The 71,700-nt window shown below is 43.0% G+C and overlaps 2 protein-coding genes across 3 annotated transcripts; one reads left to right on the top strand and one right to left on the bottom strand.

Moving 5' to 3' along the window:
• Positions 1 to 15,153: 15,153 nt before the first annotated feature.
• On the bottom strand, positions 15,154 to 33,932 carry LOC114033332 (zinc finger protein 665-like). The gene is made up of 4 exons (XM_027848813.1): positions 33,452 to 33,932; positions 26,671 to 26,797; positions 26,055 to 26,150; positions 15,154 to 17,954 (listed from the first exon to the last, which is right to left on the bottom strand). The coding sequence occupies exons 1-4, from the start codon at positions 33,548 to 33,550 to the stop codon at positions 15,538 to 15,540; spliced, it is 2,739 nt and encodes a 912-aa protein (XP_027704614.1). The 5' UTR covers positions 33,551 to 33,932; the 3' UTR covers positions 15,154 to 15,537.
• A 5,594-nt stretch (positions 33,933 to 39,526) lies between these two features.
• LOC114033385 (zinc finger protein 883-like) lies at positions 39,527 to 51,429 on the top strand. Of its 2 annotated transcripts, none has more exons than XM_027848898.1 (5): positions 39,527 to 39,558; positions 40,380 to 40,469; positions 42,654 to 42,780; positions 44,587 to 44,682; positions 48,504 to 51,429. In XM_027848898.1, exons 2-5 carry the CDS (start codon positions 40,434 to 40,436, stop codon positions 50,309 to 50,311), a joined length of 2,067 nt encoding a protein of 688 aa, XP_027704699.1. In that variant the 5' UTR covers positions 39,527 to 39,558; positions 40,380 to 40,433; the 3' UTR covers positions 50,312 to 51,429. The 2 variants fall into 2 exon arrangements, with proteins under 2 accessions (XP_027704699.1, XP_027704700.1); XM_027848899.1 differs by lacking the exon at positions 39,527 to 39,558 and adding an exon at positions 40,649 to 40,887 and having other exon boundaries at positions 40,389 to 40,469.
• Positions 51,430 to 71,700: the final 20,271 nt, after the last annotated feature.

Here is a 71,700-nt window from a genome sequence, read left to right as displayed (position 1 = left end):
CTCTTTTGGGATACAGACCTAGTAGTGGTATTGCTAGGTCAAAGGGTATGCATGGTTTTACAACCCTTTGGGCATACTTCCCAATTGCTCTACAAAGTGGTTGAATCAGTTCATAAGTCTACCAACAGTGCATTAATGTCTCATTTTTCACATATCTTCTCCACCATTTATCATTTACCTTTTCTGTTCTACTAGCCAATCTAATAAGTATGAGGTAGTACCTCAGAATTGTTTTAATTTGCATTTCTCCAATCAATAGTGAGTTAGAGGATTTTTTTTTCATATGGCTGTAGATAGTTACTCCATTTGAAAACTGTTCATATATTTTGATCATTTATCAATTGGGGAATGGCTCTTATTTTTATAAATTTCATTCAGTTCTCTATATGTTTGAGAAACGAGGCCTTTATCAGAGAAACTTGCTTCAAAATTTTTTTAACATTTACTGTTGCTAACTGTATTTCCATCCTATTTCCCCCACTTGTTTATTCTATTCCTTTTCTCCTTTCACCCTGTCCCTCCTCAAAAGTGCTTCTGACCACCCCCTCCCCCAATCTGCCCTCCCTTTTATCATCTCCCCCATTCTCTTATCTCTTTCTCTCCTACTTCCTGTAGGGTAAGATAGATTTCTATGCCCAGTTATGTGTATATGTTATTGCCAATTTGAGCAAATTCTTATGAGAGTAAGGTTCACTCACTCCCCCTCACCACTCCCCTATTCCTCTCCACTGTCAAAGCTTTTTCTTGCTTCTTTTATGTGAGATAATTTACCCCACTCTACCTCTCCCTTTCTCTTTCTCTCAGTACATTCCTCTCTCATCCCTTAATTTTATTTTTGAGATATCATCCCATCACATTCTACTCACATCTGTTCCCTCTGTCATACTATTTTCCAGTTTTCCCAACAGTATCCCAGAAGCTGGAGTCTTTGGTTTTATCAAACAGTATATTACCATAGTCATCAACTACTGTGTCTTGTTCCCTAACCTATTCCACTGATCCACCACTTTATTTCTTAGCCTGTACCAAGTAGTTTTGATGATTGCTACTTTATGATACAATTTAAGATCTAGTATGGCTAGGCCACCTTCCCTTGCATTTCTTTTCATTAATTCCCTTGATATTCTGGACCCTTTGTTCTTCCAGATGAATTTCGTTATTATTTTTGCTAGCTCTATAAAATAATTTTTGGTAGTTTGATTGGCATGGCTGAATAAGTATATATATGTGTGTGTGTGTGTGTGTGTGTGTGTGTGTGTGTATTGAATAAGTAAATTAATTTAGGTAGAATTGTCATTTTCATTATTAGCTTGGCCTACCCATGAGCAACTGATATTTTTCTAATTATTTAGATCTGTCTTTATTTGGGTGAAAAGTGTTTTATAATTGTGTTCCTGTAGTTCCTGGGTTTGTCTTGGCAGGTAGACTCCCAAATATTTTATAATGTCTACAGTAACTTTAAATGAAATTTCTCTTTCTAACTCTTGCTGTTGGGTTTTGTTAGTAATATATAGAAATGTTGATGATTTATGTGGGCATATTTTATATCCTGCAACTTTGCTAAAGTTGTTTATTATTTCAAGTAGTTTTTACTTGATTCTCTATGATTTTCTAAGTGTATCGTCATATCATCTGCAAAGAATGATAGCTTTGTTTCTTCTTTGCTGATTCTAATTCCTTCAATTTCTTTTTCTTCTCTTATGCTAAAGCTAACATTTCTAGTACAATATTGAATAATAGTGGTGATAATGGACATCTTTGTTTCACCCCTGATCTTACTGGAAATGTTTCTAGCGTATCCCCATTACATATAATGCTTGCTGATGGTTTTAGATAGATGCTGCTTGTCATTTTAAGGAAGACTCCATTTAAGCAATTATATTCTTCAATGAGCTTTTGTACCTCCTTTTCCATTTGGCCAATTCTGTTTTTTAAGGCATTCTTCTTCTCATTAGCTTTTTGTATCTCTTTTGCCATTTGGCCTAGTCTGTTTTTTAAGGTGTTATTTTCTTCAATAATTTTTTTTGTGTCTCCTTTACCAAACTGTTGATTCACTTGTCATGATTTTCTTGCATTGCTCTCATTTCTCTTCCCAATTTTTCCTCTACCTCTCTTACTTGATTTTCAAAATCCTTTTTGAGCTCTTCCATGGCCTGAGCCCAATTCATATTTTTCTTGGAGGCTTTGCATGTAGGAGACTTTGTTATCTTTGTTATCTACTTTTGAGTGTGTGTTTTGAGCTTCCTTGTCACCATTGTAGCTTTTTATACTCAGAATTTTTTCCACTATTTGCTCATTTTCCCAGCCTATTACTTGACTTTTAACTCTGTTAAAGTAGGGCTCTGCTTTCAGGGTGGAGGGTGCATTGTCCCAAGCTTCAGGGTCTTTCTGCAGCTATTTTCATTGATACTTCTAGGGACCTATAAGCTTTAAGTTCTTCCAAGGTGGTATTATCTAAGGAGAGGTGTTTACTCCTCTCCTGGCCTGTGCTCTGGTCTGTGAGTGACCACAAGCGCCTTTTCTGCCCTGGAACTGTGAGGAGTGTCCTCCCTCCACTATGACCACAAACTCTGGTGCGCTAGTACTCCTCCTCTCCCTGAGACTGCCACCCAAGCATGTGTGGGGCATGTGAGTGTTTAAATGAACAGTCAATCCCTACCTAGATGGGGCTGGGCATGGATGCAGAAATCAATTTGTCTGCCTGTCTCCTTCCACCCTGCACAGGCCAGCTCTCTGGCTCACTAGAAAGTTTTGATTGAATGAGTGAATAGTGATTGAATAGCTGGATGGCTACTCTTCTGCTTTAGCTCCCCATACATGGCCCCAAAACAAAGAGACAATCCGGTGCCTGTACTGGGACCCGAGGCCCTTGGGACAGCTAGAAATGCAGAGGTGAAACACCCTCCTGCAGTTCTGTCCCGACCGAGGCGAGGAGGTGTGGGGGAGAGATTCACAGGGGGAAGGGGATGAGAGGAGGGTTGGGAACAAGAGCCCAGAGGTCTGAGGGAAACTGCCCGAGATTGTGGAGAGAGCACTCCTGGCACTCTGATTTTTTTCTCCCGGTTTCTCCATCAACTCTGGAGTCCAGAAGGGATCCCTTGTTTTGGAGATGGCTACCCTGACTTGGGATAGTCAGGATCCAAGTGGATAAGGACCCCTTGGAACCCACTCAACAGCTAACAAACAAACTCTGGCACACCCCCACCCTGCCCCACCCCCGCCACTACTCCTGATCCACACAGAGTTCCACTTTCCATTTCTGTGGAATCCTCACCTCTCCTGGCCTCCACCTCAAACCAGAGGCCCAGGCCTCTGCAGGTGCCAATTTTATAGAGCTAGAAAAAATAATAACAAAATTCATCTGGAAGAATAAAATGTTCAGTATATCAAGGGAATTAATGAAAGAAATGCTAGGGAAGATGGCCTAGCCATACCAGATCTTAAATTATATTATAAAGCAGCAATCATCAAAACTACTTGGTACTGGCTAAGAAACAGAGTGATGGATCAGTGGAATAGGTTAGGTACGCAAGACACAGTAGTCAATAACTATAGTAATCTACTGTTTGATAAACCCAAAGACTCCAGCTTCTGGGATAAGAACTCACTATTTGATAAAAAACTGCTGGGAAATCTGGAAAATAGTGTGACAGAAACTGGGCCTAGACCAACATCTTACACTGTATACCAAAATAAAATCAAAATGGGTACATGATTTAGATATAAAGACTGATACTATACGCAAACTAGGAGAGCAAGGAGTAGTTTATCTGTCTGATTTATGGAGAAGGGAAGAATTTATGACCAAACAGGAGATAGAGAACATTACGAAAAGCAAAATGGATAATTTTTATTACATTAAATTGAAAAGTTTTTGCACAAAACCAATGCAACCAATATTAGGAGGGAAGCAGAAAACTGGGAATTTTTACAACCAGTGTCTCTGATAAAGGATTCATTTCTAAAATATCTAGAGAACTGAGTCAAATTTATAAGAATACAAGTCATCCCCCAATTGATCAATGGTCAAAGGATATGAACAGGCAATTTTCAGATGAAGAAATTAAAGCCATCTATAGTCATATGAAAAAATGCTCTAAATTGTTATTGATTAGAGAAATGCCAATCAAAACAACTCTGAGGTACCACATCATACCTATCAGATTGACTAACATGACAAAACAGGAACATGATGAATGCGGGAGAAGATGTGGGAAAATTGGAACACTAATACATTGCTGGTGGAATTGTGTACTGATCCAACCATTCTGGACAACAATTTGGAACTATGCCCAAAGGGCTGTAAAACTGCATACTCTTTGACTCAGCAATACCACTCCTAGATCTGTATCCCAAAGAAATGGTAAAAATGGGAAAAGTAGGGGGGTGTAGCCAAGATGGCAGAGTGAAAGTAGTAATTTGTTTGAGCTCTCCCCCAAACCCCTCCAAATACCTATAAAAAATGGCTCTAAACAAATTCTAAAGCAGTAGAACCCACAAAAAGACAGAGTGAAACAAATTTCCAGCCCAAGACAACCTGGATGGTTGATCAGAAAGGTATATTGCACTGGGCGGGGAGAGGAGCACAGTGTGGCATGGGCATGCAGGCCACAGCAAACCTGGAGCAGACCTCAGAGGACTGAATTGCAGGCAACTGTGGCAGTTTCCAGACTTCTCAACCCATGAACGCCAAAAACAACTTGGAAGGTCAGTGGTAAAAGTCTGTGACTGTGGTGAGAGAAGGAGCTAGGTCTCAGCCTCAAGTCCCAAGTGTGCCCCCAGGGCAGCGGCTGCCTCCTGAGCTTCTGGCTCACAAACTGAGGGGGGAATCGAGTGGCTGATCAGAAGGGGATTGCAGGGATCTCTTTGCCAGTGCCGAGGCAGGAATCTCTTGCTTTACCTCTGCTTGGATCTGGGTCACAGTTCTGAGGGGCAATCCTGGGCCGAGGAGGAGTGCTGGCATGGTGGAGCTTGCTGTGGCAGTGGAGAGGAAACACCTCGCCCCTTATCATACCACCTTGGAAGAACTGAAAATTTACGGGTCCCTAGAAGTATCTCTGAAAACAGCTGTACAAACCCCCAAAGCTTGGGACAGTACATTCTCCACATTGGAAGCAGACTCTTACCTTAACAAAGAGTTTTAAACTCAAGTAATTGGCAGGGATCATGAGTAAGCAGTGCAAAAAGAGTTAGAATATATTATCTTACTTTGGTGACAAAGAAGATCAAAACTTACAACCAGGAGAAGACAACAAAGTTGAAGCTCCTACATCCAAAGCCTCCAAGAAAAATGTGAATCAGTCCCAGGCCTTGGAAGAGCTCAAAAGGGATTTTGAGAAGCAAGGAAGAGAAGTAGAGGAAAAACTAGGAAGAGAAATGAGAATGAAGCAAGAAAATCATGAAAAACAAGTCAACAGCTTGCTAAAGGAGACCCAAAAAAATACTGAAGAAAATAACACCTTAAAAAATAGCCTAAGAGGCAGCTAGGTGGTGCAGTGGATAGAACACTGACCCTGAAGTCAGGAGGACTTGAGTTCAAATCTGGCCTCAAACCAAACACTTGACACTTACTAGCTGTGTGACCCTGGGCAAGTCACTTAACCCCAATTGCCTTAAAAAAAATTTAAAAATAGCCTAACCCAAATGGCAAAAAAGATCCAAAAAGTCAATGAGGAGAAGAATGCCCTGAAAAGCAAAACTGGTCAAATGGAAAAGGAAGTCCAAAAGATTACTGAAAAAAATACTTCCTTAAAAATTAGAATAGAGCAATTGGAAGCTAGTGATTTTATGAGAAATTAAGACACTGTAAAACAAATCCAAAAGAATGAAAAATTAGAAAACAATGTGAAATATCTCATTGGAAAAACAACTGACCTGGAAAATAGATCCAGGAGAGAGAATTTAAAAATTATTGGACTATCTCAAAGCCATGATCAAAAAAAGAGGCTAGACGTCATCTTTCAAGAAATTATCAAGGAAAACTGCCCTGATATTTTAGAACCAGAGGGCAAAATAGAAATTGAAAGAATCCACCAATCACCTCCTGAAAGAAATCCCCAAAGGAAAACTCCTAGGAATATAGTAGCCAAATTCCAGAGTTCCCAGGTCAAGGAGAAAATATTACAAACAGCCAGAAAGAAACAATTCAAGTATTGTGGAAACACAATCAGGATAACACAAAATTTAGCTGCTTCTACATTAAGGGATCGCAGGGCATGGAATATAATATTCTGAAGGGCAAAGGAGATAGGATTACAACCAAGAATCACCTACCCAGCAAAACTGAGTATAATCCTGCAGGGGAAAAAATGGTCATTCAGTGAAATAGAGGACTTTCAAGCATTCTTGATGAAAAGACCAGAGCTAAATAGAAAATTTGACTTTCAAATACAAGACTGAAATGGAACATGAAGAGGTAAACAGGACAGAGAAATCATAAGACTTATTAAGGTTGAACTGTTTACATTCCTACATGGAAAGATGATATTTGTAACTCATGAGACCTTTGTCAGTATTAGGGCAGTTGGAGGGAAAAAATTATATGTATGTATGTATAGATAGATAAATAGATAGATAGATAGATAGAGGGCACAGGGTGAGTTGAAGATGAAGGGGTCATATCTAGAGAATAAAATTAAGTGGTGAGAGAGGATTATATGGAGAAGGAGAAAGGGACAGGTAGAATGGGGTAAATTATCTCACAAAAAACAGAAAAGAAAAGGCTCTTACAGTGGAGGGGAAATGGGGGAAGGTGAGAGGGAATGAGTGAATCTTATTCTCATAGGATTTGACTTAAGGAGGGAATAACATACACACTTAATTGGGTATGGAAACCTGTCTTACCCTACAGGAAAATGGGGGGGAGGGGACAAGAGAGTAGGGGGATGATAGAGAGGAGGGCAGATTGGGAAAGGGGGTAATCAGAAGCAAATATTTCTGAGGAGGCACAGGGTCAAAAGAAAGAATAGAATAAATGGGGTGACAGGATAGGGTTAAGGGAAATAGAGTTAGTTTTTCACAGCATGTCTACTATGGAAGTGTATTGTATAACTGTACATGTATAACATATATTGAGTTGCTTGCCTTTTCAATGAGGGTAGGTGGGGAGGGAGGAAGGGAGAAAATTTGGAATACAAAGTTTTAAAAACATATGTTTAACAAAAATGTTTTCACGCGCAACTGGGAAATAAGAAATACAGGAAATGGGGTACAGAAATCTATTCTACCCTATAGGAAAATAGAAGGTCAAGGGGATAAGAGACGGAGGGGAGAGATAGAAGGGAAGGCAGACTAGGGGAAGGGGTATTCAGAATGCATGCCATCTTGGGGTGGGGGGAGGGGTGAGATGGGGTGAAAATTTGGAACTCAAAATCTTGTGGAAGTAAATGTTGAAAACTAAAAATAAATAAATTTATTAATAAAGAAAAAAGAGAAAGAAAAAATAATAAATAAAAAAGAATGAACTAAACAAAATAAAAATAAACAAATAAATAAAAGTAGGAAAAGTACCCACATGTACAAAAGTATTTATAGTAGCTTTTTTTGTGGTGGCCAAGAATTGGAAATTGAGGGGATGCCCATCAGGTGGGGAATGGCTGAACAAGTGGTGGTATATGAATATAATGGAATACTACTGTGCTATAAGAAATGATGAGCAGGTGGACTTTGAAAAACCTGGAAAGACATATATGAACTGATGCTGAGTGAAGTGAGCAGAACCAGGAGAACACTGTACACAGCAACAGCAACATTGTGTGATGACCAACTTTGATAGACTTAGCTCTTCTCAGCAATGCAATGTTCTAAGACAAATCCAAAAGACTCATGATGGAAAATGCTGTCCAAATCCAGAAAAAGAACTATGGAGTCTGAATGCTGATCAAAGCATATTATTTGCTCTCTCTCTCTCTCTCTCTCTCTCTCTCTCTCTCTCTCTCTCTCGTTTCTTCTTTCTTTTGGATTCTCCCATTCTATGGTTCTAATTCTTCCTTACAACATGACTAATGTGAAAATAGGTTTAATATGAATGTACATATTGAGCCTATATCAATTTACATGCCATCTTGGGGTGGGGGTGGGGAGAGATGGGGAGAAAATTTGGAACTCAAAATCTTATGGAAGTGAATGTTGAAAACTAAAAATAAATAGATTTAATTTTTTAAAATTACTCTTAACAAATTCTAAAGCAGCAGGACCCACAAAGAGACAGAGTGAAACAAATTTCCAGCCCAAGACAGCCTGGAAGGTGGATAGGAAAGGTCTGTTGCACCAGGGTGGGAGAGGTGTGAAGTCCATCGAATTCTGGGCCAGCGCAGGCCTGGGGGCAACTGAATCACTGGCAGCAGTGGCAATTTCCAGACTTCTCAGCCCACAGACACCAGGGACAACTTAGAAGGTCAACAGAAAAGGTCTGTCAGACCAGAGTGAGACAGGCCTGACCAGCATAACCCTGGCCCCAGCAAACCAGGAGCAGGCCTTAGGAGTGACTGAATCAGCAGTGGCAGCAGCAGCGGCTGCTTCCAGAGATCTCAGCCCATAAATGGTCAGGGGGTTGAACAACTGGTCACAAGATTACAAGGTCACGAGATTACTGTTTGCTAGTACTGGGGCAGGACTTGGATCCAGGTCACAGTCCTGGGTAGTAGTCCCAGGGCAAGAAGGAGCACTAGCACACCAGAGCTTGTGGCCACAGTGGAGCAGGGACCATCCTCACAGATCCAGGGTGGAAAGGAGTGCTTGTGGTCATTCACAGACCAGAGCACAGGCCAGGAGAGGAGTAAACACCTCTCCCTTGATCATAGGCCCTTGGAAGAACTGAAAATTTACAGGCCACTAGAAGTATCTCTGAAAACAGCTGCACAAAACCCATGAAGCTTGGGACAGTACATCCTCCACAATGGAAGCAGAGCCCTACCTTAACAGAGTTAAAAAGCCAAGTAATAGGCTGGGAGAAGAAGCAAACAATGGAGGAAAATCTCTGACTATAGAAACTTACTTTGGTGACAAGGAACATCAAAACACACACTCAGAAGAAGACAACAAAGTCAAAGCACCTACATCAAAAGCCTCCAAGAAATATATGAATAGGTCTCAGGCCGTGGAAGGGCTCAAAAAGGATCTTTAAAAGCAAGTAAGAGAAGTAGAGAAAAATTGGGAAGATAAATGAGACTGATACAAGAAAATCATGAAAAACAAGTCAACAGCTTGATAAAGGAGACACAAAAAAATTACTGAAGAAAATAATACCTTAAAAAACAGACTAGGCCAAATGGTAAAAGAGGTCCAGAAAGCCAATGAGAAGAATGCCTTAAAAAGCAGAATTGGTGAAAGGGAAAAGGAGGTCCAAAAGCTCACTGAAGAAAATACTTCCTTAAAAATTAGAATGGAGCAAATGGAAGTTAATGACTTTATGAGAAATCAAGAAATCATAAAACAAAAACAAAATAATGAAAAAATAGGAGACGGTGTGAAATATCTCATTGGAATAACAATGGACCTGAAAAATAGATCCAGGAGAGATAATTTTAAAATGATTGGATTATCTGTAAGCCATGATCAAAAAAAGAGCCTGGACATCATCTTTCAAGAAATTATCAAGGAAAACTGCCCCGATCTTCTAGAAGCAGAGGGTAAAATAGAAATTTAAATAATCCACCAATCACCTCCTGCAAGAGATCCCAAAATGAAAACTGCCAGGAATATTATAGTCATATTCCAGAGTTCCCAAGTCAAGGATAAAATATTGCAAGCAGCCAGAAAGAAACAATTAAAGCCACAATCAGCCCAAGACAGCCTGGAAGGTGGATAGCTACTTTGGTGTAAAAGAAGATCTGGGTTCATATTCAGAGGAAGATAGGTTTAAACAAAAAAGCCACTCCTCCCCTAAAGAGTAATGTCAAATGATCACAATCAGGATAACACAAGATTTAGCAGCTTCTACATTAAAAGATTGCAGGGCTTAGAATATGATATTCCAGAGGGCAAAGGAGCTAGGATTACAACCTAGAATACCCAGCAAAACTGAGTATAATCCATGAGGGGTAAAAGTGAATATTCAATGAGATAGAGGAATTTCAAGCATTCTTGAGAAAAGAACAGAACTAAATAGAAAATTTGACTTTCAAATATAAGACTCAAGAGAAGCATGAAAAGGTAAACAGGAAAGAGAAATCATAAGGGACTTAATAAGGTTAAACTGTTTACATTCCTACATGGGAAGATGATGTTTATAACTCATAAGACCTTTCTCATTATTAGGGTAGTTAGAAGGAGTATATATAGACAGGAGGGTACAGGTGTGAGTAGAATGTGAAGGCATGATATCTCAAAAATAAAATTAAGGACAGGGGAATGTACTGGGAGAAAGAGAAAGGGAGAGGTAGAATGGGGTAAATTATCTCACATAAAAGAAGCAAGAAAATGCTTTTACAGTGGAGGGGAAGGGGGGAGGTAAGGGGGAGTGAGTGAACCTTACTCTCATCAGAATTGGCTCAAAGAGGGAATAACATTCCCACTCAATTGGGTATAGAAATCTATCTTACCCTACAGAAAAGCAGGGAGGAAGAGGGAAGAGAAGGGGAGAGATAAAAGGGAAGGCAGATTGGGGGAGGGGGAAGGCAGAAGTAAAACACTTTTGAGGAGGGAATGGGTAAAAGAGAGAGAATAGAATAAATGAGGGGGGCAGGATAGGATGGAAGGAAATACACTTAAGTCTTTCACAACATGACTATCATAGAAGTATTTTGCATGACTACACATGTATCACCTATATTGAATTGCTTGCCTTCTCAATGGGGGGGGGAGAAAGGGAGAGACTTTGGAACTCAGAAGTTTTTAAAATTAATGTTAACATTGTCTTTACATGTAACTGGGGGAAAATAGAATAATAAATTTTAAAAAAGAAAAAAAAACAGCAGATGTTGATCGAGGGAAGATCGTAGGACCCCCTGTTGTTTCCAGAAGCCAGACTCGGCTGTGCTGACCACATGGAATCCCAGGCTGGGGCTGTGGGGGAGAAGGAAAGCACCTGTCCAGTGAATGCAGTACAACGGGGAGCAAGAACATTTTCTGGACAGTGTGGTTGTGGGGGGCCTAACTGTGGCTTAGGAGAGGAGGAGAGGAGTCCCTAAGGATGAGCCCCCAGACAGAATTCTGAAAGCAACAGTAAGGAGGACCTGAGGCCTAGAACAACATTACCCACGATTTGGGATTCACACTTGATTATAATAATATTATGTGCTAAAAATAAAAAATACAAATTAAAAATAAAAATGAGTAAGCAAATGAAAAAGACCCCAACCAATGATAGCTACTTTGGTGTAAAAGAAGATCTGGGTTCATATTCAGAGGAAGATAGGTTTAAATAAAAAAGCTACTCCTCCCCTAAAGAGTAATGTCAAATGATCACAAGCTCCCCCTCCCCTGAAAAAAATCTTGAAGGACTCAAAAAGGAATTGAAAAATCAAATAACAGAGAATGAGTAAAAAATCAGGGGGAAAAAAGGTTGCTGGTGCTGCTGCTGCTCCTGCTGATGGTGGTACTACTACTAGTATTTACCTCTTTAACGTTTGCAAATCCCTTTACATATGAATTTTTTTTTTATTAGTTAGCCAGTCAGTAAACATTTATTAAGTGCATGCTGAGTGCCAGGCACTGGAGATATAAAATAAAATATGACAGCTCCTCCCCTCAAAAAACTCACAACATACAGAGACAACGCAAAAAAAAAAAAAAAAAAAAGAGGCTGAAATTATGTGGAGGAGGCGAGACAGTGGAGTGGAAGAGTTGATTTCATCTTGCTGAATGATGAGTTTCTGGGAATATGAAATCCAGTAAGTCAGCAGGGTAGGAAATGATGAGATCGATTCCCTGCGTGTCCTCAGTAAATGATAGAGGATTATAGGATTATAGGGTGGTCATTCTTCTTCCTAGGCAGCCCATCCCACTTTTGGACAGCTCTCCGTGGTAAGAAGTTTTTCCTGACTTAAAAACCATGTTTATCCATCATGAATGTTCCTTCCTAGTTCTGTCTCCGGTCAAGCAAAACAATTGACACTCCTTTGGATACTTAAAAACAGCCCTCCCCCAGACAAAACATGCCACAAACCTTTAACCAACTTTCTCACAGCATAACTGAAGGCACGTGTTCAGTAGACCAGTCACCTCTGTCTGCGTGCTCTCTAGCTTGTCAGTGGTCTTTCAAAAAACGGGGTGCTCAGGGGGCAGTTAGGTGGTGCAGTGGATAGAGCACCGGCCCTGAAGTCAGGAGGACCTGAGTTCAAATCTGGCCTCAGACCAAACACTTGACACTTACTGTGTGACCTTGGGCAAATCATCCAACCTCAATTGCCTAAAGTTAAAAAAAAAAAATGTGGTGCTCAGGACTTATCAGCCGCCATGATGCGCTGTTGACCTGAGATCCTAGTCCACTTATCTTGGGTTTCAATTGCTTTGTTTATTAAAAGCTAAATTTATAAATATTATATAAAGTTTATGTTATATATTACATTAATGTATAAGATGTTATATGTAAAAATTTTATAAAGTTTATTAAAACTAAAATGGTTTATTTTATTGATGGATTTTGCATAAATATAATCAGTGAAGATAAGAGCAGGAAAAGTGTATCAAATATCACCTGTGAAAATTATACAATGGGGGTAGCTAGGTGGCAGTGTATAGAGCACCGGCTCTGAAGTCAGGAGGACCTGAGTTCAAATCCGGCCTCAGAGCAAACACTTGTGTGACCCTGGGCAAGTCACTTAACCCCAATTGCCTAAAAGAAAAAAAAATTACACGATCGATTAAAAAATAAAGTTGACTTTTGTAATTTTTAAAACAAAAAATAAAAAGGAGAGAGAATGAGAGGAGTGTCTTTCTTTGGAGGGGGTGGTGTCAGGAATGGGGCTCCCTTTGAAGGAAAATAAGTATTCCTTTTCCTGGGTTGCCACACCTCTGAGTCATTCTTCTAAATCATGACAATCACCAATAATCAGACCAAATGGGGGAGAGACTTGCACTGGACTTGGGGGAGGTGAGGGGGAGGCCAACTTGGAAAAGCCACTAGCTTGGGGGGGTGGGGCGAGGGCATTAAAGCACTTGAGGTTTTAGTTGAGGCTGGAGGTGGGGCCGGGGAGAAAGCAAGCTTTGGAACTAGAGATCTCCCAAATGGGGCAGGGGACTTCAACCCTCTCTACCTCCCCCCACTCCCCTGGTACAGATGGGCAGTGTAGACACCGAGGTGGCCACACAAATCAACACCTGATGAAGAAATGCCAATCCCTCTGCTTCCTTCCCCTCCCTTTCTCTTCTCTCCCGCCCCCCCCCCCCCACCGGCCCCACAAATTAAAGACGGAATGTCTCAGCCTTGTGGATAGGGAGGTATCCACCTGCATGACCCGGGAGCTTCCTCGGCTTCCTCAAGCTCTTCTCACTGCCCTACTACCTAGGCTAGCTCCTCCAATAAGGAGAGAGCATTGTCTTTGGGTTAGTTGGGTTGTATTACCAAGCAGATCCCCAGGCGCCTCTCGAAGAAATGGGTGTATTTGGCTGGATGATTTCAGGATAGCCAGTGAGCTGAGAGACGAAGCCCAGTCAAGGGACTAGTAGAGAAAGGGAAGGTCGAAAGACCAGTAGAGCTTCGCCCCCCTGGTAGATGGGTAGCTGTACCCCAATCTCCCAGGAACGGCAGGGTCCCCAGAGGCAAAACCGCGTCGGGGAACACGGCTGGCTGTGAGTTCCTCGGCTTGGGGCTCGCTGGGGATAACCACGGGCCTCTTTCAAGGTCCCTCGGATTTATTCGCTGGTCACCTACTAATAGACAGGCTTGCACGGCACTTGGGGAGCACATTCTCCTCTCTGGTTGACCCGGAGGGAAGGGAAGAATGGCCCCTCCAGAGAAAGACCTCATGGGGGCTAAATGCAGATGGAAGCATAGTAATTAAAGAAAAAAAACAAAAAAACCAAACCTTTCTTTCCCCACCCCACCTCCAAGTGAGACCAGTGAGTTCGGGGAGGGTAAGAGAGGAAACTCTCCTTCACTTCAATACAAGAAGTGAGGGTTGGCCGGCGAGGGGTTAGGGGTGCAGGAGGGTAAAGTCCAGGGGCGCCGCGGGGAAGAGCCCAGGAGGGGAGCCGGCGGAGGGGGGCCACAGGGAAGCATCTGCCGGGAAAGCGGAAGCCGAAGGGGTGGGGTCTGAAGTGCGGGCTGTATACAACACTCGGGTGTGCAGCGGTGGAGGACTCACGGGGGGCAAGCGCAGAGGGCACATATGGCCAGACCGGAAGAGCCAGGGTGAGGGGCCGAGCACCCCTGCTGCTGCCCCGTCGCCACTGCCCGACCAAGTACCCGCACTCCCCGGCCTCCCTCTGGTCTTCCCCGCCGCCGTCCCGGAGACCATCACGGCGCACGGTCCCGGTGGAAATGTTATGGAATCAAAATGATCCACCTGACTTCGCTTAACTGCGTTCACGAATTCTTCATCCGTAGACCTGACAGGTATACCTTGTCATGATCCCGATTTCTTTATGGCATTACCCTTTATGTCTAATTCAGGTACCCATTTTGACCTTATCTCGGTATACGGTGTGAGAACAAGGCCACCATTTCACCTTTCTGGGAGCCAAACCTCATCAGGCAGGCGATAGGCGCTAGGAGGATGCGAAGGTGTGGGGAGAGGGGGAGAGGGTGGGTGGAATGCCCTTGTGAAGATTGCTTGGATGACTCTAATGTGAAATGCCATTCATTCTTCCCCACCCTCCACAGCAGCCAGAGGCATAAAGGGCCATATCATAAGCCAATGAAACGAATTTGAAAAATGTACCTGTCAGATCTATGAATAAGGGAAAAGCTGGGGACCAAACAAGGGAGAGGATCACGGGAGGTAAAAGAGATCATTTTGATTCTATGAAATTTAAGAGTTTTTGCACTTGGCACGTGCAATGTGGCCCAAATTAGAAGAGAAGAATTCTTTTGTCTTTCTTGTCCCGGTTCTCCCCCTGCTTTATAACAGGGATAAAGTGGAAATATGCTCAGCACAGCTTCCTATGTATAACTGAGTATATTATTTCTTTCTTGCCTTCTAAAATAGGTGAGGGGAGGGGAGTCGAAGGGTTAGGGTTACTGGAATTTAAATGGAGGTTTTTAGCACCTTATGCATTAGTTTCTCTTTATTATGGATTGACACAAATTTGACTTCTTTTCTCACCAAAATCCTTCCCAATATCATTACATTTCTGAGATTTCTTTCCAGCATTCTGCCATAGGAAACAAAGGATAACCTTCCTGTATTTGTTATAGCCATATTTTCCAATATGAATTTTCTGTTGTTAATTTAGTTCCAGGCTAGAGCAAAATAACTTCTCACAATCACCTTATGAATTCTCTAAGATGTAACAACTTGGGTTCTCTGAAGGGCTCTCTTCATTGATTATATTAACAATGTTTATCTTTTCAGCATGAATTTTCTAATCCTGTATAAAATTACTTTGTTATCTAAGGTCTGGTCTCTGACCAAAGGACTGCTCACACTCAGTATGTTAATAAGGTTTCCCTCCACTATGAATCCTCTGATGCTGAGTAAACTGGGAGCTCAGGCGGAAGGCCTTCCCACATTCGTTACATTTATAAGGTTTCTCTCCAGTATGGATCATCTGGTGTCGAGTGAGTCCTGCCCTCAGACGGAAGGCCTTTCCACATTCACTGCATTCATAAGGCTTCTCTCCAGTATGAACTGTCTGATGTCTGGTAACTTCTGCTCTTAGGCGGAAGGCCTTCCCACATTCATTACATTCATAAGGTTTCTCGCCTGTATGAATCATCTGGTGTCCAGCAAGGTGTACACTTTGGCGAAAGGCCTTCCCACATTCATCACACTTATATGGTTTTTCTCCAGTATGAATTCTCTGATGTAGAGTAAGCTCTGTACTATGGTAAAAGGCCTTCCCACAGTCTTTACATTCATAAGGTTTCTCTCCAGTGTGAATTGTCTGATGGCGAATAAGATGTGCACTGAGGCGGAAGACCTTTCCACACTGATGACATTCATAAGGTTTCTCTCCTGTATGAATTCTCTGATGTTGGGTAAGCTTTCCACTCACATGGAATGCCTTCCCACATTCGTTACATTTATAAGGTTTTTCTCCTGTATGAATTCTCTGATGCCGGGCAAGCTGGGTGCTCAGACGGAAGGCCTTCCCACAATCATTACATTCATAAGGTTTCTCTCCAGTATGAATCCTCTGATGCTGAGTAAACTGGGAACTCAGAAGGAAGGCTTTCCCACATTCGTTACATTCATAAGGTTTCTCTCCAGTATGAACTGTCTTGTGTCGAGTAAGTTCTGCTCTCAGACGAAAGGCCTTCCCACATTCATTACATTTGTAAGGCTTCTCTCCAGTGTGAACTGTCTGATGTCGAGTGACTTCTGCCCTCAGCCGGAAGGCCTTACCACATTCATTACATTCGTAAGGCTTCTCTCCAGTGTGAATCATCTGATGTCCAATAAGGTGCACACTCTGACGAAAGGCCTTCCCACACACATTACATTCATAAGGTTTCTCTCCAGTGTGAATCATCCGATGTCCAATCAAGTGCACACTCAGGCGGAAGCCCTTCCCACATTCATTACATTCATAAGGTTTCTCTCCAGTATGGATCATCTGATGTCCAATCAGGTGCACATACTGGCGAAAAGTCTTCCCACATACATTGCATTCATAAGGTTTCTCACCAGTATGAATCATCTGATGTCCAATCAGGTGCACACTCTGGCGAAAAGTCTTCCCACATAAATTACATTCATAAGGTTTCTCACCAGTATGAATAGTCTGATGCCGAGTAACTTCAGCCCTCAGGCGGAAAGCCTTCCCACATTCATTACATTTAAAAGGTTTCTCTCCAATATGAATTTTCTGATGCCGAGTAAGCTTCCCAATCACAAGAAAGGTCTTCCCACATATATTACATTCATAAGGTTTCTCTCCAGAATGCAATCTCTGAGGTTGTGAAAACTGTGAACTCAGGTGGATGGCCTTCTCAAATTCATTACATTCAAAAAGTTTCCCTCCAGTATGAATTCTCTGGTGGCAATTTAGTTCTGTGATCTGGCAGAAGGCCTTTCCAAAGTCATGGCATTTATAAGGTTTTTCTCTACTATCAGCTGTCTGATGGTGAATAAGACGTGCATTCTGATAGAAGATCTTCCCACATTCATTACATTCATAAGTTTTCTCCTCAGTATGAATCTGCTCATAGGAAGTAACAGATGAATTGTCCTTACAAGGCTTTCCACATTCACTGTGTTCATGAAATCTCTCTTCACTGAGAGTTCCTTTATATTCAGTAAGTTGTGGATTCTGGGAAAAAGCATTCTCATGCTCATTGCATTTATAGGGTTTCTTTCCAGTATCTATTATTTGATGGGAATTCATGGGTGAGCTGGGTTTGTAGATGAAGTCTTTCCTGCTTTCTCTGTATTCACACAGATTCTCTCCAGGGCATAGTCTATCATATTTGATGTGTTCTAATCTGGAGCTCAAAGATTTCCCACTTTTATTACACTTTGGAAATATTTTCTTTGAACAGATTCTGTTACATTTATTTAGGTCTGGACATGGAGTGAAGTTCTTTTTCTGTGCATCATAAGCACAAAGATTCTCTCTCAAAGATACTTTCTGTTGTGAAAAAAGGACTGGCCCCACATGGAGATTTCTTCCATACTTACTACATTCAAGGCCTCTCAATTTATTGTGAGTTTTTCTTTTGGTAATTCTGACATTACCAGAATGTGCCTCTTTATTATTCTTCTGCATCTCTAAGCTGGCCTCACATTTCCAGACTTTTCTCAAGTAGGAGACATAGAAATTATTCCTTACTGATCTTTTATGGGATGATGATTCCATAGAAATTCCCTGATTTGGAGTTGATGCCTTGACTTCAGGCCTAGCCTCCCAATCTGGAAGAAATAAAAAATGTAAATATCCCCTGTATCCATCTGCTACTTACTTAGGCCTCTCTTTTGTCTGCACCAAAAAGAAATATTGTCAAATATTAAAGGGCAAAACAAACAATACTATTACCACCTGGTTGTATAGTCATTTCTAGCTGACAAAAACCTTTCAAACTGATCTTCACAACAATCTTGTGATGTAGGGAAGTTAGTAAATTTTCTAAATGACAAAAGAAGCAGCTAGATGGCCAACTGGATAGAGGTCTCAAGAAGGAGTGAAGAAGACTCCTGGGTTAGGTGCTTACTAGCTGTGTGACCCTGGAAAACTCATTTAACTTCTTCACGTCCCAGTTCTCTCATCTACAAAAGGAGGAAGGTGATTCTGGAAGGCACTTTAAAATTGTACAAATAAAGTGGCTAAAATGCCTATGTCCTTTGACCAACAGATTCATTTGTTAAGCTTCTGCTCAAAGGAAGGGAAGAGGGGACAGAAGAAAAGAAAGAGGGGGATGAAGAGGAAGAAATGGCTAAACAAAATTCTAGAACATAAATGCAATGGAAAATTACTGTGTTGTAAGAAATGACAGATATGATGAGGGAAGCATGAAAACACGTACTGATATAGAGTGAAGCAAATAAAACCAATAAAATGCACACAGATTTTGGGTTAGACTTGGAGGCAATGACAGAAATTGCCAATTATACTGGCAATGACCAATGTAAATGAAAAGAAACACCACCACAAAACAATAAAAAAAAGTGTTACCTAATGAATGTTGCCAAATTTCAAAGACACTTGTAACCAAAAAATATATATATATATGAGAAGACAAACTTTCCCCTGACTCCTCTGTCTTTAATATTCAATCAATCTTAATCTAGTCATCCAATGGTCCCTACCCTCTTGTCTATTAATATGGCTAGAGCACTGCTGTCTTTAAAAAAATTTACAACCCTCTCTTCCTCAGGATCTTATCCTATACATCTCCACCTTTCTCAACAAAATTCCTTGAAAAAGACATCTACATTAATTATCTCCACTTTCACACTTCTTACTCCTCCAAACCTTGCAATCTGGATTCCAATCCCACTCAACAAAACCTCTTATCCCATGGCAACCAACAATCTCTACTGCTATCATTGTCTCTGAAACATCCAAGATTGCTGACTACCTTCATTTTAGTATCTTTCATAGGTTTTCTCTTCTTTTTCTTCCTTTATTAAAAGAGGATTTTAATGGGGCAGCTAGGTGGTGCAGTGGATAAAGCTCCAGCCTTGGAGTCAGGAGGACCTGAGTTCAAATCTGGCCTCAGACACTTGACACTTACTAGCTTGTGTGACCCTGGGCAACTCAGTTAACCTGACTGCCTCACAAAAAAAATAAATTAATTTAAAAAAAAAAGAGAGAGAATTTTATTGATATCATAGTCCCATTAAACAGGAACAAGTCCTTCCTAGGACGGACTATGCAAAGGCACTTCAGTCAAGGGAAGCAGACCAAAGCTCAATTCAAAGACTGCCTCTTGATTTGATCATCTTGTTGGGATGCAAATCAATGGAATAACCATATTTCACCAAGCAATGTGCTCAGTGCAGGTACTACAAAGAGAAAAAGCCAAATTCTTGACTTTAAATGGGGATGGCAGGAGGAGGGGGAGAATCACATGTATGGTTACAAGTAAATAATACATATGAATAGAGTTAATAAAATATCATTTCAGAATGTGGACATTAGCAACTCAGAGTATCAAGAAAGGCCTTGTTTAAAAAGTGTCACTTGAGCTGAGACTTGAAGAGAGGTAAAAGGGGCAGAAGGGAGGGTGAATGGGGCCCAGCCAGTATAAAAACAAGACAGCTCTTCCCTTTCTCCTACTCTGAAAAGATAAAGGCTCAGGACACTTAGCTTTACCTTCCAGACTTTCCTTCTCTTTCTCATACCACCCTTTCTACAATAGGGCCATACATATCCTCTCTACTTCCTACAGGAATTGGTGTTCTAAGAGTGACACACTATAGAAAAAGAGAGCTGGGGACAGGATCTATTAGACAATAGAAACTGAGGGAACCCAAAATAGGCATGTTAGAAACTTTAATTTCATGGGGAATCCAGTGACAAAAGAAAAGAATAATTAAGTATGAAGAAAGTAAATCAAAGAAGAGAAGTCCAGAATAAACAAAAAAGGAAGAGAATAAGAGAGATGGAGAAAATAAATCTTTTAAAACTAACAGAGATAAAAACAAAAAAGGGGAAGAATTAGATAATTAAATTAAAGAAAGAAAGAAAAAGGAAGAAGTTAAGGAAAATTCTAAAACTAAGAAAAGGTGTAACAAATTACTTAAATAGACACTAAAAAAATTCCAAAGCCAACAAATAAATAACACTCAAAATAAACACTAAAGAATAGGTAATAATAATTAAAGGAGAAAAAGATAAACTAGAAACCCCTCCCTCCCAAAAAACTATAGAAATGATAAATAAAGCTAAAAGATGGCTCTTTGAAAAGACAAAATTGATAAAACCTTTAGATAATCTGATTAAAAAGAAGGGTACAGAAAATCAAATGAACAAAATAGCAAACGAACAAGGTAAAAATCACTACAAAACAAGAGCAAATAAAAAGAATAATTCAAACTTACTATGTATATTCTAACAAAATTGAAAGGAAGAAAAAATAAAAGAATACCTTCAAAAATATAAAATACTCAAACTATAAGACCAATAGATGTTTTAAATAATACAATCTCAGAAAAGGAAATAGAACTAGCTTCAAAGGAAATACCAAAGAAAAAAAACTTCGGGTCTTGAAGAATTTTCAGGAGAATTATATCAAACTTTTAAAGAACAATTAATACCAATACAAATTATTCTCAAAAACCAAGAAAGAAAGCACCCTAGTAGGTTCTTTCTGTGAGACAAAATATATACTATATAATATATACATAAAATTAAACTAAGGAAGAATAGTGCACAGAACTAAAAACCAGTATTATTATTATCAATCCAACAATTTTAAATAAAATCCTATCAGTAATTCACCCAAGAATCCATCTATCATGACTAATTTGAAAATATACAAGACTACAAGGATGGTTCAACATAGGAAAACAATCAACATAATCATTTAGAAAGAAAAAACATCTAAAACCACATGATGATTTCAGTAGACGTGGGGAAAATCTTTGACAAAATATAATACTTATGAAAAAAAAAGCAGTGAGTGCCCTTAAAGAGTATTAAGATATTAAAAAAAAAAGTCATGAAAAGTATTTATCTAAAACCAAAAGCAAGCATGATATACAATGGAGATACACTAGAAGCTGCTGTTGTTGTTCAGCTATGTCCAACTCTTTGCTGACCCCATTTGGGGTTTTCTTGGCAAAGATGCTAGAGTGGTTTGCCATGTCCTTCTCCAGCTCATTTTACAGATGAGGAAACTGAGGCAAACAGGGGTAAGTGACTTGTCCAGGGTCACACAGCTGCGGTGTGTCTGAGGCCACATTTGAACTTAGGAAGAGTAATCTTCCTGACACGAGGCCAGGCATTTTATCCACTCCATCACCTAACTGCCCCATACAATAGAAACTTTCCCAATAAATATAGGAGTAAAGCCAGGATGCCTACTCTCTCAACTATTATTTTGTATAGTTCTAGAAAGGTCTCAACAGCATAAGAGAAAGAACTTAAAGATGTAAAGATAGCCAAAGAGGAGATAAAATTATTTGTTGATGGTTTACACAGAAAATCCTAGGAAATTGGTAAAGATGCTGAGATACTTCATGGTTTCAACAGCACTCGAAGCTAGAAAATAAACTCATAAAAATCAAAAGCATTTCTATACAATAACAAAATCCAAGAGGCCATAAAAGAAAGAGAAATTCCATTGTAAATAATAACAAAATGCATAAAACATTTGGGAATCAATATACCAAAACACCCAAAATACTTGTATACATCCCATTACAAACTGATCCTTAAAGAAGTAAAGGACAACTTAAATAGGTGAAGGAATATTGCACATGGCTAGGTCATGCCAATATAATAAAAATGGCAATACTACCAAAGTTCATCTATAGTTTAAATGTTATACCAATCAAATTATCAAAGACTTATTTTATACCATTCAATAAAATAACAACAAAACTCAATGGAAAAAAATAAAAGAACTAGAATATCAAGGGAAATAATGAAAAGAGATAGATATAAAGGAAGAATAGCACTTCTAGAACTCAATATTATAAAACCTCAGTAATCAAAACTACCTGGTATTGGTTAAAAAATAGAAAGGTAGACTAATGGAACAGACTAGACAAGGGAGAATTAGAAACAATGGAAGTCAACAAATTAGTGTTTGTTAAAACTGAAAACATAAACTTAGAATTTATTTGATAAGAACTGCTGGGAAAATTGAAAATCAGTCTGGCAGAAATTAGGCTTAGACTTGTACTATTTTCCACAATATTTTCCACTTGAAATGTGTATCTTAAGATAAAATATCATACTATTTTTTTAAAATTTTTTATAATTTTCACATATCTTTCAAAGCTATGAGGAGATATATTCTTAACCAAACAAGGGATAGAGACAAGTGAGTGAGTGAATGAATGAATGAATAAATTAAGTATTTATTAAGTGCTTCCTATGTATAAAGCACATGATAAGCACTGGAGATCCAAATAGAAAAACAAAAGCCTCTCATCTCAAAGACCTCACATTCTAATGAGGGAGACAATACATATGGAAGGTTTCAGCCACAAGCAGGATGGATATTACAACCACAAAAGATTAAATACATAACTTTGATTAAATGAAACTTAAAATCTACACAAATATAACACACTTAAGATAAGAACGGAAATGTTCTACTGGAAAAAAAAAAAAACTTTGTATCAAATTTTGCTGATAAGCCTAAAAAATGTATAAACAATTAGTGGGGAATTACTTTTATTCATACATATTCATATTTATTAATATATGTGTGTGTGTATATATATATATATGTATATATATCTACATCTATATATTTACATATATAGAACTAAAAGCTATTCCCCACCAGAGAAGTGGTCAAAGGATATAAAGAAGCAGTTCAACAAGGAAGAATTGCAAACTATTAGCAATCACATGAACAAATGCTCCAAAACGCAAAATAAAAAAATGTAAATCAAAACCACCTTGAGGTCTCACCTCATACTCTGGCAAAAACGGGAATCATCGATGCTGGTGGGTTTGGGGGAAGACAGGCTCACGCATTGCTGGTAGAGCTATGAAATGGTACAACCATTTTAGAAAACAATTTGGAATTATGCAAATGAAGTGACTAAAGTGTGCACGCCCTTGGAACCAGAGATTCCACTTCTAAATTTATGCTTCGAGGAAACCCCATATACAACAAAATATTTACAACAGCACTTTTTGTGATAGCAATGAATTAGAAATAAGGTAGAGTACCACTGATGGGGGAACAGCTAAATAAACTGTGGTACATGAATACCCTGGAATATTACTATAGGGTAAGAAATGATCAATGTGATGAATACAGAGAAGCACAGAAAGGTTTATATGAACTGATGCACAATGAAGTAAGCAGAACCAAGAAAACAACAGACACAACAAGTACAATATAAAGAACCATCATGAAAGAAGATTAAGACAATGGTTTGCAACTATAAAGAACAAGCATGGCTCCAAGGAAGAGATGTGAGAAGTCCTGCCACTCTATCCTTTTGCAGTAGTGGGATGTCCACAAGTACTTTACACTGAACGTATTTTGAGACATTTCCATGTGTTGATCAGTTTGGCTGACATTTTCCCTTCTTTACTTTTTTTTTTTTTTTGGCTTCAAAAAAAATACTAGTTGTTATATGAGATGGTTCTTTTGGAGGGAAAGGGAAGCTGGGAAGAATTAGTGGAGGTAAAAAATAAAAGACATCCATAAAAACATATTTTTTTAATTTAAATGAATGTTATAAAATTACAAAGAAAAAGCATGGCTCCAAAGAACCCTTTGCAGGGGTGAGAGGCCTTTGAGTGTCATATATTACAAATATTTGTAGACTTTTTTGATGAATCAACCAGTTATGCTAGGTTTTTTTTCCCCTTTTTATTATTTGTTATATGAGGTGGCTCTCCAAGATGGGGATGGATATGGGGGGAAAATATGATGATGTTATGAAAAGGACATTAATGAAACCTTTGTAAGAAGAAAGAGAAAAAAATAAGAGGCTATTGCAGTATAATGACCAAAGCCTGTACTGACAGAGGCGAGATGAGAATGCATCTATCTTCCTTCTTAGCAGAGGTGGGGGAAGATGAGTGTAGAGCACGACACAGAAAAGTGGACTTTGTGGATGTGTTGCTTAATTTTTCTGTGCTCTTTCTTTTTCTTCTTGAAAAAAAATCCTTTGTTATCAGAGTGGCCCTCTGGGAGACAAGACAGGCTAGAAAAACTGCAAAGCCTCCTCTTGCTAAGAAGTGTGTCCCTGAGGTAGACATTCAAGACATGTCCAAAACACAACTTGTTCCCTTCCCCCATCCCCAACTTTCCCTTCCTGTCCCAGGCACCACCATTGCTCCCAGCTCAGTAACCTGGGCAGGGTCCTCTACTTCCTCCGCTCCCTCCCTCCATATCTTGCTGCCATTTTCCCCTCCACAACACCTCGTTCATCTGACCCTTTTCTTAGCCCTGACAGATACAACCTTAGTTCAGACCCTCATTGCCTCTCACCTGGATTACTACAGCACTCAGGGGTCTCCCTGCCTTGAGATTTCCACCATAAGAATCCCTTCTACCTTGCCTTATGCTCACATCTGCCCATCTCACTCTAAACCCCAAGGACTCCTTACCATCTCTAGATTTCATTATAAACTCCTTATAATGCCTTTCAAGATAGACTGGACATCACTTCCCCTTCTGCACAAGCTGGCCATCTTTCTGCTCATCCACACAACCCTCAGTCTCACACCACAAGAATTTGGAATTGATTCTTCTTTCTAAGTATGATGTGAACAAAAATATCTTGAAAAGAAAAACACCTCATCAGAAAGACAACTAGAAGTGATGTAGAATGAAGATGGCAGAAGTAGACCCTGCATAAGCCCCACAACTAAGGAGGAAGACAAGGTGGCACATCACTAAACACTGAGATAAAACCAAGAGCTTGGAGGGTGATACGCAAAGACAGAAGTTTATTCTAACTCTGTCTGAAGAAATATGAAGAGAGGTGAAGCAAAGGATGGGCAGTAATAACTTACAAGGAAGAAAGAGAGAGATAGACACAGAGCACAGAAAAGATGAGGAGAGGGATGGAAGGCTGGATTTAAATCCTGGCTCGGCCACTTACTGTTCACCTGTATAACCTTGGCCAAGTCATTACATTCTCTGGGTCTTGGTTTTCCTAATCTGTAATATGTGGACATTAGCCTGGATGATCTAAATCAGGCCTGCACAACATGCAGCCTGCAGGCTGCTTATGGGCCACTTGCAGCATGAAAAAGGATTTCCTCTACAAAGAAAAGATGTTTTCCTTTATATTTTTCACTGGCTGCCCGAAATCCTTTGGCATGCAGTCCGTGGGCTGCAGGTTGTGCAGGCCTATCTACATCTATGACCCTGTGCTCTACTCCCTACTATGGGTCCCATTTTTTTTTTCTGAGGCCGAAGGGACAAGTGAGTCAAGAGTTAAGTAACCAGATTTGTCCTGGGAAAAGATCAGACTCCTTAAAAGAGCTTATCCTACATAGCCTAAGCTCTTCTCCACAGGCCAGGGACCTTTGAGGATGGCTCGCTGTCCAATATTTTAAGAGTTTCTCCTGCACTAAGGGGTACAGTGGGTAGAGAGCGCTAGATCTGGGAGTTAGGAAGACCCAAATTCAAATCCAGCCTCAGACACTTACTAGTTGTCTAACCCTAAGCAAATGACTTAACTTCCACCAGCATGAGGATATAATTGCATCTCCCAGGATTGCTGTGAGGATCGGAATGAGATAACACCTGCAAAGTGCTTTGAAACACCATATAAATGCTGACTATCACTATTATCATTAAGGACCCAAAGAACTGTTTTTTGCAATGACTAATCTAATCTGCCTGAAGGTCACTCACTCACCTGGACAGAGGCCTTCTGGGACTTCTCTCTCAGACATCCAAAGTGTTTCCCCTCGTTCTAACTGACGGATCACATCTGGCTTGGAAACGGCAAGTCCTGCTCATTGGAAATGGAAGAGTGCTGGGGACAGAGAGCCCCCTCTGAAAAAACTGAGATCCATCCCAGCCCCTCTGAGAAAAAGTAGGCTTGCCTAGAAGGTCCAGATTACCACCAAGGCCCACTGAAGGAGGCTCTATACTGTGTCCCTAGGAATTATGGGGAATTTGTCTCATGCCCAAGAGGCAGGATTCTTTTCTTGTTTCGTGTTCGTCTTCACATTGGGACTTTAGGGGACAGTCTTGGACATGAGGAAACAGAGACTAGAGGAACGAAAGCCTCAGGGATAACATTATCAAGCTTCCTAGTTTCCCAGTTTATAAAAGCAAACACTTCCTGTAGAATGTCAGCTCTTTGAGGGCAGCCCTTATGTCTCTCTCTCTGTGCATCCCCAGTGCCTGGCACAGAGGAGGTTCTTTATAAATGCATGCTGGATTGTGGAAAGGCCTTTGGGGGATGTAGTGGGGGGGGGTAGCACAAGGCACGCTGGACAGTAACAGCTCAAGAACTGTTCCCTCACCCAGGCAGGCAAGGTTCCTGTAGTTCTCCAGCATCACCTCCCTGTAGAGTTCCTTCTGGGAAGGGTCCAGCTGCCCCCATTCCTCCCAGGTGAAGTCAACAGCCACGTCCCTGAATGTCACTGATTCCTGAAACACCAAATGTATGTCCACTTACCCAGAGCCCATTACTCCGACACAGCTCAGGAGGAGCACAGCTGGCAGAAACTGCAGAGGGTTTTCCTTGCAGTGCTGAGCCTTCAGAGTGTCCCAAGCTGGTAACACGCCAAGTAAAAAAACAAAGAGTTATCTGAAGACATCCCAGCGTGCCAGAAAGAGTCCAAGGGCTTGAGTTCGCAGCCCGCCACTGCCCCAGGCCTGTAAGATGAGGGAGTCGGACCATCTGAGAAGCTGTGGTTGGTGGTCCTGGGCATAACAATGTGGGCAGGGAGTACAAGCCTTCCCTTTTCCTAGAAGCTACAAGAGCCACCTCTGCCTTGGAGTCTGTTTCCTTCAGGAGGTGCTGAATTACACAGGAGCACAGCCTGCTTCTCAGTGTCTCCTGCTCAATTGCCCCTGAGGCTCCTGGGTGGCATTTCCAAATCTACCAGTGGGGCCCTTGTCATTTTTTTTTTTTGTACCTGTAGAGGAGTTTTTCTCAGTATATCTGTTAATTCCTTGCGTTTCTTCTTTTGAGACCTGCCTGCTCCTATCCCCTGGGGAAGAAGCCCGTTACACAGGTGAGAAACACAGAGTGCAACATCCCAGGCACAAGACTGTACAAATCAGAGCTGAGGCTTAATCCCATCTTCCCATTTCCAGGCCCCTGCTTCCTCTATTCTGCAGGTCAAGTACACAAGTGTGTATCATTTGCCTTCAGTTTGCACCTTGTCATCTTAGAAAGCTGGCGGTGGGGGAGGGGAAGGGAACATGCTCAGCATCCCTTGGCCAGGGTCAAAGGCGAGAGTCAGAGGCCAGCACTCTGCTTGATGATGCTTCCCGTCTGTCACCAGCATGTCATCCCATTGCGCTAAAATCACTGAATCATAGGTCACTTAGTCCAACTGCCCAGCTTTACAGATGAGACAACCGAGGTTCAGAGAACTGACTCACTGGAGGTCACATAAATATCGCCGAATCACCTGATGCAGCCCAACCCTAATCCTACAGGGATCCCCCAAGGAAGTGTTCACAGAGCCTCCATGTAAAGACTCCCAATGCGGGGAACCCCATTGACCTCCCTCTAGTGCCTCCTTCAAATATGTGGATTCACATAGCTCCTCATATGGAATGCACTCAAGGTCTTTCTGGACTTCCATGTGTCTGTTCTAGTAATCAGCTTGCTTCAAGCCTAGGAGATGACATCATGCTTCCCTCCTATCTAGGGTTAGTTACAGACTTTGTTTTAGATGCAAAGTTATAGTTTCAATCATAATCGCTGAGCCCCTAGGCGAGAAAAGTCTTCTCTCTTATTTATCCTTTCAGTTGCTGAGGCTACATTGTGTTCACTGGAAATGGCTGGGTAACAAAACCAGAGCTGGTATCACGGCATGTGTGGACAGAGAAGGATCAGGAGAAGTAGCTGGGGGAAGACACAACCTTTCCACGGCACTTCCATGGCTCCCTTGACCACAGCTCAGTCCTACTTCTGCTCCTTAAGGGCACACTAGAATGTGCCAACCTCTCCACTTCCAGACCCACCAGATCTCTAGCTGCTCCTGACACAGCCCCTACCTTTTCGACACGTGTCAGGGCATCCTTAGATGACCTAAGGATCACACAACGGCCTCTTCAGGCTTGGTTTTGACTGTCCAACAAAAACAGGACTAAGTGGGAGCAGAACATCAACGGAAGTGCCCTGGGTGCAACGACCCGGTTATTAGTTGCAGTGGTGCCGGGGGTAGCCCAGGCATGTCTTCTGCCGTGGAAGCCTCCACAGAGGACGCAAACACAGCCTGGGAGGCTTCTCTTGAGGAAGGTTCTTTTTTACATTTCACAGAGCCCTCCCTCACTCTTGCCATGGGAGCAGCTTGGTATTGCTGGATAGTCAGACAATTACTTCTTGCCTTTGGGGGATTAAAACATGTTGTACCTGATCTGAACCTCTCAACCTCATAGTCCTGGACAGTGTCAGTCTGGAAGGCTCGAGGGAGCAGCCCGGGTCCCTTCAAGCCTCTGCCCAGGTTCCCAAATGCAACCCAGGTCTTTTTTCTCCAGATCAGTTCTGGGCCCCACTTCTGATCCAACAGCAGATGCTTTAACCCAATGCCGGCTTTCTTCATGATGTGGGTGAGGCCAGCACCTTGGAGGAATCACGGAGGGAGTGCATAATGTTAGGAGCCCTGATACAAACAGGACAATGCCTGGGCAAACAAAACATCTGGAAGACCCCAGAAAGGATTCTGAGAAGATGGCAGAGTAGGTCAGAAAACTTTCAGCTCTCCAAATTTCCTCCACAGAAAGACAGAACATTGCCTCAGAAGGAATATAGAACAGCAGAAAGAAACAAAGGTCAGGGTAAAGACAACCTAAGAAGACCCCAGGAAAGACCGGACTTCTGGGGGCACAGGTTTAGCCACCTCTGCAGAATCAGCCAACAACAAGCCCCAGAGGCAGCCTCAGCCTTAGAAACTTTCATCTCACCAGCAGGAGAAGATTGAAGGTCCTACACTGTGCACGTGGTGAGTATGTAGCAGGGGATGGGAGCCCTGCAGGCTGTGAGCACTTGGGGGACCACAACGAATACAATCATTTGCAGCACATTATGACAGAGGAGAATCCAGAGTTGGACCCCAAGACAGACCTCAGAAAATGAAAAGGACCTGAGGCTTGGGGCATTATTCCCCATACCTTGGGATTAGAATTTGATCACACTACTAGCTGCTAAAAATAAAACAAAACAAAGAATAAAAATGAGTAAGCAAAGAAGAAAGAACCCAACTATACATGGCTACTATGGGGATAGAGGCGATCTGGGTTCATATTCAGAGGAAGATAATGGAGCTAAAAAAGCCACTCCTTTTTCAATGAGAAACGTCATATGATCCCAAGCCCAAAAAGAGTTCTTAGAAGAACTTAAATAAGACTTTAAAAATAAAATAACAGGGATTGAGGGAAAATTAGAAAAAAAAAGTAAGAGAAATCCAAGAAAATTATAAGAGGCAGCCAGGTGGCGCAGTGAATAGAGCACCGGCCCTAAAGTCAGAAGGACAAATTCGGCCTCAAACACATAACATTTAACTAGCTGTGTGACTCTGGGCAAGTCACTTAACCCCAACTGCCTCACCAAAAAAAAAAAAAGGAAAACTATAAAAAGAAAGCCAACCAACTTGAAATAGATAACCAAAAATTTAAGGAAGAAAATAATTCCTCGAACAAAGGACAAACAACAGAATTGGGGAAAGGGAAGGTAATGATGTTCTAAGAGATGAAGAAATAATAAAACAAAATCAAAAGAATGAAAAAATAGAGAATTTTAAATATCTCATCAGAAAAACAACTGATCTAGAGAACAGATCGAGGAGAAATAAGATAAGAATAGTCAGACTGCCTGAAAATTATGGTTAAAAAAAAGAATACTAATACAATATTATAAGAAATTATCAAGGAAAAATCTAAAGTTCTACAAGAAGAAGGCAAAGTAGAAATAGAAAAAATCCACCAATCACCACCTGAAAGAGACCTTAGAAGGAAAACTTACAGGAATATCATAGGCAAGTTTCCAAGCTCCCAGGTTAAGGAGAAAATATTGAAAGCAACAAGAAAAAACAATTTAAATACCATGAATCTACAATAAAAGATCACCCAAGACTTAGCAGCTACCATGTTGAAGGACCATAGGTCTTAGAATACCATATTTCATACAGCAAAAGAGCTGGGGTTAAATAAAACCAAGGGTAACTTAACCAGCAAAGTTAAGTATAATTCTGAATGAAAAAAAAAAAACTGACATTTAACAAACTGAAAAGACTTTCAGGTATTTGTGATAAGAACAAGCAGAACTTTAGGGAAAATGTGACATACAACATCCAGGAGAAATACAAAATAAACATTAAGGACCAATTGTAACGGTCTCAATAAGATTGAATTGTTTACTTCTTATATATGAAAATATTATCAGTTCTTTTATGACTGTCATTTTTATTTGGGTAGTTTGAAAGAAAGCTTGGGCTAGGCTAAATATGATGGGATGATTTAAAAAAACTGTGTAGGGAGAGATAAAAAGAGCAATTATCTCATACAAATGAGGCAAGCAAGGAAAAACTGATACAAAGAAGCTAGTGGGGGGAGGATGGGTAGTGCTGAAACCTCACTCTCGTCAGGAATGGGTTAAAGAGGGAACAACATATATATCTAGAAGGGTATAAAAGTCTTCTAAATTTAGAAAGAAATAAGAGAGCAAAAGGATGGGGGAGGATAAGGGAGAGATTCTTGGAGGGTTGGGTAGGTAAAGAATAAGAGGGCAAGGCAGCGGATAGAAGTAAAGCAGAGAACTGAAGAGGGATGAACAGGGTGAGAAGGATAAAGAGGAAAAACAGGAAGGAGGAAAATATACAAGTAATTATAACTTGGAATGTGAATGAGATGAATTTACCCATAAAATGGAAACTGATAGCAGATTAAAAGTTTGAATACAACAATATGTTGTTTTCAGAAAATGCTATAAAAATGAGAGATATACACTGACATAAAATAAAGGTCAGGGGTAGAATTTATTACATAAAAAAGCAGGGGTAGTAATCACGATTTCAGACAAAGTTAAATCTAAAAGAGATTTATTCAAATGAGAAAAATAGGGAAACTATACTATGCATCAGTCAGATTATTCAATATTGTTTTAGATCATTTAAAATAACTAGACAGTATAAGACATCTGAGAGTATACTTGCCAAAACAGACACAGGAACCATATAAACATAAAACACTTTTTATACAAATAAAGCTAGATCTAAATAACTGAAGTAATATTTATTGTTCATGGGTAGACAAAGGCAATATAATAAAAAAACAACAATTTTACCTAACTAATCTATTTATGTAATACCATCCCAATTAAATTACTAAAACATTATCTAAGTTGGAAAAAAATAATAACAAAGTTCATTCGAAAGAACAAAAGGTCAGGAACTTCAATGAAACCAGGGGGAAAAAAGTATAAAGAAAGTAGATTTAGTAGTATCAGATCTGAACTATATTATAAGGAGAGAACATTACTGAAATGTAAAATGGATACTTTTGATTAATTTAAATTAAAATATTCTTGTATAAAGAAATGCAGAAAATTGGGGGAAAAACTTTCATAGACAATCTCTCAGATAGAATGTGATTTGGTTGGAATATTGTGGTGGTGTAGGAAATGATGAGCTGGTTGATTTGGAAAAACATGGAAAGAGTGGAACTTATGAAAAAAGATGCCATCCACCTTCAGAGAAACAGATGACAAGTGAAAATAAGCATAGTACAGTCTTACATATAAACATATGAGTATATATGTGTTATATATGGTGTGTGTATCTGAACTTAATGGTAGCCTTCAGGGGGCGGGGGGGCAGGGTAATTAAATAAAAAGCACACAGCAGAGAACAAAAGAAAACCTACAAGGAAGCAAAGAAAAGCTGTACCGCTTGGAAAATAATGCATAGTATTTATTAACATAGGTTTTCTTGAAATGGAAATTTGTTGCTTTATATTAAATCCTCTCTGAGGTTCTGCTGTATACATGGCAATGTTTCTTTTTTCTTTTCTTATTTTGTGCTTAAGTTTAAAATAAATTTTAAAACTTTAAAAAAAATAATTTTTAAAAATAAAAAAAAATAAAATAAAAAAATCTCACAGAATCCTTGTCCATTTAGATCTTCACAAGAAGGGCCAGCACACACTACCCTCTTTTATGCCTCATTTGAGCCTGACAGTCACCTATTCAAGGAACAGACCTCACTTCCTCTCTCTGTCGATCTACCAAGAAACTTTGCATGATCTTAACCTGTGTCTGAAAGAATGTTGGGAAGCTCCCTAAATATTGGCTTTCCATCTTCCAAGTCATTTCTTTTTTTCTGGGAACAAGAAACAGCTCCTTTTACAAGAAAACATCACTCCTAAAATGTGGCATGTCTCTCAAAGTGAGCTAACCCCAGGACTAAGCTATTGACTTATAAGTCAATTATAAGTCAATACTGACTTATAAGACTTGCTCCTTCATTCCTGGGCCTACGGCAGCAGAGGCTTTGGGTTTCCACTCAGGTCACACACAATCAGCCTGTCTGTAAACCAGATGTGTTAGGCTAGTGATGACTCTTGGACCTCAGTGTTCGGGCCCTGCCAAGCTGGACTCATCTACCTGTCTCCTTGTCATGGCTTCTGACACCTCCTGTTGGTGTCTCAGTACCTCAACATTTTCATCAGCAGAAATCGGGGCAGCATTCCTTATAAGGCTCACAAGGTTTTCTGAGGAAAGCATGCTGGAGATCCTAAAGCTTTCTTTCTGTGGCTGCCTCTGGCATTTCTGGTAGCACACTGGCACTAAGAATACAGGCCCGGACCACTTGGCAAATGAATGAATGAATGAATGAATGGAGTGGATGTTAGGTAGAGAAGAGAGGGAAGTGAGGTGCATTCCTATGAAGTCTCTCACGTCTCTGGAGTCCACAGACCTGAATCCTTCTCTAGCTGCGTGACTTTGGGTAAAAAGCACTTGGCCCAGTGCCTGGCACAGAGTAAAAGCTGGCTCAATCATCCATCAAGCTGGTGATTCTCTGGCACTGTGGACAGTGATGCCATTCCAGGAAACAGCAATTTCCCACTCACCTGGGGAGTCCTGGCTGTCAGGAGCACAGAGGCCATTCCTGCCTCTTGAGGAAGGGCAGAGCGCTCTGAATGCAGATCTGCGGAGGAAAGGGGAACCATCAGAGGGAAAAGAATGGCCTGCCTTGCAGGTGCCTGGAACACCTACATCCAGAGTCCTCTCCCCTGTCCCTGCCCACTCATTCACTGCCTGCTAAGGTCAGGGGGAGAGGCAGCTGAGGGCAAAAAACAGAGGGCCAGCTTCAGAGCCAGGGAGACTAAGGGCCAAGCCTGGCGTTTGGCACATGCTGGCTTTGTGACCCTGGGCAAGTCCTTGAACCTCTGGCGACCTGAAACACCTCCTGAGGATGATAAGGTCAATTCCTCTGCCCTGGCTGAGTGGGCTATGGAGGACACAACATTGGGGCCCAACCAACAGTGCCTGGCCCAGAGGAGCTCAGAATCTGGGGGGGCTGGGGAGGAGGAGGTGGAAGAGGAAGAAGATGAAGCAGAAGGGAGGGGGGGCACAAAGAAGAAAAGGACAGCACAAGAGGAGGAAGAGAATGCAGAGGAAGGACGGGAGCAGGAGGAGAAGGGGATGAAAATTATAGGGAGGAGAGAGGAAGGGGGAGGGGGCCGAGGAAGAGTGATGAAGAGGATGGGGAGGAGGAAGAAGAGGAGGAAGAGGGTGAGGATGAGAAGAACGGGCGGGAGAGGAAGAAGGGGGAGATAAGATGAGGAAGAGGATGAAGAAGGCGGCTCAGCTGCGTGGGGGGGGATCCTCGGTCCCCGCCCCCACGCTCTCGGGGCACCTCGAGGAGGAGAAGGGGAAGGGAAGCGCCGGGCGCCGGGGGTGTGGGGGGGTCCCTGTGACCGTTAGGCACATCCGCCGAAGGCTGCTCGCGCGCTGACCCCGCGCTGACCCCCGCACAGACCGCGGCCTTCCGGAAGTGCCCGCCCCTGGAGCCCAAGTCGATGACGTCAGCGCACCCTCCGAGGTCCCGTGACCACACGCCTCGGGGCGGGGAGGGGGGGATGGGGGGTCCCTGTGACCGTTAGGCACATCCGCCGAAGGCTGCTCGCGCGCTGACCCCGCGCTGACCCCCGCACAGACCGCGGCCTTCCGGAAGTGCCCGCCCCTGGAGCCCAAGTCGATGACGTCAGCGCACCCTCCGAGGTCCCGTGACCACACGCCTCGGGGCGGGGAGGGGGGGTGGGGGCGCGGTCGAGCGGGCTGGGAATCGTCATTGGCAGCCGCTGGAGGAAGCGGAAATGCCCTCCTGGAGCGCGGGACCCCCTGCTGGCGGAGGCTGGGGGCGACCCGCAGAGGGCTTCTGGGCCAACCCCAGGGAAGAGGCAGCCCCGCCCCCGCGAAGACCAATATGGGGGATCCCCACCCCGACCCCCAGGCCGCTCGGGGCCCCTGGCAGACGGAGCAGAGACGGGGCTGACGGTCCCAAGGGAAAGACCGCGTGGAGGAAGAGTGCCCCCGGCCGGCTTCCCGATGGACAACGTGGGGCAGCAATGGAAAAGTGACTGCAAAGACCCGGCTTTTTTAAAGTCACGAGGGGTTAAAGGCGGAGGCCCCGCGAGGCCAACGCCGAGGCTCGTGGGCTGGGAACGAGACCGGAAGCCACGTGGCTAGAAGAAAAGCCGGCCGGCCCGAGTGGCCGCTCACAAGGCTCGGAGAAATGGAGGCAGGCCGAGGTGTAGAGGTAGTGAGGTCCGCCATGATGCTGACCAGGACCAGGACCAGGAACCCAAGAGTCTTGGGAATGAATAGCGTTGCTTCCAGCCGGTACCGCAACCATCACCCAGAGACCAACCCCTGTGGAGATGCTGCCCCGCAGCTGCCACTGAAGACTGAGGAGGGAAAGTCCCAGGCCCCGACCGATGGATCAGCATCACAGACGGGCATATTGTTTTATTAATTCATTTTAATTTATCAACAATCACTTCCATAAACTTTTGAGTTTTAAATTTTTCTCCCCCGCCCTCCCCAAGACAGCGTGCACGCTGATATAGGCTATACGTATACATTCCTATTAAACATTTTCACATTAGTGATGTTGTAATAGTATCCTTCCCTCTGCATTCAAACTCCATTCTTTCTTTGGATGTGAATGGTATTTTCCATCATGAGGCTTTTGGAGATGCCTTCGATCCTTACATTGGTGAGAAGGGCTAAGTCTATCAATGTTGGTCATCGCGCAATGTGGCTGTTACTGTGTACAACATTGTCCTGGTACTGCTCACTTCACTCAGCATTAGTCCATACAAGTCTTTCCAGGTTTTTCTGAAGTCTGCCTGCTCATCATTTCTTATAGCACAACAGTATTCCATTCCATTCATATACCACGCTTGTTCAGCCATTCCCCAATTGATGGGCATCCTCTCAATTTCCAATTCTTTGCCACCACACAAAGAGTTGCTATAAATATTTTTGAACGTGTGGGTCCTTTTCCCATTTGTATGATCTCTTTGGGATACAGCCCTAGAAGTGCCATTGCTGGGTCAAAGGGTATGCACATTTTTATAGCACTTTCGGCATAGTTCCAAATTGCTCGCCAAAATGGTTGGATCATTTCACAACTCCACTAACAATGCATTAGTGTTCCAATTTTCCCATATCTTCTCCAACATTTATCATTTTCCTGTTTTGTCATGTTGATGAGGATGGGAGCTAGACCTCAAAAAAATAAAAACTTTGGACCTTCCCACATGGTCAAATCTCTGGCATTCTCCTAATGCTATAGCCCAATCTCTGTTACCCTTAACCTAGCTTGGCCTTCCGTTGTCTTACACCCTATGCCCCCCCCCACTTCCCACCCTTAATGACTGCCCTATGGCTCCCAGCCACTTCTCATCCTTAATGCTACCTAGGCTCCATTCTCCCTTGGCCAGGTGGTTCAGGTCCCTGGAGTTCCATTACCTCATAGACTACTTGGCCGCTCCTAGATCCGTTCCATAGTCTTTCTGTATATAACGTCCATCTTGTCTCCATTAAGATGCTTAGATTCTTAAAATCTAGCCAATAGCTCACTAATGTCAGACTCCTTTAAGAGTCTGCCCAATATGATAATGTTCTAATAAACCTTGTCTTTGGCTGAAAGAAGGCTTAGGTCGAATTCTTTCAGTCAGGATCTGTGTGTTGTGATATTGGGGTCCCAGCACCCCTAAACCTCATCAATGTTGGCCAATCTGATGGGTGTGATGTGGTACCTCAGAGTTGTTTTGATTTGCATTTCTCTAATCAATAGTGATTTAGAGCATTTTTTCATATGACTATAGATGTCTTTAATTTCTTCCTCTGAGAACTGCCTGTTCATATCCTTTGGCCATTTATCAATTGGGGAATGACTTGTATTCTTATAAATTTGACTTCTGTATATATTTTAGAAACAAGACTTTTGACTGGCATCATTTTATCAGTAGAGATGAGATCGCAGAAGCATCTGGACTCTTAAGGACTACAAGACCTTTCCATTTGACTCACAGCTGAAACTTCCCATTTGTGTTGTCTACTCCATTGGAATATGAGGTCCTTTCAAGCGTAGACTGCCTTTTCTTTTCGTATCCCCATCACTTAGCACATTGTTGTTGGGTCATTTCAGGGGTGTCCCACTCCTTGTGACCCCATTTGGGGTTTTCTTGGCAAAGACACTAGCATGGTTTGCCTTTATCTTACAGATGAGAAAACTGAGGCAAACGGGGTGAAGTGAATTGCCCAGGGTCACACACCTAGTGAGTGTCTGAGGCCAGAGTTCAACTCAGGAAGATGAGTCTTCCTGACTCCAAACCCAGTGCTCTGTGCACTATGGTGCCCCCTAGCTACTCTCTTCGTATATAGTAAGTGCGTAATAACGGCTTCTTTTATTCAAGGAAGTGTGGAGGGAATTATGATTTTCATATGTATTAATATGATATGTGTAATAAATATTCTTTAGAATAATTTAAATTTCTCAGCGCTGCTTCTTCTGGCTTGGGAGTCAGAAACTCACAATGCAGCTTGAAATGCTCCATCTGATCCCTGACAACACTCTCATAATCACTACGTTATTGTGCTGTATAGTACTTGTGTACGATAAGTGAAGCAGAACCTGCTCCTGTCACAGAACTCTGGTTCTGCAATGGAGGAAGGGGAGGGGGTGTGTCTAACCCAACCCTAAATGCTCTGGACCCTTGAGATTCTTGTATTGTCCTCTGAGGTGGGCCTGCAATCCCTAGGGATGACTGTATTGTAATCCACCTTCCCCACTTGTGATTATGTATATAATCTGTGCCTTTACTCCAGCATGTTGAGCATTCCTCACTCTGAAAGTAATTAATTGCTTCCTGGCACTCCTCTGACCTGGGTTTAAAATTCTGTTAACAGAAGCAAATACTATTATGTCAGTTACATCAAATCCTACAATCTCATAGAACCTTTTTGATGAGGCCCACAACACAGAACAAGACAAACTTATTACAACAAGAAGAAAAGGAGAAGATGGAGGCCTGTTATCCAGACTGTACTAAGTGGTTGGATTGATGGTCCACCAAATTAAACCATCAGTACATCTGTCTTGAACAGACACTGCAAACAGACTAAAACATAGGCCCAAAACTGATGTAGAAAAAGGAAGGCATTTAGATAAGTTTGGGTGATTTCAGTCATCTCAAGCCATTCCATGATCAAAAAGTCCTTTAGTAACATCTTTGATGGATGATATATAGCTCTGAAATATAAAATGAAAAAATTGATGAAAAATCAAAATTGAGAGTAACCCTCTCAAGGAAGGGCATACGATGGCCTTCAATACATTGCAGAATATTCTCAGAAGTGGACTGACTTGCAAAAAATAAAAGAGAAGATATTGATAGATGAGGAAACATACCACTGGAAAAGGTGGCAGTGCCTGTGATAACAGTTAGACAGCCCAAGTGTCCCACTAATATCCACACAATGTTAACAAGCATCAGGAAAGGCTTCGAACACATTAGGCAGGCATCCCAGGAGAAGGGAGGAGGGAGAAGTTCAGCACGGTGCCCAGGACCCTTCCAGGAGGTCAGCTGATGCTCCATACTTACAGCCAGGGTGCACCTAAGTTTTGGTGGGCAGAGGATGTCCCCACGGAAGGACTCCTTCGGTATCCTTAAAGCCTAGATTGGAAGGCGGCCCCTTCCACACCACCAGGTCAGCAGTCCTGCGGGGGGCTGGGGGGGGGTCAGCAGGGGGCCAGATGTCAATATGCGGAGTCAAGGCACACCTGGGTACCTAGAGCATCTCTGCTGCTGGAGGACAGAGGACATCCATAGGTTGCGGGGAGGGGGCAGGGGTGATCCCTGGAGCACAGCTCGGGGACCCCCTCCCCCAGCAGGAGCAGTAGTGAGCTCACTACAGAGAGGGGACGGGGACAGTGCCCATGATTCTGGACTACGCTTCCCACCAGGCCTTGCGCTCCGGGACAGCGGTTTCCTGTCGTCACTGGCCGGTTGTCATGGAAACGGCATCACGCCTCCCAAGAGGAGGGGAGAGTGAGAGGTATGGTATTACGTAACGTCCGCTTCCGCCTCCGCAGCCTCGTGGGCGGCGGTTCTACCCCTGCGCTCTCTGTCCGTGGCTCCTGGGTCCGAGCTGCGGTCAGCTGGGCCCTTCCCGCCTTCCCCTTGCCCCCCACGCGGGTTTCCTCGCCTAACCTTTTCCTTCTCCCCACCTTTGACCCCCATATGGTCCATCTCGTTCCCTCATTTTCCTCTTCCCTCCTCCGTCTCCTGTCCTCCATCCCTCCGTTCTTTTCCCTCCTGTGTCTCCCCTTCTCTATCCCTCGCTTCTCTTCCCTCCCTCCAGCATCTCTTTACCTCACTGGGCGCCTCTCGTGCGCTTTCTCCGAGGGTCCCTTTCCCTTGTCGGCGCCCTGCCCCTCCCTTCCTTCCCCCTCTCTTCCTTCCTCCTCCTTTGGAGGTTGTGTGGCCACCTCCTGGACTGATCCCGTTACCTAGTCCTACCTAGGTGGCAGAGATCTCCAGGCCGGGAGTCAGGAAGACCTGAGTTCAAATGTGGCCTCACTCCTGTTTGCCTCAGTGTCCTCATCTGTAAAATGGGAATAATAATAGCCTACCTCCCACATCTACAGTGAGCATCAAATGAGGTAATAATCGTAAAGCACTTAGTACAGTGCCGGGCACAGAGTAAGCGCTATGTGAATGTTAGCTATGTTTGTTACTAAGTCCTGTCCATTTTATCTCCCTAACATTCTTCATCCGTTTCTTTTCCCTCCACTCCCAACAGGATCACCCTAGTTTGGGTCCTAATTCAATGCCTGTGTAAAATACAAATTTCTTAGCTTGTGTTCAAAGCCCTCCACAATCCACCTCTTGCCCAACCCTGCCAACACCGTTGGATGTTACTCCCTGTCAGGAAGCCCCCATTCCCCCCAAACTTAGTGCCAGGTGTCTGTTCCCATCTACAGCCTCCATGCAAGTGCCCAGGTGCTCCTGGTGCTTGAAATGGGCTTTCTTCAGATCTGCCTTTCCCCACATGTTAGTGTTTTTCCTGTGTTAGTGTTTTTCCTTTCTCAGTGACCGTCTCCTGACGGTATTTGGACGTCATCATAACCACTGGTTTTAGGCACTAAAGCCTTAGGTAGTTTTCACTTCCTGGGAGCTAGAGGTGGCTCACACCCATCTGAGGCCCTGGGGGATGTTAAGTGGCCACCAGTAGATGTAGATCCATTTGGACAAGGGAAGTCTTTAGGCCACACTGTGCTGATTGTTCGTCGGTGTGTTTTCTAGTAGACCTCGGCTTCTCGAGGGCAGGGACTGTTTTTGTCTTTGTGCCCCAGCATCTCGGCCCAGGCTTGTCCATACTAGGTGCTAGATAAGTGGGGAAGAGGCTTGGGGGGGCAGGAGGGACAGTGTCCCAGTCCAAAGGTAGGACTGGCCGTGCTCATGGTTTGCTTTGCCTCCCCAGCTCTGCCTAACCTATACTCTGCTCTTCCCCAAGAAGTGAACTCTGGAAGTGGGAATGGGCCCAGTGCTCCTGACAGCCAGGACCCCTGAGGTGAGTGGGAAGGCCCTGTCTCCTGAAATCAGCTTCACGTCTTTCTGATATCTCATCCTCATCACCCCCCACCACACACACACACACACACACACACACACACACACACACACACGGCCCATCAGAGAGCTCAGAACTGGAAAAGCCTGAGAATCCAGCTCACGCATTTTTCACCACAGGAAACTGAGGCCCTGACCACACTGGTAAGAAGGAGCAGAACCAGGACTTGAATCCCCAGGAGCACTTTGCTCAGAACCACTTGGAGTCTGGACCATTCCACAGCAAGGGGGAAGGGCATTCCCCCACCAGGCCTACCAGTAATAAATGTGAGAGCCGGAATATCAGGAGGGCTTTGAATGCCTGGTCAGTGAGGTCTCAGTAGTCTAGAGAGTGGCACCCAACGAGGGTGAGATGCCAGGTAAAGTCTCACACTTGGGTGCAGAAAGTCCACTTCCTGATGCAGGGTGTCCCAAAAGTGTACTGCCAGAGCGGATCACCACCCTACAACTTTGGGGTTAGGTTTCTGTGACCCACCAGCTCTGAGGGACTCAGATAGATTGTGGGTGCTAGTGCCCTGAGGTCGGGTCAGTAACAATCAGGAATATCGACCAACAGGTATTGGTCCCCTGGTAGACAGAGGTAAACGTGGCCTCATGGGCTCCCCTTCAGCAAGGTGTGTGTCGTGTACAGGGTCCAGCCACATAGGACTTCTTGATCCAGGCAGAGAAAAGAGAACTTTTTTAAGGAGGGAAGCTGGACCCTGGCCACTCCAGAGACGCAATGCTTCCCCAGGGGATTCTCTGGGGATGCTCACACCAAGCCCTTCCGTGAGATCCAGGGTGACGTGAGCTTGGCCTCCCCTTGGGAAGGGGAGGGTGCAGCCTGGGTCCGAGTCTTTGGACTGTCGTCTCCATACTGAGCAGTCCCATGGTCTGGGGTCCCAGTGGCAAGTGCAGATCTACGCCTGCTTCTTCTGGGCCGCAGGGGCCCGTCCCTCAAGCTATAGAGAACACGGGCGTCCATCACATGTCGTCTCAGCATGCGGCCCCCTCATTGTCTGTTTCTAATGTACATTGCTTCATGGAGCCGGCTTCCCCGTGTAAATCCACTTTTGCATTGGGGTGCTCATACCCATCACGTGCTTCCACTCCCTTGGGGGAGGCACCAGTGTTCAAAGCCTCGCTGTTCACAAGACCATCACCCCCAAAGAACATCAGCATGCAATCTTAGGAGAAGCTCAGGGCCAGGGAAACCAATGTTCTGTTCTCCTTCTGTTCGGTTTTGGGCTAAACTAATGGTCCTTTTACATGGATGGTTCGAGACAGAAATACACACGGAGGAGATCCACAGGCAGCTGCCCACCCTCATGCATTATTTCAGGTCTGGACTGTAGGTGTTCTGCATTGCCTTGGGCTGAAGTCTGGAGGGTGGCCGTGGGTCTCGTGTAAGAGGCGCTGCCGTGGTCTGGAGCGTGACACCATCAGCCTCCCCATCCACCACAGATTCCTCTTTGGAGTGTGACAGTTGAAGTTAATGTGGCATATCTAAAGACAGGATGTAATCTGATGAAAGCTAAGTCCCATTCCTGACTTGGTGGAGCTCTTTGGGAGAGAAGGTATGGACGGGTGACCTTGAACTGTGCAGTGAGAGGAAGCATGGAGCGAAGGGAAGAGATCTAGTAGGGTGACCACAAGCTTGATGGCTAGCCTTTGCTAACCTTAGTTTTCCTCTCTGTACAATGGGGATACCACATTCTGACAGTAGCTGTCTCACAGCATTGGTGGGAGAGATGCTTTTCCCAAGACAGATATGAGTCACAGGATCTTCACAACAGCTCTGGAGAGGCCTTAGAAACCATGGCACCTGACACCTCATGCTGCAGATGAGAAGAAAAGGGACCTGCCCAAGGTCACAGGCAATAAATAGCAGATAGGCAGGATTTGAACCCAGATCCTGTGGCTTCAAATCCAGCCCCCTTGCTGCTATGACATGCTGCTTTCCCTACAGCAGCTGCTGTTTGATGAAATGATTCAGTCTCTAAGATTCTGATATGTATTTGCCTGGATCACAGTGAAGCCAGAATACTGAGAACTGTTTCCCTCCCTTCCCTCTCCCCCTCTACTCCCAGGGCCACTGGAGGACTGGTCCCTGGATCATCACAAAGAAATTCATTTGGTATTTTAGGGGCCAGTGACCTTTCAGGATGTGGCGGTAGTCTTCACTCGGGAGGAGTGGCGTTACCTAGACCCTTCTCAGAAGGAGCTGTACCGAGATGTGATGCTGGAGAACTACAGAAACCTTCTTTACCTGGGTGAGGACGGCCCCTCTAGCCTCAGGCTCGGCACCCCAAACCCCCACCTTCACATGGTTCCTCAACCTCTTCTGGCCAGGGAATTCAGTCAGTCGGCAAATGTTTATCAGGCAGGTGACACAGAGGCTGAGTCTTAGAGGATTCTTCCAGGGACATGTGAAGAGAGATGGCATGCCGGGCAAAGGTGTGGAGGTGGGGAGAGCAGCCTTTAAAGTGTGTGAATGAGGGCACCACTCAAAGTGCTCTGAAAACAGTGGGAAGGACTTAGATGCTACTCTGAGGAGCCACTTGGGAGCCAGCGGAGGCTCTGGGTCAGGCCCGTACTTTAAGAAGATTGCTGGCCTCTGGCCTCTGCGTAAAGGACATGGTGGGAAGGGGAGATCAGGCTCAGGTGATCACAGTGGCCCAGGTAAGAAGGGGTGAAGCTCCTGGGCGTGGAGAGAAGAGAAGAGAAGAGAGTGGAGGACTCGGCAGGGCGTCAGTCTGCGATGGCCATGGGAGGGAGGACCCTGAGGGGGATCCTAGGGAATGGGAGCATGGTGGGCCTTCCACAGGGACAGGGAGGTCTGCAAGATGAGCGGGATCGGTGGAAAGAGAACGAGGTCAGTTTTAGACATTGGCTGCTGGAGATGGGAGACTGGAGGTCAGCCAAAGAACAAACCTGACCAGGAGAGGTCTATCTGTGCTTTCCAAAATGGATGGAGGCACTCACTCTGTACCCTCTCAGCCCCACAGTGATTTTCCTGAAGGGCACGTCTGCCTGGGGCAGCGCCTCATCCCTGCTCAGTAATCTCCAGTGGTTCCCTGAGAAGGGGGAGCTATAATTATCCCTGTTTTATAGATGAGGAAACTGAGGCAGACAATAGTGAAGTGACTTGCCTAGGGTCCCAGAGCTGGATCTCAACTCAGGTCTTCCTGACTCTAGGCCAAGTGCTGTGGACATTGTGGCACCCCCTTACTGCCTAGGAGTTCTTTACTGGGAGCTCTGTAGACTGGTGAGATCCTAGGTCCAGTCAGAAAAAAGCAGAGGGAGGCTCTGCCCCAATTGGTGTAAATGTATGTTTCATTATCTACAGTGCCTTTAAGCACAGTATAGATTTCTTGCTTATTTCTGTTTGTGGTGATTAGTGCCTGAAGCTTAATAGATTCTGTTCCAGCCTCTCCTCCTAACAGTGTCCACCTCACTGGTACCTTTTGCTGTCTTCTTTTTTGTGAGTAAGTGCATCCCATTTACATTCTCTTTGATTATTGTAGTCATTTTTTGTTAAACCAGCATCAAGTCCAGGTACAACTTTTCCTCTTTCTCCTCTTTACAAAGAAAAAGAAGGTAGACCCAGCAGTAGGAATCTAGAATGGAATGAGATGATCAATGCAAAGCACATTGCTAAAGTTAAATCATCACGTGCAGGTTAGGTCTTTTTAGGGTTATGCAGAGTTGGAGGGGGTCTGACCCGTGGCCTTTACCTTCCTCTCCCACCCAGCCCAGCCCAGATCACTGGTGTTTCCTCTCAGTTACTCCTTTTGTGATCAGTCTCTGTTGTTGGGATTCATTTGACAGGTGGTTGTTGACTCCACGGCTGTAACATCCCATGCCTCCCCTTTCTGTTCCTGTCGACGAATATGTATCTCTACACACTTCAGATATATTTTCAGCCTTCTTTTGCCCAGCTTAGAAAAAATTAAGGTTCATGAAAAGCCTAATTCCCCCCAGCACCATCTCACTGTTTGATTTCTCTTTCCTGGCCTGTGTCAGTTATGAGAGAGAGTAAATTCCTTCCTCTTCCCTGGTTCTCATCCTTTTATCAGGACTTGTCGTTTCCAAGCCAGATGTGATTTACCAGTTTGAACGAGGAGAAGTCCTTTGGAGGCCAGACAGGAGAGTCCCAGGAAGCATCTGTCCAGGTGAGTCTTTGAGAACAGTCTCTCTTCTGGTCAGTAAGGGAAAGCTCCTTTACAGTGTTGGAGCTGTCCAGTCCTGTGTGTGCCAGGGGGGCTTCACCATCACCTCCACAGGAATGTATCCTGCCGACTCCCTGCCCAGAGGCGCCTACAGTCTCAGAGGAGAAAATGCCACTCTCAGCATCTTTGATTGAGAGCTGGAAGAAAAGCTAGGGAGAGCATTCCAGGCATTGCAGATGGCCAGAGAAGACGCCCAGAGCCCAGAGGTGAAGGGTCTTGTTCATGGAACAGCCAGGAGCCCGGGGTCTTTGGGTCAGAGGTATAAGAAGACAGAAGGGGCTTGGGGGCGAGGTTAGGAAGGGCTTGGAAAACCTAACGGAGCATTTTGGTTTTGCTTCTGGAGGTCATAGGGAGCCACTGGGGTTTACTGAGTGGGGGTGACATCATCAGACCTGTGCTTTAGGAAAATCACTTTGTGGCTGAATGGAGAATGAACTGGAGTGGGGAGAGTCTTGAGGCAGGCTGATCCCCCAACTATTGCAACAGCCCAGGTGTGAGGTGAGGAAGAGAGAGATGCTGCAAAGGTGAAATCAACAGGCCTTGGCACCATATTGAATGTGGGGGGTGGGGGGTGAGAGATAGAGGACTCAATGATGACTTCTGGGTGGGGAGCCTGAGGGTCTGGGAGAAGGGCATTGCCTCCACAGTAATAGGGAAAGTAGGAATTGGGGAAGGTCTAGGGGCAAAGACAAGTTCTGTTTTGAACGTGTTGAGTTCAAAATGTGTGAAAGGCGATTGGAAATCCAAGATTGGAGGTCAGTAGAGAGAAGGGGGCAGGAAACAGATTTGAAAATTGTTAGCATAGAGATGGTAATTAAATCCATGGGAGCTAAGGGGATCAGGAGAGAACAGGAAGGTGCCCAGGACAGAGCCCTAGGGGACACCTGTGGTTAGAGGCCTTGGTCTGGAGGGGGATCCAGCACAGGTTACTGAGAAGGGATGGTCAGAGAGGTAGGAAGAGAATCAGGGGAAAGTGACATCTTGAAAACGAGAGGGAAGAGAACATGAAGGAGAAAAGAGTGATCAGCAGTGTCCGAGGCTAAGGAGAATGAGAAGTGAGTCACTGGGTTTGGACACTAAGTCATCATTGGTAACTTTGGAGAGGACAGTTTCGGTGAAATAATGAGGTCAGAAGCCAGATTATAAGGGGTTAAGAGGGGAGTGAGAAGAGAGGAAATGGAGGCATCTCTTGTTGATGGCCGTTTTGAGGAGTTCAGACATAGAGGAGAGACCTACGATGATAGTGGGGATGGATAAAATGAAAGTTTTTTGAGGATAGGGGAGACAAGGACATGTTCACAGACAGTAGGGAGGGAGCCAATAGACAGGGAGAGGTGGAAAACGAGAGAGTGGGGACGATGCAGGGACAGTCTGTTGGAGGAGATGGGATGGACTGTGATTGATTGTGGAGGGAGAGGAGTTGGCCTTGGTCAGGAGTGAGGCTGCCTCAACATGTGGCCTCAGATTTTCCTGTAAAATCTGAGGCAGGGTTCTTAACTGAGAGGATGAGGGAGGGAAAGCCCTGGAAGGTTGGAGGAGGGATGAGGTTTGGAAGACTTGCTGTGGAGAGTGGGAGAGGGAGTTGATAAGGGAGGTATGGTAGAATTGCCTGGCAGCAGGGAGGGCCCAGGTGAGGTTGGATAACATCATTTTGTGGTGGACCACATCAGAATGGTTTCATTCACTTTCATTCAGTAGCAGGTTTGTAGGAGCAAAGGTGGGGGGTGTGGAAGGGATCTGAGGCTGCGACTTGGCAGAGTATAATCAATGAAATGATCAGGGGGCCAGGGATTTAAGAGGACAGTGTAGAGTTGAATTGGGGTCAAGATGAGAAAAAGAGGAGAGATTGGCTAGTGTAGGGTAGAGGGCCTACAGAGAGTTGAGGGGTCAAGGGATTAGAGGTTACAGTGAGAATGAAGAGTAGGGTTATGTAAGGGAGGGCCGAGCAAGAAGTGGGATGCCAGTAAATTATGTGCAGATGAGTGGATCTGGGAATTCTTGAGTGTGGAGGTGGCACATCTGAGGTTAATGGCACAATCCGTCTTTGAACTACATTTCTGTGTGGTTGAAGTAGGGTGGAAGACTAGGTTATGGGAAGCGGGTAGAGTGAGGGACTAAGAGAATCAATAGTTAGGGTAAAGTGCCCTGGTAGGAAGAAAGAAAAATGGTAAGCCATGTACCATGTAGCTTCCTCATTGAGGAAGGAAGGGAAGTGACCTGGGGGTCTGACAACAGTAGATACCTGGATTTTGATTGAGTGACAAAGCTGAAATACCAGAGCTTCAAGGGAGGAGGGGTTAGTGAGTGAGGAAGAGAGGGGGAGGACCTGAAAGTGGCAGTGGGGAGCAAGGGACTGCCAACTCCTGTGCCTTGACCATCGGGCTGAGGAGAGTGAGCGGAAGTGCAGCCAGTACCAGGAGGGTGGCCAGGGAGCCGAGTTTCAGTGATAGCTGGAAGATGGAAGGAGTGGGAGAGAAAGAGGCTTAGGACGAAGGGACATCTATTGCTATGAAAAAGGCATTCCAGAAGGCACAGTGGAGGTGGCAGGTGATGTTTGGTTGGAGGGAGAGGTGGGTGGGAGAGTTGAGGGGGCTGAGAATAAGGAATCAGATAGTGGGCTTTGGGGGTCGGGGTTTGGATGGTGACCTACAAGGGTTCAGAATTTCTGGGATGTGGAGGGTGTGACCAGGTGAGAGGAGACTAGTGCAGCATAAGATGGAAACCCCCTTTCACTGCTCTTTGTTCCTTCTGAAGGCTGGAGATGAGGAAGGGAGCAGTAGCAGAAGCAGGTCTTCCCCCTCTGCCCCACCTGACACAGCAGAAGGAGGGTCTGAGGTCAGAGGGAAGGCTGCTCCTCTTTGTACCAAAGCTTCTCCACATTGAGGTTAGGAGATCAGATTGGCAGCCGGAGGTGGACATTGGCATGTGCTGGCAAGATAGAGGTCACTCTGCGGGCCCCTTACCTCCACCCTTCAGAGGATACAGCAGCATGAGGAGGAAGGCAGGCAGGGGAGGGTGTTGGCCTGGAGATCAGGTGTTGCACCAAGAAGGGAGTGGTCTCCTAGTGCATAGGGAAGATGCTTTGGGACAGATAGACTGACTCCTGCATGCTGTGCCTTGCTATAATAAGGCTTTATCCTTGCGAGAGAACCAAATTACACTTTAATCCATGTCTCGTAAAATAACCTGTAGTTATGGTCTGATGTGTCCTTTACTGAATTCCTTTTTCGCTGTACATATTATATGTTGAAAAGAAATAGTGTTAATTAACTCATTGGTTCTCTTTTCCAAAAGATTTAGAGTCAGAATCTTATTTGTAATGAAATTGCAGAGCAATCCAGTCAGGTTCCTAGTTAATTCAAGAGGTATTCCCTAACTGACAGCTTCCAGATTCTAATTAAATATTTTCAGATGCTGTGAGCTGTCCCTGCCAAAGGAGAGCAGCACAGCATGGCAGAAAGGCTATGAGGATGGAAGGGAGAAGACCCACATTCTGCTTGTGTGCTACTAATTAGCCGTGACCTTAGATCTAAGTCATTAAATTGTTCTGAGTCTCAGTGTTCTCTTACCTCCCTCACAACCTGGTGGTCATGAATCTCACCATGAAAGTTTTTTTTTTTCTTTTGTTAACTAAAAGACTGAAAACAGGGTTTTATTGTTCCACTGTTTAAGGTTTGACAGTACGTATTTCTGGGAGATATATCAAACAATACTAATTGTTTAGCACTTGAGTAAAGGCTCTGTTTCTGTTTTCTTTCTTTCAGCTGGGGAGACTGGGCCTGAGTGCAAGGAGTCAACGGCAAAGTGGAACATTTCTGTGGAGTGTTCATCCCCAAACAGCCTCACGAGTTCTGGTCTTTGTGTCTTCAGCTTGAAAGAACCCTGGGAATTTGATATCAGGTTAGGGGAACAGAAGAGCATTGAGGAGAAAAATTCCCCGGAACAAAAGAAAAGTTTCAAACAAATGATAATCAATGAATGTAATAAATACAGCCAGATCTTCAGTCTAGAACCAAAACTTTTTCCACAAGAAGTATCTGTAGAAAAGAATCTTTACAGATATAATGACCACGGAAAGAGCTTCATTCTGTCTTCAGACTCAAGGAAATGTAATAGAATCTGCTCAAAGGAGACATTTTCTCAGTATAATGAATATGGGAAATCTTTTGACTCTAAATTAGATTTTGTTGAATATCGTAGACTCTATCCTGGAGAGAAACCTAATGATTATAATGAACATGAAAAAGCCATCGATCTCAGTCCATTTACTGATTCCTATCAGTCAATTGATGTTGAAGAGAAAACCCCTAAATGTAGTAAGTCTGGAGAGGCTTCCCCCCAAAATATAAAACTTCTTAAACAGAGAATTCACACTGAAGAAAAACCTTATGAATGTAATGACTGTGGGAAGGCCTTCCGCCTGAAGGAGCCCCTTCTTCAACATCAGAGAATTCATACTGGAGAGAAACCTCATAAATGTAGTGACTGTGGGAAGGCCTTCAGCCAGAGAGGACATCTTACTCTACATCAGAGAATTCATACTGGAGAAAAACCTTATGAATGTAAAGAATGTGGAAAGGCCTTCCGCCTGAGAGATCCACTTATTCAGCATCAACGAATTCATACTGGAGAGAAGCCTCATAAATGTAATGAATGTGGAAAGGCTTTCTCTGTGAGGACAGATCTTACCAGACATCAGAGAATTCATACTGGGGAAAAGCCTTATGAATGTAATGAATGTGGAAAGGCATTCCGTGTGAGGGCAGAGCTTACGCGACATCAGAGAGTTCATACTGGAGAAAAACCTTACGAATGTAATCAATGTGGGAAGGCCTTCCGATTGAGCAAAGACCGTACCCGCCATCAGAGAATTCATACTGGAGAGAAACCTTATGAATGTAATGACTGTGGAAAGGCATTCTGCCGGAGAGAACCTCTCATACAACATCAGAGAATTCATACTGGAGAGAAACCTCATAAATGTGGTGAATGTGGAAAAGCCTTTGGCCTCAGAAGACAGCTTATGGAACACCAGAGAATTCATAGTGGAGAAAAGCCTCATAAATGTAATGAATGTGGGAAGGCTTTCTTTGTAAGGACAGATCTTACCAGACATCAGAGAATTCATACTGGAGAAAAACCTTATGAATGTAATGAATGTCAGAAAGCCTTCCATGTGAAAACAGAGCTTACTAGACATCAGAGACTTCATACTGGGGAAAAACCATATGAATGTAATCAATGTGGAAAGACCTTCCGCCTGAGCAAAGAGTGTAGCCGACATCAGAGAATTCATACTGGCGACAAACCTTACAAATGTAATCAGTGTGGGAAGGCCTTCTGTGTGAAGACAGAGCTTACACTCCATCAGAGGATTCACACTGGAGAGAAACCTTATAAATGTAATCAGTGTGGGAAGGCCTTCCGCCTAAGCACACAGCTTACCCAACATCAGAGAATTCATACCGGAGAGAAACCTTATAAATGTAATCAGTGTGGGAAGGCCTTCCGCCTGAGTACACAGCTTACCCAGCATCAGAGAATTCACATTGGAGAGGAACTTTATGAATAATTAATTGGAAAGACAGGTGATGTGAAAAGCCAACATTTTACCTGACAGTTATATTCATGCCTGGTAGGAATATTACCTGTAATGAGTGTGACAAGGCCTACCTGGGTGTATATATGGCCGAATATAAGCTTATAGTTCTGGAACTGAAAGGGACCCTAGAGATCATCAAACCCAATCCTCATTTTATAATTAAAGAAACTGGGGCCAGGGAGATAAATTATTTGTCCAAGGTCACACAGAAGGGGGGAATATGAACTCGGGCCTCATGGCTCAAGTTCAACACTTTTCTACTGAATCATGCTGCCTTGTCCTAAACATGATAGATAGAAACCATTCCAGTGGCATGAATGTGAAAAAGCTTTCTTCCAAAGTATAGAGCTTTCTTGACAGCGAGTATTCACATCAGAAAAAGCTTCTACATTAAATTATTTGATAAGGCCTTCTGCCTCAGTTTGTATCTGACCCAAAGTCAGAGAATTTATCTTGAAGAGAAATTTTATGAATGTAATTAACATAGGAAGGCCTTCCTAAGAGAACAATGTACTCAGCGCCGGAGAATTTGAGAGACAAAACTTAGGAATAAATGAATGTGGGACAGTATTGCCTATGAATGCAGAGCTTACTTGACATCACAGAATTCATACTAGAGAAATTTTTTTTTAAAAAACGTAGGCCTCTTAATGGAATGAAGAGTTTTACATCAGAGCATTTCTGTTCAAGAGATTCTGATTGGAATGCAGGTGGGAAGACTTCATCAGTGCAAGCTTATGCTGCATCAAAGAATCTACACTACAGAAGGACCTTATGGCTAAAATAAACCCTAGGTCTTCTGCCAGGGTAAAGAGTCTACTCAACCATTAGTTTGTACTGGAGAGATAAACATGATAAACCCCTTCAATCAGAAGTTACACCTTTATTCAAAAAATAGAATTTGCTTTAAAAACAAAAAGGTTTTTTGCAATCATGAGTTCAGAAAGACTTTTTTTTCCTGCCCTATAAAAACATCGATGAGTTTTAAAAACCTCTCCAGCTATATCACATCAGCTTAAACACACAATTCCAGAGTGTTTATATATGTAATTATCCTATTGAGGCTTTAGGCAAAAACCACTGTCATTTCCCAATAAATGGATGAATAAAAAACATTTATTAAATTCTTAACACATGCTAAGTACTGTGACTATCAATACAAAAAGCACGCGGGGGGTAGCTAGGTGGTGCAGTGAATAGAGCTCCAGCCTTAAAGTCAGGAGGACCCGAGTTCAAATCCAGCCTCAGACACTTGTGTGACCCTGGGCAAGTCACGTAACCCTGATTGCCTCACCAAAAAGCAAAAAAAAAAAAAAAAAAAGCAAGCAGGGTTAGAGTTAGATGACTGGCTTCAAACTGCTTACATTCTAAGCGTAGGAGAATGCAGAGAGTAGTTGCATCCTGGGAAAAGTGTTTTGCTCTGGAGAGTGGAGCTATAGGGCAATTGATCGCACACATCTTTTTCTAAAAAGTAGTGTTGATTTGATTACCATATAGCTAGATTTGTCTTGGACAAATGCTGCAAACACACAAATGGATAACTAATTGGGGCCAGAATAAGTGTAGCCTATCATATGGAGTATCACCACACACCTGCCAATTATGAAATATTCATAAAAGCAATTTTGTGGTACCCCCAAAACATGGATATATCATTGGTTAGGCTAAGTAAACTATGGTATGTTAATGTAATTCAATGTTTTTGTCCCGTGAGAAATTATGAATGTGAGAAATTTGGTGATTAGAGAAAGGGATATGAAAGAACAAAAAGGCTGATAATGACCGCAATGATGTAAAGGAAAACAACCCTGAAAAGTTTCAGAATTCCTGGTGGTTTCAAAGGACTGGCAATGAAGCATGCCTCTTCCATTTGGTTAATCAAGTTGCAGAATATGGTGTGCATTTTCAGATATGGCCAGTATGTTAATTTATTTCACCTAACTACATTGTTACAAAGAAGGCTTCTGTTAGTGAGGGAAAGTAATTAACTATATTCACTCTACAATAATGGGTGGATTATAAGCTGATTCATAATCTGAATAGTAGGCACTGTGAATATGTGGGATTTTCCTATGTAGGTGGCTAGGATACACTCCTCTGAGAGATGATGGCTGTTGTCCAAGAGGTCTTGCATTGGGAGTTCTGGGTCTTGATTTGAATATCACAGTGTCGGGGCAGCTAGGTGGCATAGTTAATAGAGCTCTGGCCTTGTAGTCAGGAAGACCTGAGTTCAAATCCAGCCTCAGACACTTAACACTTACTAGCTGTGTGACCCTGGGCAAGTCACTCAACCCCAATTGCCTCACCAAAAAAAAAAAAAAAAGAAAAGCGCAGTGTCCACAAATGAAAGCACGCAGAGGACCTCCTTATCAACAGGAAGTCCCTCTTCATCTTGGATTTTTTGTGAAAAGTTGCCATTTATGCCTTTGCTGATAATAATAATCAGAGGGTCATTGAACATATTATATAATAAGAAAGAACTTGACATTAACCAGCAATGCTTAGTGTTTAGGGCAACTGGGTGGTGAAGTGGATAGAGTGCCAGCCCTAGAATCAGGAGGACCTGAGTTTATATCTGGCCTCATTCAGTAGCTGTGTGACTGGGCAAATCACTTAACCCTATCTGGCTCAGTTTTCTCATCCATAAAATGAACTGGAGAAGGAAATGGCAAACTACTCCAGTATCCTTGTCAAGAAAACCCCAAATGAGATCACAAAGATTTAGACACAACTAATTGACTAAACAACAAAAAATGAGTCTTTGGATCTAGTCATTCAGCCAGTTACCAATCTATCTTACTGTTGTATGGCCTAACTCAAACTTAGAATTAAAAATTAAATGAGTTGTCCTCCCCAAATAGCTTTTGTTTATATTGAATATGCACTGTATTAGAAATTGAAACATCTTAGCATTTTTTGTGAAAATAATTTTGACATTACAGACATTCTGAAAGAGGGTTAAATCAATCAAACATTAAGCACCTACTGTGTGTCAGGCACTGTGCTATGTACTGGGGATACAAAGAAAGGCAAAAATCAGTTCTTATCATTGAGGAGCTCACAGTCTAATGGGGAGGTGGGAGAAAATGCAAATGGGGATTCCCAGACCACATTTCGAGGACCAATGATCTAGCCTGTATCCTTCCACTTTTTCCATAATAGCATGAAAGACTATCAAAGTTTGCTAAAACCTAGGCCAACAGCTCTACCAGTCTGTCCAAGAAGGAAATAAGATTGATCCTACATGCCAGGTTCTTGATGAAACTGATGGGTGGTTGGGTGCCTGTGCTTGGACCCCAATTTTCTCCCTGGCCTCAGAAACACTATCCCTGACAATTTCCCTCCAACCCAAGGACCCTATATCTCTCAGTGATTCATGAGTGAGTCCAGTGAGGTGAACTATCTCTCCCTGTTACAAGAATAAGCTGACCTCTGTAGAATTTCCCTTATGTAAACAGGACTATCTTGTACCAGCAGAGCTATCAATGTCCAATGCCCAATGTAAAATCCAGAGGTCAAGCCATAGATGTCAACTCCCAAAACTATCTTGTTTCAGACGTAACAAACCTAATTAGCATACTTGGCACATAATCCACTGCTTTTCCTGTATAAACTTTAGCATCATTCCTATTAGGTTGCAAGTTCCCTAAGGAGTTCTGCCCACCATGGCAGAATTCCTTAAGGACCTCTGCCCACTATATGGTGTAATAATAAATCTTTGCCACCTTGACTCAAAGAATGCTTGAATCTGTGAATTCATTACAGACATCCCCATCCTGTACTCTGGTCCCTTAGGGGGCTAAACCTCTCAGACCTCAACAAAACCACATTTGCTTTCTGAGGTCACTGCTTCTGTTTCTAGGAATTCAGTAACCAGTCTTTTAATTTTGACAGAAAGCACTGTCAAGCTCACCAGGCTGTCAATTGCAAATCCCATTCTTTCTATTAAATTAGGACAAATTTCTCTTTCAGCCTGAGATTCCTCTCCCATCCTCCAGGGTCATTTTTTAAAAGGCCCTTTCCCTCCCCCTTAATCAGTGGCCCATTCTGAGAAAGGGGTGGTTTTTAATGTAGAGTTAGATTTTAATTCCCCCAAATGCCCAGGAGAATGTGTCTCTGAATGAAGTCTGTGATTTAGGATGGAGGAGGAAAAGGGGCTAAGACAAGCATGAGAGTTTCTTGATGACTTAGTGGGAATGTGTGGAGAGGGATATAAGAGTTGGCCCCTCGGGCTTTGGTGTAACAGGTGGGAGCAGGTTTACATTTGTTCATCTTGATGAATCACACAGAATATGAGCCAAAATTATCTGGCTGCTTCCAGTTGACCTGTAGGAGGTTGAAGGAGCCATTTCATGACCCTGTTACACAAGGAAGGGGGCTTGTCTGGGGCTTTAGATGAACATGGGAGATTGGGAATGTGAGGAAAGGTTGTCCTGGGATCAGAGAGGCTTGGACCCAAGACCTGAGTGTGTCCTTTCTAACCAGCATCTCACCAGCTTCACTATGACTTCATTTTGGCATATAAGTATGTCTTCATCCAACATCTTGACCAGTCCTTGGCTGGCTGGCTGATTGAATCTTTGTGAGGAATGTCAGCAGAGGTCCCTAGAGGGAACCTGGAGCAGGACAGAGAATGACACACAGGCCTCTGAGGTCTGGGAGAAGGAGACTTGGTCCCTGGGAAACAAGGAGCAAGAATTCAGGGGGACCCTTTAGAAGATAATGAGCCAGCCCAGTCAGAGCCAGGGTAAGTGTGGGATGGGAAAAGATCACCAAGCAGAGCCTGGGGCCTCTGGCTGGGTCAGGCTGGGCTGGGAGCTCCAACAGGATGGGAGCCCCAAGGACAATGGATGGGACTTCCTCACCTTCCATCCTGGGGCCCTGAGCCTGACAGCAACTAATCTAGAGATCCAGAGGCTGAGAGAAGCAAGGGAAAAGAACAGGTGGAAATGAAATCAATGCAGATTTGGTGCAGAACAACTGTCCTGCTCAGCTCCAAAGGCTCCTGGAGGCCTGGATGGGAATGATGGAAATGACTGGTCCTGCCCAACTCCCCTGGGGCTCCATCCACACCCCCACCCCACCTCCCTGTCACGCTCTCTTTCCTGTGGATCAATGAGCAAAGGAGTCTAGCTGCTCCTGGTGCTGTCCACGGTCCTGGATTCCTTCAGGGGCTGATATTTGCCCTTCGCCTCTGGGGGACTGGACTCTTGGTAGTGGTGGGCTATTTGAATTTGAGAGTAGCTTTTGGGAGACATCAGGAAACAGGAGAGAGAGGCTGTGGTTTCTTTTCTGCTCTTGTGTCCCCTGGAATGGAGGGGATGGAAGGAGTGCTTATTCTGTCCCCCCTCTCCCCTTTCTCCCCATCACTCCTATCCATGAATGTGACTTGGAGAAAGGGCCAAAGAGAGGAGATGCTCAGCTTTTTCCTTCTGTTCCAAGACTGATCTAGCTTCAGGAGGGACAAGAGAGTTGGGTCCCCCAGAATCATGGGGAGGTGCTGCCTCAGGGAGATAGGTCATACCAGACCTGGGTGGCTGTAAGAATCCCTCTGAGATTTACTTTATATCTTGCTATGTTTCAACTTTTTAGTTGAATCTTTAGTATTTTCCAGGTATATCATATTGCCTACAATTACCTCATTCCCTATTCTGATTCCTTCTATTTCTTTTTCTTCCTTTATTGCTATTGCTAGGATTTCCCATACAACATTGAATAATGTTGGTGACAGTGGACATCCTTGTTTCACACCTGATCTTACTGGGAAGGCTTCTAGTTTATCTCCATTACAAATAATGCTTGCTGATGGTTTTAGGTTTTAGGTAAATTCTTTTTATCAATTTAAGGAAAAATCCACCTATACCTATACTTTAAAGTGTTTTTAATAAAAATCTGTGCTGTACTTCCTCAAAAGCTTTTCCTGCATCTATTGATATAATCATATGATTTTAAAATTTTTGTTACTATTATAATCAATTATGTTAATAGTTTTACTTATGTTAAACCATCCCTGCATTCCTAGTATAATCAACAAAAACTCCTCTATATTTGAGGGGTGGGTTTTTCTTGGTTGACATTCTGGTGTCAGAAGTAGTATTTAACAAGGGTAGAGTAGACCACTCACCATATTCTGAAGGTGAGGCTGGGTACCACCAGCAAGGGCCCTTTGTGTCCCACTCATCTCCAGGATTTTTTTTGGTTGGTGAGTACTGCTTCCTTGCTCAAATACTTCTCCCTTTTTCTGGTCAAGTTTTTATTAAAAGAGGAATCTATAAGTCCCATGGGCAGTATAGAACAAAAATCTTCATCTCTGAAAATTTATAAAACCCTTCAGGCAGTGAGGAGGAAATTAATAAGCCCCACGAATGGTGGGGAAGAAAAATCCATATCTCTGGAAATTTAGAGAGCTCCCAAGTGATCCTAGCCCTGTGCTTGAAGCAAGGACCATTGCCTAGCTCAGCTTTTCAGCTTTCACTGAATCAGAGGTTACTTTTGTTTCTTTGGAATACCTTTGTCCCAGCTAGGCTATCCAATATTTACAGAAGGAGATATTTCTCAGTTAGGTTCCTTGGTTTCTCCCATTGGGATAGCTGTGGATCACATTTCACTGCAACACGGTCCAAAAACCTGCAAGTATTTAATTGTCAGAAATTAGGGAAAGACAACACCCAGCATTGTTGGTCAACCTGGGGTGCTTTTTATGGGGACAAAATTAATTGCATTAAGAAATTATTTGATGAAGCTGGCAAGAAAGTCAAATACCTTGAGTGAGATGCTTTTTATAAATGGCTACTTAAAACCAGCAAGCAAGAAGCTAAAAGTAATTTAGCCTCTGTTAAAAAAAAATCAAACAAATTGAAACAAAAAGAGACAGGGGTAGCTAGGTGGTTCAGTGGATAGAGCATGGGCCCTGAAGTCAGGAGGACCTGAGTTCAAATCTAGCCTCACACACTTGATACTTACTAGCTGTGTGACCCTGGGCAAGTCACTTAACCCCATTGCCTAGGCAAAAAAAAAAAGAAAGAAAGAAAGAGCCAGAAAATGAAATGTGTGCCCTCCAAAGTGATGTCCAAACTCTTTCCCTGGACAATCAGAATTGTATAGCTCAATTAAAATGGATCAGAAATTTACATGTTTGACAGACCAAGCTACCTTTCCCAGAAAAGGTTTATCCAGTCCTCCATGGAAAATATTCATCCCTTCACTCTGAGGATGAGAAGGGTAAAAAGCCTGGGGTCAATCTTCAACTTATTCCATTAAATTGAATTATGTGACACCTGACATAAACCTGTAATAGATTCAGCTGATAATTTGTTTTAGCTAATTTGGCTGTCATCATTATTGCAAATTAAAGAAATTAAGACTAGTCATTGAAAACTCTTATTCTGATTAGATGGATTTTTGGCTTTGCTGGGCAGCTTTAAGTGATCACTTCTGCCCATCTCCCCCTTAAAGGAGTTGTGTCTTTATATCCTATAAGTCTGTCTTATGGTTTTGTCAGTATTTTTGTTCTTTGTAAAATGTAGGATGTTTAAAGGGAAAATGCAGCCAGCCAGAAAAACTGCTAAAAGGCTTCATCCAAAGAGTTTAGAATGTTGGGAAAGATTAATGCAATTTCATACTTAAAGCAATTGTCCAAGTAGGCAAGATTAACTCCCCCTTAGGATTTCAGCAGGCAGTAATTAAATTATAAGGGGGGGAACCCTAAAAGACACCTTTTTTCTATCATTCCAGCCTTAGCCATATTGGTATTATAGAAATAAAGTCAGGTAATCAAAGTCTGTAGAATTGCTAAAAACATCTTAGTAGATTTTGGAGATTTGGTGATTAAGGAGTTTGGAGATTAATCATTTTCACTTAGCAACATAAATTGAAATACCTTTGTGAGTTTTAGGGGTACCAATCTTTAGAATTTCTGGGGAAAAAATAAGAATTAAATTCTATAAAGGTTTTAAAGGTATCTTAGATAATTTTCCCCCTGAAGACTGATAGCTCTGTTGTTTTAGTGTAATAAAGGAAGGCAGCTAGTTTAGAAGTAATCCCAGAGTGAAGGGGGGAAAATAGGCATACGGTTTGCACTTCATAGCCTGCTCTTGTTAACCCTTCCTTGACCATGAAAAAAAAGAAAAGAGTGTTTAAATCAGAGACCTCCTGTGACTCTACCAGTCCAGACACCCTCTCCCCTCTGACCCTGTTAACCTCTTTCATTTCACATCAGGTTCCCAAATAAAGGTGCTGGGGAAAAAAATGCTGGAAAAATTCGGGGAAATGAGTTACATTCCAGATGCAGAAATTTATTAGCTTTGTGATCTTGAGCAAGTTATCTTATCTCTGTCTGCCTCAGTTTCCTGATCTATAAAGAGAAAAATAAAGATATTCAAGTCCTAAGTTGTGGTTTTGTTGTGCGACTATAATTTACTATTGTTTCGAGTTTTGATTACAGGGTCTCTGATTTAAACAATCTTTTCTTATTTCATGATCAAGGAAGGGTTAATGAGAGGCAAGTATAAAGTTGAAAACCATATACCGATTTTTTTTCCCTTTCACTCTGGGATTACTTCCAAACTTCCTTCATTCCATTAAAACAATAGGGCAAGCAGTGTGTGTCATCTGAAAACTAGCTGCACACTGATCAATCAGCTATTGTTCCCATGTTCCTTTGATTGTTTATAGATACTTGGGGAGTGGGACACCTCCTTTTCTGAATTCAGGGAATTGCACCTGTTCACTCTCCCCCTTCCAATTTGGAAAGTTCATCTAATTAGAAATCAGATTACCTAATCTTATATTATTTCCTTTTAATTAATTGGCCTTACTCAATCTAAGGGCCTTCTGACTCCTCCCACAGCTGGCAAACTTGAGGGAATGGTCTTCTGGGTACATTTCTCTCATTTGAAGAAGGCTCCAGTCCCCAAGTGGACCACTGAACCTGGCGAGGGACTCAAAGTCCACTTTAAGCAGGCCCCAAAGCAGACAACATCTCAAGGAGACTGCTCCCCCGTGACTCCAGAATATCTGGTACCCCGACCACCAAACAGTCACTTTGTTTGGGGTTTTCTTTTATTCCTGATTTTTATTGTTTGCCTTGGGCTCTGTCATTTCATTAGCGCTTATTGCCATTATCTGTTTTGTGGACCCTGCTAATTCCATCATGGCTCCCCCCTCACCTTTTTTCCCCTCTCCCTTCTGCCTTCCTCAATGCTAAGGAAGGAGAAGAAACCCAAAGCCCCTTCAGGAGTCCCCTTCAGGTCCTAGAAAAAGCCGTCATCCTCACCTGTTGTTGGATCTATGCAAAGGGAAACCATACAGGGTAACAAAATTATGGTTCAACAGATCATGCCTCCTTGGTCAGTGGAGGGCCCTGTGGCTACCCTGACCAAAAGCGGGATGTGAAAATACTCTTGAGACTAACATGTCTGTTTTCCATGAGGTATCTTACTGTACAGATGTAGTGGCCTGCTGACCAAAAGGAGTCAATCAGGAGCTTGCAGGGAGTCAAAAGACATGCTAATTCCCAGACGCCTTTGCTGGTACTGGGCTATGCTCCTTGAGCTGGCTTAAGCCAGCCTAGTGGTCAATGTTGCTGCAAAAGATTCTGCTTCTGTGGCCCCTGCTCCTGGCAAAGTCTGTCCACCCTCCTCCTAACCCCTCCTTGAACATCTCCTTTGTGGTTAGTTGCCCTGGCGTATGTGTCTAATTTCTTTTTTTTTTTTAATAAATAATTCTGTTCTGACTCCACCAGAACTTCTCTCTATTTGGGAAGTGGGTTTTTTGAAGTTTACAACCGCTGCCTCTGTGATCTTCTAGGCTCTCAGCCCTGGCTCTGTCTCCCCTGCACAGAAAGCTCCAGTGGCCCTCTAGGGCTTCTAAGCCGACTACAAAGCCTTCTGTTTGGCATTCACAGCCCCTCGAAGTCTGGTCCTGCCCTCACCTTTGCACCCTCACTATGCTCCCCTTCACTCACTCTCCGTTCCTGCCAAATTAACCATTCAGTGCTTGGAAATCTGAGTGTTGCAAAGAAAGCTGAATCACTCAGATGTGGGAATAGGTGATAGAGACCAAATTATTCCTGCTACATTTGCTATGGTGGGGGAAAACTCTAAGCTAGAGTATGCCTGTGATTTCCTTTTGGGTCCTGCCAAGAAAGGAAGGAAATGAAGACGAGGCTCAATCATGATGTGCTCAGGAAGCTTAGTGTGTTAGTGTCTATATACTTTAGACCCTGGACAATGCCATTTGGAACCCAGACAGCAGCTGAGAAGGCTTCAGGGACATTGGTAGACAGCCGGAGGTGGCACATTCATGAGGGCTGGTAGCTCCACCTCAGGATACTATCAGGTGACCCCCCTCAGATGGCCCCCATGGAGATTGCACCCTCAGCAACTTTTCCAAATCACAGCACACATGGACCATGATGCTCACTTGCCTGCCCTTCTTAAAAGCAGATATAGCAATCATCGAGAGGCAAACCACCTACAGTAACAGCATGAAGTCCTTCCACAGGGCAGGTGCCTACCTCTGACACTTCTCATCTGCTCAGGTAAGGGCCAATGAGGAGCTCAGGGGAGGAAAGGACTAACACCCCATTCAGCCCTTCCCTTTCTTTGGGTACATTAAGCTTGGCAGTGCCCATTTAGATTGGGGTAGAGAGGGGGATAGGTGTGGGGGACTCACTCCTGGTTCAGATAAGGGGCTGAGGTAGAAAGCAGTAACGAGAGACAAGGTGGTGGGAAAGTCTGTGGTCTGTGGGAGGAAGGGCCATAGATCAAGTCCTATGTTCTCTTACTTCTTCAAAGTCCCCATTTCCCTCTCCCATTGTACTTGCTACCCAGAGCCTAGAGAGGGATAAAGATCAGCTTGAGAAAGTTCTTTCCATGAAGGGTCACTGGGTGCAAGGGCAAGTGTTGTCTCCAGTAGGTGCTGGCTGCTTCTTCCCTAGGTCCTCTTGTGATGGGTGAAATCTGAAATAACTGAGGAAACAAAGGTTCAAGCTTCCAAGCATATCGACGTGTTAAGCAATGCATGCCAACTGCCCAACACACAGGAGCATGTGTTGATCAGCTTGGCATTGGACCCCAAATATAGGAGGAGACAGATTTTTATGCATTAAAGCAATTAACAGGATATCATGAGGATATCAGGATAAAAACAAAACAAAACACAATTAACAGGATATCAACCAGAATACAAAATTAGGTAATCTGATATCTAATTGGAGGAAAGATGATGGATTTTCCAATTTGGCAGGACAGGGGAGAGTGAGTTTTGGTCATGTTGGATTTTGAGATCTTTCTTTTCTCCCATAATTGGAAGATGCTGATTAATTGTATCCATCTATGAAACAACAGATAACTTCTATCATCTAATTTCCCATGAATGATTTGCGGAAAAACAACAGGACAGAGGGTAATACATGTGGCAGCACAAGATGGAGTCAGACACCATAGAATCTGACTGGTCTCTTGATTCCACACCAAACCAACTCCGTGTTGTAACTGGCCTTCACTTGATCTCATCAATTCCCCATTTAATTAATGGGGTAGGGGCCAGCCCACTTCCCATGAATCACTTATCTATAAGTAAAACCTCTAAGGTTTTTCATATAATCAGAATTGGAATTACATACCAAGAAAAGACCACTGCAAAGTATCCTTTCACATAGCTTGGTATAACAGCTAACAAAGAATCTACAACCAATGATGGTGATATACAAACCTTGCTAAATAGACTCTAGAGGTAAGCTAAATCAGGCTACAGATCAAATTACTAAGAATGCTCACAATGGATTAATTTTGAGAGGGGAGATTTATATGTCACCAATATAACTAAGAAAACCCAGCAAACATAAATACCACGAAAAGACCAAAGCTATACAATGATGATCATCAATATTAAATATTAATAAATATTAAATAACATCAAGCCTCCATGTATCCTAGGAACCTACTGAGGTTCATTTAATCACCATATTTGTAACCCAGATGCCCCATGTAGTCTTCTAGTCCCAGGAAATATCTTCTCTTGGACCTTCTGGAATAGGTCTCATTCTCAGGGCAGCTCTGAAGGGGGCTCTGCTTCTCTGGTTCCAAATCACTTGTAGGGATTCTTTAATAATTCTGCTAAAATCTTCCAGTAACACAACTTAATATAGTTTAATACAACCTACTACATTTGGTTTTCCAGTAACCAGTTCATGTGGTTAAAATAACACCAGCTCAAGCCTTATGGAGCTGATCCTATTAACAACAAAACTAGAAGAAGAACACCAAATTAGCAATCCATAATTCACTTTGAGACTTTAGAGAATATCAGTTTTTATATACCACTTGCTGTTTCTCTCTTGACCTAAACCTTGTACCTGATATAAGAATCTAAAAAATAAAAAATCACGAGGGTCTAACTTGTAAAATGAACCCTTCCGTCTTTTAAAATGAGCAGACAGATACTTTAAAGTGGAAAAATAATTTCACTTTCTTTACAATTATCAATACTATGCTATATGTAAAATCCTTAATCCAATTTTAAGAACTTATTACTAAAACAAAACCAAAGCCTGAATTTTCATATGAGATACATTTGGAAGTCAATTGTATATGTAAGTATATAGTTCTTAGAGAAAGTAATCTAATCCTGATGCTTTCTCAAAATTTATTATTCCATTTAATTAGAAAATTGTTTACATTCTATCTTTGTCTTATTACTTTGCTTAAATCAAATTCCCTCTTTAGGAGGATATCATCTCTATGTTATAATTTGACAACAAATACAGATTAAAATGTAAGATTATTCATACTTGCATCCTATTATAGTAACTCAGAGATGTTGCAGTATCAATCTATTAATTAGTAGATTTAGTATTGTACTTATGAAACTTCTACTACTCACCTATCCTAGTTATAGAACTTTGCTATAAAAGGAAAAGGAGGGATATAGTTATATGATGTCATATGTCATAACGGGGGGAAAACTCCCTTAGTTCTGTTTGAGCCCAGGCATGAGTCATATCTGACAGCCAGTCATGTAGTAAAGCCCCTCACTATTCATAGAGTATCAGAAGCCAGGCCCAGGATGAATGAGAGGAAATTTCCTGTTTAGAAAGGAAATAGCACAATGAAGAAACTGAGTCAAGAGGTCCCTACCTTAGGCCATGACAAAGTGTCATGCATAACAAATTATTGTTATTATTGTTATCTATTTGTTTTTAAATACAAAATACACCCCATTAAATATTTGTTTTTCAGTCACATCTGACTCTTTGTGACCCCATTTGGGGTTTTCTTGGCACAGATGCTGCAGTTTATGGGGTGCTTGTTTGTGCACCCCAGCCTTAAGATCATGTCCCTGGAACCCTCCCTATCTCTCGGTAGGCCCCTGTCCTGTGAGAAAAATTTGCCTTGTTGTAGGTCTGACTCTGCTATAGGAATGGACACAGGGGTGCCTGGCCCAAGGATTCCCCCCATGCCAGATCCCCCAGGTTCATGCCTCTGGCAACTAACCAAAAACTGTCTTTTCTTCCTCAGTGTCTGGTGTAAACAAAGTTCTCTCCGGGGACTCCCTGTATTTTCCCATCCATAGGGTATAGGCACCTGCCCCCAAAGACACCTGGACCTTGGATATATCCCTTGAAGTCCCTAGATTATCTAATGAGCATCCTTGTCATTCTTCACCCTTGTCCCTTTTCCATACAAGCCCCACCACCATCCTCACTAGCTTGCAAGTTCCCTAAGAACCTTTGCCTGATTTACAGGAAACGTTTGCCACTTGAATGGAAGACAATTTGGGTGTATGAATTCATTCCCGGCAACTGTGCCTTGGCATTCTCAGGGTTCCACCACTCCAAATCTTGTCACAGTGGCTTGCCATTTCCTCCTCTAGCTCATTTTACAGATGAGAAAACTGAGGCAAACAGGATAAAGTGACTTGCTCAGGGCCACATAGCTAGTAAGAGTCATATTTGAACTTAGGGAGATGAGTCTTGCTGACTCCAGGCCCAGCACTCTATCCACTTTGCTGCCTAGCTTCTCATGAAATATTTAACAGTTTCCAAATCTCTACTTTTATCACATTCTTTTATTTTTGTTTTTACTTTCTGGTGAGGCAATCAGGGTTAAGTGAGTTGCCCAGGGTCACACAGCTAGTAAGTATCAAGTATCTGAGGTCAAATTTGAACTCAGGTCCTCCTGACTCCAGGACTGGTGCTCTATCCACTGCATCACCTAGCTGCCCCTTTTATCACATTCTTTTAACAGCTCAATTCATAGTCTAACAGAATCTAGATAAAAAGAGAAGTTATTTGTCTAACAGCATTTCTGATAAATAGTTTCTCAAATTTCACAATATAAGAAAAATATTTAGAAACACAATGATAACATATAAATATTGTGCATTTAAAATATGAAGCAAAACTTATTACCAGTCAGATGTTGACAATTCAGCCAAATACATTTCCAAATTATCTTACATAGAAAATCATTCATTTTATCACCTGTGGCATTTTAGACTAATCACATCTAAAATCACATTCATCTGGGACTTCAAGGAAAACAGGAGGTGGAATGAGTGTTAGGTAAATCACATCTAAGATCAGAACTAATCACATCTGGCATAGAGTTATCAAATATGAAACAATTACATCCAATTGAAGAAATAATAATAGTAACAATAGTTAAGTTTTATATTGTGCTTACCTTACGCTGGTCACTGTGTTAAGCACTTCATAATCACTATATTATTTGATCCTCACAACAATTCTGGGAGGTGGATACCATTATTATTTTCCTCTTTATAGATCAGGAAACTGAGGTAAACAGAGATAAGATAACTTGCTTAAGATCACACAACTAATACATTTGAAAGACTGGAATGTACATCAGATTTCCCTGCATTTTTCAAGAATTTTTTTTTTTTGCATTTGATGCCACAATTAATAGGATTGTGTGCCGGTCGCGCCATGCACTCTCCTTCTAACAGGAGCAGGCTGCCAGGGTCATACTCACCAGTCCTCGGAGCCCACCCGGATAAACATAGAGACGAGCTGATCGGGAGGTGCAAGCACTCGAACTTTATTCAGAGACCATCACAGCAAGGCCAAGCAGGAAAGCAAGAGCAGGAGCAAGAGAGCGAGCTCCGACCCCTACTGTCCCTACAGACATAAAAACCTTCCTAGCCCCTCCTCCTCAGCTCGCCTACTAGTGATTGGCTGTAGGATCAGATACCAGAAGGGGATGTCTGGGGTTAGCACTGCACCAAGGGAGAGGACGTGACAAAGGAAGCTAGGCCCAGATACAGGAAGGATACGTCTGGGGTTAGCGCTGCACCTAGGGAGAGGACTAGACAAAGGGAGCTCGTTCGCTGCCGTCCCACTCCCAAGTGGCACAGCCCCCTGCCTCAGGAGCACATGCTCCAGCTACTTCCCCGTATCCTGTTCCTACCCCAGTTCACCACAACTCCACATGGCACAGCCCCCTGCCTCGGGACCGTGAGCTCCGGTTACTTCCTAATATCTTGTCCCTTGCCCATCTTGCCACAACCCCCACGTGGCACGTAGCCAACATCAGACAATCCCTCACAGGATTGTACATTTCACCACATCATAATTTAGTCACAGGACAAATTTCAACCAAATCAAATCTGGATTTACAACCATAAAATCAAAACCTCAATTTTCCAGGTCTATTAGGCACCTGCACTTTAAAAATTTAGAGCCCAGAGTTAACAATTAGCCTATTTTCAAAGGTTCAAGGTAGTATTTTCACCTTTCCATAAACTTTTTTATTTATTTTCTTTCAAACATCACCCAAAGAGCAAAATCAATTCCTTTTGTGTTCATAATCTAGCCCCATCCTCTCTTTCCCAGAGGTTTTTCAGTTTTAATCCCAATCAAACGATAGGGAGAGATTCAGAGCAGCAGCCTCAAATTCCGATCAGGTCTTTCAGGGGCCGAGTACTATGTTTCCTAATCATATCTCAAACTATCTAAACAATGAATCTTTCTTTCATAGAATTATTCCTTTGCAATTTAGTACAAAACTTTACACAACCACAATTAATTGCAATACTGTTACTCTTTGGGGTTCCTAAAAGATTACAAATGCATTGTTTCTTTCTATTTTTTTGTGACCTTGCTTCTAATTTACCTAAACAATTAGTTCTGTTACATAAAGCTTTTAAAGTTCTACTTCAGCCTTCTCGAAAGACAATCCTAGTTCCTTGTCACCTCCCCTTTCCATTCTTTAATTAAATTTCACTTATTTTAAAGTTGCTCCCTGATTTAAACAAGCTTTTTTCTTCTCATGGTCAAGAAAGGGTTACAAGAAGCAACTATTTAAATTTCAGATAATTAAAATGCAAACATATAGTATATATATATAACATATTTTTTTTTCTTCACTCTGTGGTTACTTTCAAACTAGCTGTCTTCCTTCATTACACTAAAATAATAGCTCTCTGTCTCCAGGAGAGGAGTGATCTAAGTACTTTTTGCCCTCTGAAACTTTTATGGAATTCTTATTTTTTTCCTTAAAACAAGGTTTTAATAAGGTTTAAATAAGATATTAAGCTCTTGCTAAGTGCCTTATCACAAGGACACAGAGAAGGGGGTGAATTCCTGGAATCTTCCCCCCACCCAATGTCCCAGGAACTCTCCCCGCAATCTTAAAATGATTCATCTTCAACCTTCATCTCCAAGCCTCCAAAATCTAAGGTGTTTTTTTAGTAGTTAGCATCTGAAAGCCTGAAGTGGGAGCTGGTCTTGTGCACCCGGACAGAGAGTTTAACATCAGATGACAGAAAGCTTGGAGAAACGCTTCAAAGATGAGCCGTCATTCACCTTCCCTTATGCTCAACTCTTTGGCTGTATCTTTTCGTCTGTCCTGGCTGGCCACATTTTCCCCTCAGAAATCTTTCAAGGCAGAAGAATCTATAAACAACAATCAATCCTACACAGGACAAAAACTTTCCTGCATTCTACAGACATAAAAACACACACTTGTTAGCCTCCTTATCTCCTACTGAAAGCGGAACATTAAAGCCTTTCATTTGCCACCAAATTTGGGACCTGTTTAGCATAATTTGAGAACTCTACCTTTTAGTCACCCCCTCCACTACTATATGGGAAGTTCCAAGCCAATAAGAACTTTCCTGAGGTGAGAGGGGTCAATTTAACAGTAACCTCTTCCTTGGTCTGATTCAAAAAAGAAATTTTTCCAAGGGGGAATCCTTCAGTATTTTACTATTACCAGAGCCCATCATTCCATTAAAGGAAGAATCTCTTAACCCAAAGTTCCCTTAAAGGCAGTATATTTCCCCCAGCAGGGTCGGGGTAAACCATCCCCAGAAATGTAGGGGTAAACCTTACCTTAACTCAGAAGAGTCTGAAGTTGAGGTGTGACTCCGACCACCGGGGCAGTCTTCCATGAAAAATTCCCATTTAGAGAGTGTTCCAGAAAGTTTTTCTGAAAGGCTGGGGGGTCATCCTGGGGTTGAGAGTCCTAACTCAACCTAGCTCGGATTGCCAAAAACTACGACGGATGAAATCTGAAATAACAGAGGAAACAAGGGTTTAAGTTTCCAAGCATATCACATCGATGTATTGAGCAATGCATGCCTACTGCCTGACACATAGGAGCAGGCCGCCTCAGCTTGGCACTGGACCCCAGATACAAGGGGAGACAGATTTGTATGCATTAAAAGAAAACAATTAACAGGATATCAACCAGAATACAAGATTAGGCAATCTGATTTCTAATTGAAGGAAAGATGATGGATTTTCCAATTGGAGGGGGGAAGAGAAGGGGAAGAATGAGTTTCAGTCATTGTGGAGGGGGGCAGCTGGGTTTCAAGGTCTTTCTTTTCCCAGAATTGCTGACTAATTGCATTCGTCTGCATTTATGGAACAATAGATGACTTATACCATCTAGTTTCCCATGAATGGTTTACAGAAAAACAACAAGACGGAGGATAATACATGTGGCAAGTGTAGGTGATAAGACTAGAATCGGAATGTGACCTACGACTCCACATGTAAACTACCTTAAGTAAATGCAGACAGCAAAAGAAGTTCCTTCTATCCTATGGGAAAAGTTGTACGTGACCCTGGGGCATCCTTGGCAATAACTCTTTTTTGTTGTGTTTCTTTGTCACGTCTGATCTGGCCTGGGGATGGGAGTGACAGAGGAACCAGAGAAGGCAGCCCTTCCACTGCAATGTGTTTGGTGAAGTGGTCCAAAGCCATCAACTCCCACTCATAGCCAGCACATTCAAGTCTGTCTCAGGCCCAGCCCCTCATGGCAGAGAGCTTTGGACCTCCCAAAGGGGCCAAGAAAAGTTCATTGTCCAGACACAGGAAGGTTGTGGTCCCACTGACCCCTGTGCTCTCCAGAAAGCATCTGAAGAGCTGTATTCAGGGCCAGATGCATCTTTTAAGGGAACCACAGACATATGGAGGAGGGTGATCAGGAAGGGGAGGCTCCCAGCACTAACTAGCCTGATTCCTTTCTTCCCCATGGGTAGCATGCCTCTCTCTGGCACACACACACTCAGGGATCAAGGAATTCTACCCCTCCTTTCCTCTCCAAAGAACCACTGATGCCTGATAGCACATATATTCCAGCAGGGTTGGCAGGGCATGGTTGGTGACATGATAAAGAGGCAAAGGATTCTAGAGAAGAGGGCAGGTAGAAGTGAGCTCGTTCACGTAAGGGTCAAGACGAGGAAGGGAGGAGAGTGTGGCCAGTTCTGGAGCAATGAACAGCAACTCAAGAGGATCCAACAGCATGCTGAATCTCCTGGCTGTAGACAAGGCTCAGCCTCCAGGAATTCAAGGACTGAGCCCTTCACATGAGATCGACATGGATTCAGGTAAGCAGGAGGAGACCCCAGAGAGAGCAGCGCCACAAAAACCCAGAGAGGAGATAGCATCAATGGGAAGGGGACGGTCAAGAACATCAAAGGCTAAAGAGACGTCCAAAAGCATGAGCAATGAGAAAAGGCCATTGGGTTTGGCAACGAGGAGATCGCTAGTAACTTGGGAAGGAGGAGTTTGGGTGGAAGGATGAGGTTGGAACAGGGACTGTGGAGGATAGTGGGAAGAGAGGAAGCGGGAGCTCATATTGTAGACAGTCTTCTCAAGGTGTTTAGCCACACAAGGGAGGAGAGATATGGCATCATAACTAGCAGGGATAGAGGAACCATGGGAGGTTTTTGGAGGATGTTGGGATCATGAGAAGTGCTTGTAGGAAGCAGCCAGTGGGCAGGGAGAGATCGTAGATAAGTGAGAGAAGGGCAATCTACTGGGATGGGATCATTTGTGAATGCAGAGGAGTTTGCCTTGACAAGAAGGGTCACTCTTCATATGAGACAGGGGTGAAGGCAGAGGTGATGGCTGAAAGCACCTGGGCAGTGTGAGATGAGGAGGAGAGGATTAGAGGTGGTTCTCACGGGGAAGGCTGTCAGCTGAGAAGGCCTCTTAGTTATTCCTCCATCTACCAATGCCTCAGAATTAGGGTTAGGGCAGGCTTCCTCTGAGTTCCAGATAAAGTTCTGTCTTCCACAGGAAGCTTTTTCTGATCTATCTTAATCCCAGTGTCTCCCCTCTGCTGATTATTTCTGATTTATCTTGTATATAACTTGTTTGTACAGAGACGTTTGCATGGTGTCTCCCCCATTAGATTGTGAACTACTGGGAAACAGGGACTAATCTTTTGTCTTCCTTTGTATCCTCAGCACTCAGCACAGTGCCTGGCACACAGTAGGCACATAATAAATGTTTATGACTGGCAGATTTACTGACTAACTGGGAAGGGTGGCTATGGGAGGTTTAAGGGGGGAATGAAAATGTTTATAAATGAGTGGGATAGCAAGTCTTGCTGCAGTGAGTGCCCAGAGTTTGAGGAAGTGTCACTATGCATGTTGAAGTCCCCTAGAATGAAGGCAGTAGCTGGGAAGGAGTGAAATCATTGAGGAAAGGAGAGTGTTGTGGAGGTTTGTAGACCCCAGCTACAAGAATTTTGATTGTATGGTAAATATGGATTGTGTGAACCTCAAAGGTGGAGAGGTTACTGAGTCACGGTGGTGGAAAGTGAGCTTTGACATGGCAATGGGGAGCAAGAAGAATTACAACTTCCCTACCACGTAGAGGCTTCAGTGTGTGCCACAGTGGATAGAACCCTGAGCCTGAAGAGGAAGACCTGAGTTCACATTTGGTCTCAGACACTTCCTAGCTGTGTGACCATGGACAAGTCACTTAAGTGCTCTCTGCCTCAGTTTACTCATATGTAAAATGGGAATAATACTAACACCTACTTCTTGACTGTGAGAATCAACTGATATAATATTTTGTAAAGCACTTAGCATGGTACCTGGCACATAGTAGGTACTATATACTATATTCTATATACTATATACTATATGTTATATACTATATTCCTTTTCCCTACCTTGACTATAAGTCAAGGGAATGAGTGAAAGTGCAGTCAGTGCTGGAAAGAGTGGTCAGGGAAGCTGTGTCATTTAGGAGGGAGCTGGGTCCCAGTGAGAGCCAGAAGATGGAAGGAGTGGGAAAGGAAAAGATTTGAGGTGAAAACAAGTTTGTTACAGGTGGAACCAACATTCCAGAACACTGTGACCTGAGTGGGTATTAGTGTGAGACACTGGTAGTGAGGGGGGTTGGGTTAAAAAGAATGGGAATGAGGCAGTGGGGGGGGGGGGAGAACAGGGTTTAAATAATGACACAGCTCTGGGAGTTCAGAATCACTGGGATGATGAAGATATAATCACGTGGAAATTTGTTAATCACTGATAAATTAGTTCAGGTGGGTTATTAATAGCACTTAGGGATTAAGCTTGGAGGTGGAGTCCTTTCAGAGGGTTGGGTGGCTCAGGCTGGGGAGTAATGGTGGGGTGGAGACCTGATGGGATATTTCTCTGTTCTCAGGCTGGAAGCAATGGTGTCTCTGTTCCCTGCAGGCAGGAAGAAGCCAGCATAGGTGACCAGTATGTCTGGTGCTGCTAGATCTCAAATATACAACAAAGCAATAATCATCAAAACCATTTGGTATTGATTAAGAAATTGTGAGGTTGATCAGTGGAACAGATTAGGTACACAGTATGCAGAAGGAAATGAGAATTTGATAAACCACACAATAAAAATTAAATGTTGCTGGCTAATGTGAAGATATGTTTTGCTTGACTTCACATACATAATCCATATCAAATCACTTGTCTTCTCAAGGAGAGGGAAGGGCAGGAGGGAAGAATCGAATATGGAACTCAAAAATGTTAAAATTTGTTTACAAGTTATTGAGAAATATTTAATGAAACAATATATATATATGTACATATTAAAAAGGAAAGAAATTCAA

Source organism: Vombatus ursinus, unplaced genomic scaffold, assembly GCF_900497805.2.
Source record: "Vombatus ursinus unplaced genomic scaffold, bare-nosed wombat genome assembly UNPS02006874.1, whole genome shotgun sequence".
In the NCBI taxonomy this organism is placed as follows: domain Eukaryota; kingdom Metazoa; phylum Chordata; class Mammalia; order Diprotodontia; family Vombatidae; genus Vombatus; species Vombatus ursinus.
The sequence above is the reverse complement of the archived record's forward strand: the minus strand, read 5'-3'. Positions and strand labels throughout refer to the sequence as shown.

Coding starts and splice junctions, on each gene's coding strand:
- LOC114033332 (XM_027848813.1), bottom strand. CDS start 33,550: ATGGTTCCCCTTTCCTCCGCAGATCTGCATTCAGAGCGCTCTGCCCTT. Junction 26,798..33,451: donor TGACAGCCAGGACTCCCCAG/GTGAGTGGGAAA, acceptor TTGGTGTTTCAG/GAATCAGTGACATTCAGGGA. Junction 17,955..26,054: donor CCCAGAAGGCCTCTGTCCAG/GTGAGTGAGTGA, acceptor TATTTCTTCCAG/ATTGGGAGGCTAGGCCTGAA.
- LOC114033385 (XM_027848898.1), top strand. CDS start 40,434: ATGGGCCCAGTGCTCCTGACAGCCAGGACCCCTGAG. Junction 40,470..42,653: donor TGACAGCCAGGACCCCTGAG/GTGAGTGGGAAG, acceptor TTGGTATTTTAG/GGGCCAGTGACCTTTCAGGA. Junction 42,781..44,586: donor CAGAAACCTTCTTTACCTGG/GTGAGGACGGCC, acceptor TCCTTTTATCAG/GACTTGTCGTTTCCAAGCCA.